The following is a 72,089-nucleotide window of genomic DNA, read 5'->3' on the forward strand; positions in this document are numbered from 1 at the left end:
CTCCAGCTAAAAATAGGGGCTGAGTGAAGAGGCGAGGTGGATCAATCAATGGGTAAAAATCCAAGAAAAGTGGCTTTGTTCCTCGCCACACTTGGGGTTGATGCTGCCTCTCACTGACCAGAAATGTTCCCTCCTTGGCGCGAAGCCTTTCGCCGCTAAACAGCTCCAAGGCCAAGGACACCGGCCAGCACCCAAAGCGTCCAGCACATTGGGATTAGGCAGAGTCCCGAGGCTGGAGGTACAGAAGAGGGAGGATCTCCAAAGGGGTGAGGAATGCGAATGGAAAAAGGCAGAAACTGGGGCAGGACGGCTGGTGAGAGCAGACTGCGTTGGGGGAAAAAACAGTCAGACGAGGAAAGTTGGACTCGATGGTCCAAGGCTGCATAGCGTGAATTTTTCTTTCAATTGGAATCAGTTAAGGATGGTGAATTTGCTTAGGAAATATTAGAGGTTAGGATTCTTATTTCCGATGTGATGCTGAGTAGTTTAAATCTTAATTCCTCGCTTCTTCTGACTGTGAGGCAAAACTAAAGCGAAGCAGAATTAATTCATATCTGCGATGTGACCCGAGATCCTTGACTAAAGACGTCATAACAATGGACTCTTGGGAATGGTTGGGACATGATTTGTGTGAGCGTATGCCAGTACAACTGGACTCTGCTGGTTTGTTTCAGGCAAGAAGATGCATAGATAATGGATTTTTCTCACTTCTTATTTTTCTTTCCGATAGATACGTCACAATAAAGCATATGTTGTGCACAGAGCTCTGGTTTTCTGTGCATGCAAATCAGCTCTTGGAATAAGTAGCAGCAACAGCCCCTCCAGAGGCGTTTACCTGAACCACATTCGATATAAATATGCACATACCCTCACCTATCTCCATTTTAGGAAATATTTCCAAATGTAATAAGTGTGAGTTTCAACTTTTTCAAAAGAAAAATGCCACTGTTAAAGAAAAACTGAAATGACAATGTAACTTTTAATGAGCCTAAACTGGGATGGATCTGACAGTGACAAGAGGAGCTTAGTGAAATCACAGCTGCTCCATTTAATTGCCTCCTAATTTGCTCTCGGGTGCTGGTAATTGGAACAATTTGCCTACAGAAACCTGTGGGGTGTCAGACACTAATTGATTTTTGTCTTGCTTAATCAGCCCCACAGAAAACAGAGCTCATTTCACTGACTGTTTTTAAGCTTAGCATTGTTATTGTGTGATACATGGGGCAGAAAATGGACCCAACTACCTAACCAAGTCATCATTGGAGCAAACTTGGATCATGGGGCTGGGTCAGGTCCTTGCAAGGTAAGATTAAATGCTTCTGTTTGGTGCAATAGTCCTGAAAAAGACCTCAAATGAGATGGGACAACGTTTGTACATGTACTAAATGTACAAAAGTGATATTTGAAGTTTATTTTAACTCAACCAGTCCTAAAAAATGTGGTGTTGGCAAACATTTTCTTTTCTTGTTCTTGGAGGCCAGCTGGATTTTAGTGGAAATATAGGTTATGCCTCACATGTGTAGCAAAAGAGAATAGATCATATAATGGGCAATTTAATTTTCTTTTGAAAAACAATTCAGGTCCTCAATGTTATGATTTAAGGAGGCTCTGTTATTCTATTTCAGGATCATTTATTATGGTCTTATTATCTTGTATGGAAAAAATCATGGAAGAAACATCTCACAAAATGCTGATGTACCTTGTGATAAGGTCACTAGTTGGGAACAGAAACCACTTTCGGTGCCTGATATCCCTGATATTCCTGACTGGTGCCTTTGCTGGACGTCAGGCCCAGGAGGAGAACCAGCCCTTTAAAGAAAGCAGATGCACGTTTGCTGCATCAAGAGCAAACGCCACCACCACGTGGCTCCATACGGGTCTAAATTTCCATTTGCCATTAACCGCATTTTTTAAAAGGAAGTAGATTGTAAGTCTCTGAAGATTTATAGCTTCATTCTAAAATATCTATCATTTTAAAGGCATCCACTGAGCTGCCCTCGATAGACTGGTAAAGTACTTAAAAAAAAAAAAAAAGACATTACAATATATCCAGATATGTTTCAAGAACTTTTGTTGGGCACGGACTAACTTGGAGACATATTTCATAAAAACTGCTGTTTGCATTTCAGCTGTATACTTTTGCTCTTTATGTCCTTTTCCATTGCTCGGCATTGCCAAGGCTTTTGCATAAATAGACATTTTCCCCTTTGGAGCCCACGGGCTGCGTGTGACATCACCGCTTGTCCTCAGAAACACCGTCACCGAGCCGCAGAAGATCTGACCTCAGGTGTTGGGCTTTTTGGTGTAACCATTATTGAAAACACAGCGGTTGAGATTTACTGGCTGGTAAGAGTTTATAATGATCAGAGATTAAGGGTGGGACTTTCAAAACAGTATAAGCCTTGAGTGCAGTCGAGTTTGTACTCCATTACCCAGCAGCTTTTCAAAGCTCCACCCTAAATCTGTATGAAATTATTCTAGCGGCAAGGGAAGTATATTTACCTAATGTCAAATATTAAACATTACTGCCCATTAAAATATAGGGCTTCATTATATTTGGCCTGGTGCAGATGTGCAGGAGAGAAGGAGTAATTATCTTTTCCCGAGCTATGTACCTAGGCAGAGGACTTGTCACTAATTTTTGGTGTCTGCCTGTGGGTAACGAGCATCTACTTTTTGCAGCCCGTAAGGAAGCGAGTTACATCTTCAGACCATAATTTGCTTCTGAGAACCGGGTCCCTCAGAACACAAGTGAGCCGAGTTGACCATGCGAAAAACCAACCCCATGCATCCAAACTTGTGGGCACTTTGGAAAGTCGAGGCCAAAATAACTCGCCCGCTGTCACGCAGCAAACTGCTGGCAGCCCCGGGCCGGGAACACAGAGCTCTTTATTCCAGCCCCTGCGGCACCATCGTCCCTCGGCTCCTACGAGCTGGCCCGTGTCCACGAGGGTGCACCTCTTGCTTTTGTCCCGTTTTGCAAGCTGCTCGGGCCCACGCAGTCAAAGCAAAACCCCCGAACGTCTCTTGGAAAACCCAGCGGTGCCCAGGTGACAAAAACAAAAACCACCACCAAACCGTCCCAATATTTGCACTGGAGACCAGAGTGTGGGAACTTGGCGTCGCTCCATTTGCTGGGGACGTTAGAGGCTAGGTGACAAATCTGGCCTGGGGATGGCAAGTGAGGCACCTCAGCTCTTAATTTTGCTGACAGAGCAAATCTTGTGAAAGCCACAGAGAGAACAACCTGCCAAGGGCAGCTCAGGCCCCACGGGGTCAGAGCACATTGTGTGCAACGAGTCCCCATGCAGCGAGACACGAAAACCCCTGTGTCCCCGCTGCTTGTGAAGCTTGCGCAGTGACACAGAAATGCTTTTCTCTTAAACGCATTGGAAAACTGCAGTGAATTAAGCTGAAAGTGCCGATTGCTTTTGTAACGAGAGGATGTTCTTGTATTTCTCGGCGTGGGTTTTCCTCCCATCTCTTTCTTCCTGACTGTTCTCTGCTTCTATCATGAGGCTTTTTCCGAAGAAAGACAAACTTAGAGAGGGGAACAGAGAGTCCTGAGCTATCTGCAATGCCCGACCCTCAACTGTGCTGCTAAAGAATTTGCAAAATAGCCAAAAATCAGTCAGTTTGGGGGTAAAACATCAACTGAAGCTCCCAAAATAAGGGCTAGAGGAGAGCAAGCTTGTTACGCTGTTGGGTGAAAGCTCTAACAAAGTATTGGAGACATGCAAATTGTGAAAACACATTAGTCTCGCTCCTTCCACCTCAGTCTTCTGCACTTGTTGGAGTAACTTAAACTCCATGTGGCAGTTTAACTGTGCACTTACAGAAGTGACGAATGACAGTGTTTGAAGAAGCTGTTGGCTGTTTCGCCCATCTGCCGCTATTGGAAGCAAGGAAACGTCAGCGTAAAGCAAGAATGCAGTGGTCTGTATGAAGTGCAGAAATCACCAGATCCTTACCTCACAAAGCCTCAGAAACACTCTCCTGCCCATAAATACCGATTGCAATGCGTTCTGCAGTAGAATGGCTCCCTCCGTGCTCATTGAGACAAAACCTCCCGTGAAGTTCGCTGACCAACATGGAAAACAGTTGTGTTTGCCTGAACAGACACTTGCTGAAAGAAGAAATTACAGGACTTAGCGATAGAGAAATAAGGACCTCATTAAGGTTAATGGCCTTTAAGCTTTGCTGTCCTCAGTGAATAACCCCAGTTCATTGCCAAGAAGTGTCCTGCTCAGCACCAGTACAGCATTTGACATTGGATATGCTCGGGGAATGCTAAAACAACACTTAACCCAAGACCTGTAGAGTTTGGTTTCCAAGTATCCCAAAGCCATCTTCACTAAAGAAATCTGTGGGGCTGGGGGTATTGTGGGGTCTCTTTGGTGGTGCCTGTTTCACTACGGTGATAGTTACCCCTGAACTACAACATTTTTTCCAGGAGAACTGCAAATGTTGTAACATTATCGTCTTTATAGACTTGGAAATGGTGTAAGGTTTGGCCTTCTCTGGCCATATATGATAGAAAACAACCAAAGAGAGTGACTTTTTAACATATAATGGCTTTGGGCAGTATTAGTAGACAATATATAGGTGAAAAATGAATTAAAGGCATCAGTTGTGAACCCCTTAGCCTTTTGAGGTTTAAAATGAGATTACTACCATTGCTTTAATGACTATTTCTCCTTCCTCACTCCTGTATTTTTTCAGGGGAGAGGGGGAAAGGAGGATGGAGATGGGGAATGGGCTGTTACAGCAAAAAGGTGGCAATTAGATGATAACAGTCGGCAGCACGGGCAGCGTCTCGTTACTGCTCATTTTGGAGGTGCCAAAGCTGCGTGGGACATCGTCATTATTATGGCTTAGAGTTGGCTAAGGTCACCCCGGTTCATCTGGTTTATACATTGGTAGCCTTCTACTTATTACTTGCCAAACAAACCTTTTTATTTTTGCACACGTTTATGTTGATTTTGTGGTTTCTGAAATTGGATTCTGTCTCCTACGGGCCCGAGTTTCCACGGCAACTGCGGACCTTATCTGCTGCTGCTGTTTGGCAGACGGACAACAAGGCCTTTCAGTTTACTTCTCCAATTTTTTTTTAATATTATTTTCTTTAAAAACCTTTTTCTTCTTCATCGTGTTCTTTTTTTTTTTTTCTTCCCTTTTTTATTATTTTTACTTTTCCCAACCCCTGTCATTTAAAAATCACATAATTAATTGAGCACATCCTGTGCCACACGGGGCTGCCACGACTTTGAAGTCCCAATAGATCATTTTATAGAGCCATGGGTACCATTTTTTTCCAGCGCAGCACCAGGCGCCAGTGCGAGGGCTTGTGGAATTTAGCATATCCTACTCCAGGTATGATAAAGAAACCTTGGCACCTTCTGTTTGTTTTTACTAATTTCCTTTCCAAACTGCCTTTTCAATATAGAGGAAAGACCTCAGGACTTAGAGTTTGTTATTTTCTCTGCAAAGTTAGTCCCTGTTCCCCCTGCCTCCCTCCCTCCCCTTCCTTTAAACCAGACTGAACTGCTTCTTCGCTTGCTGCTGGGTTTTCTTTCTTTCTTTTGCTTTTCTTCAGCAAAGTGTGGTCTGATTTAGCATCGTGTAGCTTGGAGCTGTTACCGATCCTATAGCAGCAGCCGAGGGAAAAAGACCCTGACAGGCTCTATTAACCCTTAAAAACAATAAATGATCTCATCACCTTCTCAAATACAGAAGAAGAAATAATAATACAATAATTTACTTCAGCGAGGGAACATGTCTTCTGGGGATTGATAGTGAAATCTATCCCAAAAGACACTGTTGCTGCTTTTCCACTGGGCTGAAAATAAACTGCACTGCCTCCCAGCATTAAAGCAGGAGAACGTGCATATATAGACATAGCTACAAACCTATTTACACATAGGTATGTATGTGAAGAATTCCTGGCCGAGGAATAGTTATATGCCACTAGATGTTATAGATACAAAAGGCTTTGGAAATCTTTCATTTGTGTCTAAAGGCACCATGGAGTTGTGAAACAATAACGTCATCGTTACCGAGTTATCCTGATGCTGTTCCTGCACTCAGGGCTGTGTAAGAAGAATTAGGATTTTTGTATGCTTTATGTACATTAATGCAAGCAGCCAAAAAGTTATCAGTTACCTGAGCTGTGCAAGCAAGAGGTTTTCTGCTTAACTGCCTGACCCAAAGGACACATCAAGCAAAATATTTGCCCCCAGTTAATTTTAAAACGACAACAATAATTCCAGTTGCATTTGGAAAGTGCCTTTTAACATGATTTTGTTCCCCCCCAGTTAAAAATAGGACTCATTGGAAAGAAAGAATCATGAATATTGAAGCATTTCTGTGTCAAAACCATTGCAATGACCCATGTTGATAGCCTTGATGTTTTTTCTCATTTGTAATGGCAGAACTACGGTGGAATGCGAGATTTGCAAACAGCTTCTGTCGACTGAAAACTACAGTGCTTGGCAAATAAACCATTTCCCTTCTTGTGAACAAGGCTCTGCAGGCCAGACCCCGAACTCCTGCGGCTCTGGAGAAGTTGTGCTGCTCATTTAACAGGGACGGTGCTCCAAGAATTAGCACTGAAAGAAACGTATTGAGGGAAGGTTCAGACTTGGAGAGCACCTCTATTCAACTTATACATTTATAGACAGGAGACTGATTGGTCAGTCAATTATTCTCTGGAATTTTGTGGACTCCAGGCAAGTCAGCTCAAGATATATGAACCTATCCATTTCAGTAATAAAACTCCATAAATCTGTCCTACATTTGGACTTAGAGCGCAACCTGAAAGTTGGCAAATTTCAAATCATTTGGGGTGACGTTACAAGCAATTACTCAACAGCTCCCTACCATGGTCTTAACGATACAGAATATGAAAATTAAATCTCTATATGCACGTGTAAGTAGTGAGCTAATTAAAATAGCCATTAGGTTTTTATGATCATTTCTTTAACTACAGAACTCGTACAGTGAAAACCTACACCCCTTTTTTTCCTGCAAGACGAAAATCAGACAATGAAGTTGCAGAAGTGTATGAGACTGGTTTGGTTTAACTTGGGTCTTCTCAATTTACTTTCTCTGTCGCTGCCCTCTGGATGTTTTCGTGGAAGTAAAAGAAAATGCTCCTTTTTATATTAGAGCTATGCATGTGGGTGAATCATTTGGCAATGTTAACAAGAAGTAGATTCAGTTTTATTTTGATATTTTCAAAATTATTTAAGTGAAAGAGAAAACCAACCAAATTGCAAAATGAGTTTACTACGTTGGTTTTACCTTTCATATGGTTTATCTAATTTTGCAGAATAATGAGGGTAAAGAAAAAAAGACACAGTATGAGTTGCAAAGAGAACTTGTCCAAGGGAAGGCCAGGCTGGGGATGTTCTTGTTGCAGAAACGTAGATGCGATTCACACTTTGAACACTATGAACTTTCAGTCTAAGCCATGTTTTGTTTCAGGGTGATAACACCGTAACGTGCTCCAAGACACGACTCCTCCTCTTGAGCTGCCCGGCTCCTTGCTCCGTTTCACCAGATCTACCAGGTAATTTTAACAGGTAGGTGGAAATTAAGGTCACCAGCCTGATGAAAGCTATACACAAAATAACTTCAGCAAAATGTACCTTAGTCTGAATTCCAGCACATTCTCTGAGTGGTGTCTCAGGTCAGAGCTGTGTTGCACCTTCCGCTAACATTGTCTCTTACAGCAACGCACCATCTCATTTTACTCCAAAGTAGCGTTTTTCAAGGCTGGAAGCATCCAGCCTTAATTTTCCCCATGGTCTGCGGCTGTGTAAAACAGCAATGTGAGTAATTGTTGCTATTTGTTAGCTCTTGCCTCAAACCACTCTGTGTATATATTCACAAATAAGTCCCTAATAATTAAATTCTTCAGGTTTTGATCTTGCTCACAGGAGCAGAGTAATTTTCGTTCCCTTATGGATTAGATTATCCTGAAAGGTTACGATTCAAGCCTCCCCTTTTTCTCCGATATGATTCTTCCAGACCTTGGGACTGATAGGGCCCTGCACAGCACCAGGTCTATGTTTTCTCTGTAAATACAGCCTACAAAATTTCAACAAGTCAGCCCTTGTGTGCCACACCGAGAGATTGATGACAAACCACATTATTTTTCCCCTCCATATAACTGCCCACAATTACAACGGTGCTCTCTCAAAACACTGGTTTGTTTTTGTCCGAGGAGCAAAGAGCGCAAGCACAGGCTGATAACTCGGTGTAGGGCTGGCGGCAACACTGAGAAGCATTATTTGTGCAAAATGCCCTTTTCTTCCCTCTTTTTTCCAATCCACAATAAAATATCGGATCTGATTCTGCCACATGTGCTTATGCAAAGCCAGTAACTCATCAGCAAAGGTCATCTCAATACCGAAGTGAAGAGAGGAGGGGATCAAGACTTCGCAATCCTTGCCCAGTTCTCTGCTCCTGTGATGGGGAGGTCACACCTAAACCAAGGTGTCTGCTGAAATTAGGTTTATTAGTGTTTCCTTTAGATTAGGTTTCTAAGTTGTTTGCGGGTTGCTTGTTGTTGTTGTTTTAACCCAAAGATCCATATTTTCTGTTGTTGTTGGGTTTGAAGACAGCTGATCTGCCGCGACCATGCAACTCTGATCACTTGTAGAATGCCACTAATATACAAAGCCAGAAAGGTGAGAAATGGCAGGACCATACGATTTGCAACAATAAATAAAATACTAAACAAAAGGCTCTGCCTCCTGAAAGAGAGAAGTGAGATGTTGTGGTTGAGACGGACAAACGACATGGACCAGGTTCTTCCAGGATGAAAGTAGTAGATGCCATTTATTGCCACAAGTGCATTTTTATACAGTTTTACCAATTCATGTGTCTCTTCACTATTGGTTACAAGTTACAGCAGTAACATCTCATTGGCTAATTTTGCTATCATCAGTGTTACTCTTCTACTCCCTTCTCTCTCACGGGTACATCCTTAATATCTCCGGATACTCCTTTACTCCCATCTTTCTCATGGGTAGGCCTTCATATCTTCAAGGCTAATTTCTGTTCCCATGTCCTCCGTCAGGGAATCCACGGACCCACCGCAGTCCCCCACAGTGAGATTAGATTGTCACAGTCAACCTGTCATCCCTTTCTGAACCTGATATCCAATTCCCTTATTTTTGTACTGACATTCCTTCCGCATTTGGGTTGTGTCTCTTTAGACACAATAAGGCACTGGGAACACATGGATGGTTGGGTGCTCTGATGATATTTCCAGAAGTATCGCTGTCCTCCAGATAACTGAATTCCCAGACTCAGTTATGAACTTCAGAGCAAAGGCAGCACCTGAAAAGCAAGTCCTCTTGCTTTCAAGTGAAAAATGCTTAGAGCATCAAACATATGTCAAAATCACTAATTTGTCATGAAGCTGCTACGGGCTTATATCATCAATCATCTTGACACACTGTACTTGAAACGGTGCTGAAAAGATACAAGTCATTTACTCCAAAATGTTTTCTTTATCTGCGTGCACCCTTAAAAACTTCCATAAGAGCAGTGAAATGTGGGCGCTCCCTACTCATTGTTTACAAGGTGTGTTTAACTTTTGTAGGTTGTATATGAAACGAGAATGACTGAGTCTTTCTTCATTCAGCGGCATTTTTACTCCAAACACGGATGTGCAGCACGTTTCTGAGTGATAAAGAACTTACTTGTGCTGACTTTACCCCTTTAAACTTTACATATTTTCTGCTAATTCCAGTCTTTTTTTAAAATTTACTTTAGATTTCTAGCTAAATTGTGCACAGATCACCCAGAGTACTGTAGATAAGAAATAAACGACTGAATTATACAACTGTGATACATATTTTACCACTATTTAGCCATCTCTGGAAAAAAAGGATATTCCAATGAGACAAATTGAATCAATCCAATTTTTAGGGATCACATCTACAATTTCTACAGTTTCTCATCCCAGTACAAAATCTTATGTGCATGTACCCCAAGGTTTCCCAATAACTTCTGTGAGACTATTGTGGCTTCTAAAGCATAGGTAGCTTTAGCAAAGACAGACAATGTCCTAAAAGAACAGTCTTAAATTATTCTGAAACTGTAAACTGTCTCTACAATGGTTATTTGAAGCTCAATGGTTCTGAAATCTTAATCCTTTCTTGAAATTTCAGGCCCAAAGTAGTGAAAATCTGGAAAACAAAATCACGTCTTGAGACTTCAGTCACAGATGGACTGAAACACACTTCCAAATTCTATGGGATTTCCTTGAATTTCAAAGCAAATTGGAGAGTAAAACCTTATAATTGACACGTTCATGTTTGTCACCAATACTTAAGAACGTTTTAATTCTAGAGAAATACTAAAAATGCAACATTTAGTTCTAGAAGCGCAATAGGTGTTGTCAGCAGCTCAGCGTCCATGCAAATTCAGTTTCTTGTGCAGGGGGATGAGGAGCATTTCAAAGACGTTTTGGCAGTGAAGCAGGATAAGGACTATTGGGCCGATGCCTCAGGTAGCTCTGAAAATCCCACCAGTTTTCCATGCGGTTCCTGACACCTCTGTGGAAAAGTCTGTGCAGTGTAATCCTGGGAGATCCAGCCCTGCGCTCGGCCCGGGTTGGAAATGGAGTTACCAGAAGTGGAAACCCTCTGTAGAGAGCTCAAAAATCCTTTTGCTTTTGTAGCAAATATGTATACATTTCATTTGTGGGGTTTTAATTGGTTTTGGTTTGTTTCTTTCAATAGTTAGTTCGGGATGTTTGGGTCTGTAGGTGGTTTGGGGATCTTTTGTGAAGGCGACGGCTCTCGAGCTCCTTGCAGGAGTTGGGATACTGAGGGGATAATGAGGGGAAGAGCCGACATTGCATTTCTTTTCCTTAAAAGAGAAAGGCAGAAGGAGAGCAATAAAGCAAAAGGCATTTCCTAAAGGTAGCCATTAAATCATTCAACACGCCGGTCCCTCAAGAGCAGAGAGGTTCCTCTTTCCTTTCCAGAATGGGTTTTACTGACCATTTCTCATCCAGTGCTCAGTGTCTTCACCCGGCCCTCCCCGGGCACCCACCCAGACCCCATCCAGCAGGACAGCACCACAGCTCCTCCTGACACGGGCCTTGGCCCATAGATCACTTCCCAAAAACTTCTCAATGGGTCCCCAGTGATGTCCACCGAGGGCTCTGTTTTGCTCGTGATAATGTGCTAATGCTCCGAGACCTGGCATAAATCTTCTCTACGCATCATAATTTGTCAAAGTCACAACATGGGGCTGGAAACCAAAAAAAAAGAAAAATCCAACAAAAAAAATAGTAGGAAGAGATAGAAAACGTGTCTTTTTTTTTCTTGCCTCCCATGTGACTTTTCCCTCCTCCACTCCCCCATCCCTTTTTCTCTTAATCTCTAAACCATCTGATTGTACAGAAATGGTAAAGAAAGGGTTTAGTTTCTCACTCCTCTGTCTGCTTCTGTGTGTGGACATGTTTGTAAATGGAAACTGCGAATTCATGAAGAGAACCTTTGGTGAGGAAAACGCTTTGGGAGAAGGTTGGTCAGCTGGTGCTCGTTCCCAGTTAAGTCGTCATTTAGGCTGGTAAAATTAGATGGAAAAACATGATCGTATCGAAAGGGCCTAACGGCTGATGGGTTTTGTTTTTAATCATCTCTGAGGCCACAATCCCACAGACCACATCAAAATGTTCTCTACAGCTTGTTTAAAGCACAAAGAAAAAAAGTCAGGAGAGAGAAAATCAAACTTGTTTCAACATATTAATTCTCCTGTCTTTTCCTTTTCTAAGTTCCAACTTCTTTTCAACCTTTTTTCACCCACCGTCTCCTTGCCCCGCTGTCATCCCACTCAGCTGCTGATAAAATGGTTCTATTTAAAACACCTCATGAAAATAAATTGACTTGGATGCTCAGCTGCTGTTTGTGCTCTGAAATGCCAAGACAGACGAAGCGCACATTGCTAATACCGCCGTTAATGCCTGCTTAGCGGAGGCCTTGAGGTCCAAAAAGTGACTTGTGATGGCATTTGAGTCCTTTTCCCTCCCTTATGTCTTTATGGTGCATAATAGGTGCATTGGTAGACAAGAAACAAAATAAGGGTGTTTCTCTGGCAGCGTTTAAAGTCAATTGACTCTACTGGGAAGAGCCAGATCTCTGGACCTGACATTTTGTTCATTATCAACGCAGCCAGGTCTTAGCTAGAAACAGATGATGAAAGCTGGTATAAACTGACAGGAAAACTTAGATAAATGGATGGAGTGAAACCAGTGGAGCGCCACCAGAGATGCTCAGTTCTGCTGCTGCTTTTCATTCCGCTCTTATTAAATACACAGGCAGAAAATGACAAGCCAGACTTCCAAGCCCCTCCAAGGAATTCTCCCCGCTGTGATCACCATGCGGCACCAACGCTGCTAAAATCAAGGTGAGCAGCAAAGCAAAGGTGAGATTGGTGCCACAGCTCCAGACAGACTTTGTGCAATTTGGAGTGGCAGAATCCAGCCTGCAAAGCCTTGCAGAATAAGGCAGAATATATTCTACAAGATAATTTTACTTAAAGCATTAATGGATAGGCTTTGCAGTTAGTACTGGATTCCCCGAACCAGCGAGAGAGCCTGGGAACTCTTACAGGGTTAGAATCAGCAGCGGTTAAACCTTTCCTTTTTTGCTTTCTGGCATCTGATATATAGCTCTTTAGCCATTAAATATTAGGCTGATGGGTCTCTCTGCATTGAAGTGGCACCATTCCTGCTCCAGCTCTCTCGCAGGCACCGAAGCTTTATCCTTAGAAACGGTATCTTAAATCACGGCGTGAAATGCAGCCCGTGGCCGCTGCCCGTGCGCGGGGCTGGCAGCGCTCCCCGGCCCCCGGCACAACCAGCCTCACCCCAGGTAACTCTTCAAAAGCAAACTCTCCTAATCAGAGTGTGACGGGCGACACGCAGCCTTGAATCCGGTGTTAACCTGCAACGGAAAACAAGCCGGGGGGGTGTTTCCATGAGGAATCTTGGAAGGCAGACAATGGGTGGAAGGGAAAGGATGGGGGGAGTGCGGAGGGCAAACAGGACGGGATATGAAAGGGAAGGGTCCGTGGCCAAGGTTGGCTCCGAACAGAACGCTCGTGGGCTGAGTTTTGGGTTTCAGACCTCTGCTGACAATTTGCTACACTTGGTATCAGGAAGATTAGAAGGGAAATGTTTCTGGAGGGCTTTGAAGAGGAGAAGGAGCTACACAAGCCTATAATAACTCTTGGTTTTCTTAGATTTGAGCATAAGAACAGTGACAAACTTCACCTTGTAACCGGGCCTGATCCTGCTGTGCTTCTGGGGTTCTCTACGCTCCATTAAACCCCAGGAGTTGGTTTTGGGACTTGTGGAGCTCAAGTCCAGCATCACTGTTTGGGTACCACTGCTCTCCTTGCAGAAAGGACCCAAAGGGAGAGGGAAAACCAAACAGGATGCAAACACAGGAGGTGTGGGGGGGTTGGTGCTGCAGCACCCCATCCTTCTCCTGATGGGATCTCCACCAGCACTGGGAGCACTGGGATGGGGGAAGGGGCTGGGCTGACACCGGTTATCTTGTCCCCCCATCCCCATCCCTGCGCACATAGGAGCCACTCCACTGGAATGATGGGATTTATTCCACGGTGACACCAGTGGAAACTGGACTTGAATCAGTCCTCATCTGATGACTATTTAAGTAGCTTTTTATTAGCTATACTTTCTATAAACAGATATTAAAAGAAAAAGAAATTCTGCTGGAATTACTCAGAGGAAACTGTATCTTTGGAGGCCAAATAAAAGTTCACATAATAGGTCTTCTTTATATGAGAATAATGTCTTCAAACCAATTATATCAAGGAATATAATTACACGCTTACACAGTAAATTAAATACGGTTTTAAACACGAATGAGATTGAATGTCAATTACAGCTTCCAAAAACGTATTTAGTTAAAAGTAATTTCCGCTTCACAGATTGAACTTTTCAAGCAAATTTTATTAATATGGATAACTATTATTGTTTAATGTACAAATGAGATGGGATAGAGTTTTTGAGGTAGTGCAAAGCCAGCGGTTTGAAAGTGCTGAAGAAGGTCAAACTCCAGGGAGAGCTGCAGTGAACCAACGCATCTGTGCAAAGGAAAATCAGTATTTTCAAAGATTGTTATCAAAAATAGATGCTGACTAATGGCTTGTTTAGCCAAGAACAACATGTTTTCTTCTTACTGGGGTTCCTTATTTCACTGTGTATATTTGGCCTCCCTGTGTCATTTCCCTTGCAAATTCAGAGGTGGCAATACGATGTTTGATGTGGCAATGACTCTGGTGTCAAGAAGGTGAAAGCACAGATAAATTGCTCAAAGATACTGGGCAAAGTTTTCAGGCGGGAGCTGAAAGGGAAGAACGGCTTCTGTTTATTTGGTTTAGGTGCTTCTGTTTAAATGGGAAAATACAGCAAACGGAAAAACTGTTGAAAATGTCATGATTATTAAAAATAATTAAGCCAAATATAGAAAAGTCACCAAAATATTGCATTTTAAATATGGATACATACACCTGAATATAGATTGAGTAATGGCTCTGACATTTCAAGTCAGACTTTCAGTGCCCATATTTTTCATTCTGGCATTCGATCCAGCTTGTAGCGTATGATGTTTTATCATAGCGCTGTAACTATTGACTCCAAATGATTATTTGCTTAAAGTTAAGCATGAGCTTAAGTCCTCGGCCGCATTGGCGCTTACGTGGACATTCCCACCAGTATAATATTCCGAGTCCCTCCTGTGATTACAGTATTCCCCACAATGGGAACCCCAATATTACTAAGGACTTTGGCACTCTTGGCCAATGTCAACAGAATGGGAGGTGCTATTTCATTAATTTCCCTTGACTAGGGACAAAAATAACTTCATATATTTCTTGGTTTTGTGTTTCAACCTCCAGGAGAACAATTTTCTTAAAAAGTAAAGAAGTTGGTTACGTTATACTGCAGTTGGTTACATTAGACTGTAATTTCACAAGGCATCAGTGATTCCAGAGACTGATTTTTTTGACAAGGAAAAAAATGAGCACACATTTGCTAGCATCAATAGTCACCTTTCCTCATGCATAAAGCATACGAACACATTTTTGGCTGTCAGCGTTTGAACAACAGAAAACGGGAAGGAAGAAGCGTAGACATGTTTTAAGTTTCTGACAAACGGTTGTGATGAACGGGGATCCCCGCGCTGGCCCGAGAGTGAGGACAGAAAAATGGGTCCCCACGGTGCAGGGCAAGATCTCCTCTAATAACAGAACGAGTGAGCAAATCAGGGGAACCACAACTTTCCTACTGTGTGAGAGACCACAAATAATGGAAGACAAACAGATACGAGAAGGAGCGATTCATTTTCCATGCCCATTAAGTTTTCCAGGTAGAACTGGGTGTCAATGTATTTATGATTCGGTCTCCTATATCTCTTCGGGTCACCCCTAGAGCAGCCTGGAGCTGGATTTAGGGTTTTGGTCCGTTTTGCAGCGTACATCGCCTGCTAAAATGAACTCTAGTAAATCAATCTGCAGCCATGTAAAGCGGGACTCCATTATAAATCTGCAGCAACACAAATGGTTAAAAACATCAGTATAATAAAGGCCACGTGCACAAATCCTGGAAATATTGCAACAAATGGCTCTCATTCCTTTTTTTTTTTTTTAAATTTATTGTTGCAATTTATTTTTAATACTGTACTATCAGTAATAACACAATCACATATTTGAAACTGGTATTAATAATTTTTGCAGCCACTAAACACCTGAAAACCCGCTTCTCCTCTCTTTATTGGCACCCTTGATTTTCATGAGTGTTATTAGTTAAAACAAGGGAGTGCAAGGAGATGCCGTGTTGCGAAAGACCAGGTGTCCATCTGTTTCAAAATAATTCTCCTAGTTATAGTTCAGCTTTAAATGCTTTCAAATCATGTGGTGTTGAATAGAAGCAAATCCATTATTCAGTGTGACAACACATGAGCAACTGCGCTGACAAAGCGCTAACGCAACCCTCCGAGAATCCTGCGCTTCAACGACAGTGTGGACAATGTCCTATGTGCCTTTTCCATGGTGCCTATATACATATGTGTATATATATATGTGTGTGTGTATTAAAAAGGAAGCCTGTGGCAGGGGGAAGAATTAAAACCAGGTCTCTGAATTCCCAAGTTAACCTTTACCACTGGATTATTTTCTCTCTCTTGTGTGAATGCTGCCTGTGCGCACTGTATACAAATATGAAAGAGATTTACTGGAGAAATAACCCTAGGCACAATAATGCATGTGTGCATGCGTGTACATATATATAAATATATATATTCTCAATATCAGCCCGCGAAAGCATTGCCTCATAAAAAGTCTCCGAACACTCAGTAAATTCTGGGCCAGATTTCAACTCATGTTCCTGAGATAAGGACCAGAGGGAGGAGGAAGCAAAAGAGAGCAGCAATCCTTTTATCCTTCTGGCCGCATATGGTAGGGCTATTTCAGCAGATGTGAATAAAAATAGATATATTTACAGTTGCAGTTGGATACGGAATCGAGAAGTGAACACAGAGCAGCCGTTTTCATCGATGCTAATACCATAATAGTCTGGATTACGCAGCGCGCTGTTGCAATAATAACATTCGTTTGCTGTCAGCACTCCTGTGTAAAAACAAATTAGCTGGATGATTAATGAATATCAAACCCAGCATGTGGATTCTCCTCTGCGATGCTTCAGCCCAGTGTGAAATGTGCTGCCGCGAGCGCTGTCTCTGCTGTTTGCGTTGCACATGTGGGTACCACTGAGAAAGGTACTTTCTAACCGCTATATCTTTTCAGGCATTTCTTTAAAGAATAACAATATATAAGAAAAACCGCTGAGAGTCCAGAAAGAGGTGCTGAGGTGAGAAAGGTCCCTTTACATTTAATCTGAGCTCTACCACCAGATCAGCGTCCCCGAGGAAGCTTTACCGCAAACCCTCCAACAAGCAATGGGAGATGATGATCAGTACTGAGGGTCACTTTGGTACTTCAGGGCACGTAGTAACACTTTATATACTCGGTGGTATTTTGGGCCATAATTTGGCCTCGCTGTGAGTTAAATTATTTTAAGCAGCAAAGTAGTTCTTATAGGACCAAGTTAATCAACACCTCCACAGTAAAGAAGGATGAGACGTATTGAGGTGCAGGTGCTATATCCAGTGATTCAATGTGTGCAGAATAAATTAATAAAGGATTACAATCAGTAAGTGAACTTACGGATGCATGCAGTGGTTGAAGGCATTAATTCCAAGTTATTCCAAATGTATAATATAATCTCGTATTCAATCCTTCGCATTACAACTTACAAAAGAGCCAGCTGTGCAATACACTAAATACAAGCAGGGACAAAATGCTGGTTCTTCTAAGAATCTCAGCTTGACAGTTACGTTCTCTCTCATATATAAGTATTCATACAACTCTCAATACCCCGTTCTCTTTCATGACATCTCCACTGCAATTAATTAACACACAGGCTTCAAACTATTGACCGAAGTGCTCTGTGACACAAGGAGCTGGTGAAACCCTGTGCTGTGCAAAGGAGGTGGCTGTTGTCTGGGTGACAGCAGTTCTGGAGCTCAAGGGGTGACAGTGACATTTGTGCTGGGACATGGAGCAAACACACACATGCACGGACCAAAGTGTATTTTGCTTGTTAATGAAACACCCCAAAAAAGCCCAGGAGCGGTCACAGCAAGCATCTGCTCCTTCTCCTTTGACAATCTCCTCCTCCTCGCCTTGATTGCATTTTCTCCTTTAAACTTCTGCATTTTTACTGCTTCCTAGATCACAGACCTGAACGGAACCAGAGCGAAATCTGACCACAGACAACTGGCATCCATCATCAAAATACTCCTCCAGAGATCGGCTCTTTGCTTTCCTTGCCATACATACACGGGGTGCAGCATTCTGGGCATTTTAAACCTTTTTCTTTTTGTTTTTTCTGTTGTTTTACTTGGGAATATTCACCCATCTCTTTCAGGGGTGTTTTAGACAATGCTGCACAGAACTTCCATGGCGAATAGGTAGATGAATGTGGGGTTTTTTCTCAGTAATTAATCAAGATAATAAACGACCAAGGTCCCCAATGTGCCCGGGTGCCCTACAAGGAGTCGACTCCGTAAGCCCTGGGTGGTTTTGCAATAAAAGGCAAGAGCGTAACTGGTTTTCCTGTGATCAGCGGCACTGAGCGTGTTCCTTACTGAGGGACTCCAGGCTTTTTAGCATTTATGGGGTTAACTGTGTTTTTTATGTTATATATACACACACATGCGCGTCAAGTAGTTATATAATATAAAAAGGCTCTTTTCTGCTATCCCCACAGCGTGCAATAGGACTCCACATATAGCACACCCAAAAAATTAAAAAATAATAAAAAAAAAAGCCCAAACACTGCCAAAATCTACATTTTCATTTGGCAAACTAGTTAAATCTATTCATAATCTGGTGCCTGAATCAAGTTTCAGACCAGACTAGACTGCCTTGGCTCCTGGTTTTTGTTGCTCGACCTGTCTCTGACTGAATTTAGCTATGATGTTACATCTTTAGCTGTAGAAAATTTCTAATAATGGTAGCCTGTTTTATTTTGCCACTGGAGGGTACAAGTTCCAGCATTTCCGTACCGGGGTCCAATTGGAGCCAGTTTCGGACTTTTTTTTGGACAGAAACCTTCCTTGTTGCTTTTCACTGTTTTCTTTTTGCTTTTTTCTTTTTGTTTGATTTTATTTTCATCATGTTCACTCTCACAGCTTTCAGAAGGCGGAATGAAAACACAGCAAATCCGCAGTGAAAGGTGTGGTGTCGAAAATCCATGTTTACCAAGTCACCTGCATCAGTGGCGGGAGCTCCCCCTTTGCCCCCCAGCAGCTGATGGGGATGATGCTGAAGATGATGCTGAAGATGATGCTGAGGATGATGCTGAGGATGATGCTGAAGATGATGCTGAGGATGGAGCCAGGATTTCTGGACCATCTCTTGGGACTCGTCTCCTCCGTATGAGGCCATCGCTCACAATTTGATTCAGGTGGTGTGGAAACAAACATTAATTGGAGCTATATTAATCCCCGCCTTTGGGCACAGGCAGTAAGACCAGCACTAGTAAGAGCCTGTTCTGAGTCCAAAAGGAGATGCCCCATCAGCGGTCGGAAATGGAGTTGAAATTTCACTCCCTGTTCTTATCAATTTTAGCTCCACCAAAGCCATGAGATTGCTGTTACACCCCTGGGGATCTCGGTTGACACGTTGCTATAGCATCTAGAAGTCTTTTATTCCCAAGGGCAAGGAGGAAGGTTGGACCATGCCATGGATGGCTGGGGTGGAGGGACCCCCATGTGGGCAGCAGAGACCCCTGGGGACACCCCGGTGGCTCAGCGATGTCCCTCGCTGTGGCTTTTGACTGACTTCTCCTTGAAATAATCCAGTTCAGATTTTCCGTGAGACCTGCTGCTTGCTGGAACAGGAAATCTTTATAGTTTTATATAACACTAATAGGCCACCAGAAAGTTTGGCTATAGGAATAACTCTACGCAGAGAATTACAGAATGTGGAGAGAAGTCTCATTTTTGGTATATAGAGATGAACCAGAGTGATTTAATGGGCTTTGGTAAATTAATCCAGGATCTCAGTTTGGGCTCGGTTTGACATGACCCTCACTAAAACTAGAAAGGAGCAAAATCTCAGGATTTGTTTGGGAAACATTGTTTTTTAAATTTTAGTTCAAGCGTTTTAAGGATAAGTGAAGCAACAAGAGAGATTCTGAACCGACCTACTTGTAAAGCTTTAGCTGTAAAAGCACCATGTGCTGAGGTCAAAGCAGATGTTGCTTGGGTGTTACACCTTTGTTTTGAATCGGGAAATGAATATAAGGAGTCGATTTGAGTAAAAAGGTTTCACCTCTGGGTTTTGTCTCGATCAGAGGGAAGACGTGTTCATTCACCACACGCTTATGCATAAATCCGCCTTAGAGAAACAGCAAAACCAGGGAATGCTGATGCTTAATAGGAGGATTACATGATTCTGCAGCATTTGTGTTAGAACTTGACTGGCATAAAGTCTCCCGGGGGTACATGGTGAAGGGCATAAGGAGGGTACACAGTTCAGGGCTAATTGGGGCTGTTTGGAGCAAATGCAATAAAACCAGGGAGCCAGAAGGCTGTGCTGAGCTGCGGATGCTCCACCTCGCCAAGTTTGGGTGGGTTTGTGTTAAATTGGATGTCTGGACTTTTTTTTCCCTGCCCAACCCTCCTCATTATATGCCTGCGTAGAAAATTTAGTTACCACACCTTTAATGAACTTAATTTCCTAATTCTGACAGAGTTCCCATTGCCAGTTATTCACTCTCTGCTTTTTACACACTTGTTCAGTGTAAACTGGTGATATTATTATTATTATTATTATTATTATTATTATTATCATTATTATTATTATTATTATTATTATTATTTAAACCAAGTATCTCTCCATGGCCAAACACTGGACTTATTATTTTCCTTTCTCTTTAACTAGTTGAAACATAGTACATAGTAAATTACGATCAATATTATCTTAGAGAAGGGATTCCTCCGAAGTTTCCACTCTGCGGGGACCATAGTAAAAGCAAAACATTTCCTGCCTCGTCCTTTCTGACCCTTCATCTTCAGACCTCACCAGAACGACGCCACTGAAGAAGCAAACACGCTGCAGGACGTTGCTCCTTGGACACCAGTGCCAAACCAGTGCCTCCAGTTAAACGCATCTGCAATGCCTAAGGTTTGCATGAACGGCAGTGCGAGCTGAGACCTTCGTGGTTTAACTCCCATGAATCCAACAGTGCTCCATGGAAATTTTTTTCAGGTATTACAGAGGTTGTTCTTCAAAAATGTGAATTTGATGTAATTAAGTTAAGCCATTCTCAGAAGACTAGTTCTGCTCTACAGCATTGCTGAGAGGGTATATTGAATGATCCGCTCTCTTAAATTCTGTAAACTTAGAGTAATTTCATAGTGTCCTAATACCTGTAGAGCCTTACTGGCAGGTAATTGAATGTGTCTTCTAATCAGAGCATTTAAATGGTACCATGTGGCAAGCAATATAATGCCAAAACAGAAACCTCAGGCAGGGAATAGTCGCAAAATGACCATTCTGCATACTATTGATGTAAAAAAGGTGGGAAGGGGGATTATAAAAGTGTGAGGTATTAACACATAGGCTCCCATAACCTGGTCTGATTCTCCAGTGCTATGACTACACAAAGGAGTTTATAAACCCTTTATAGCCCCCTGCTTCAGGGACCCATTATCAAATTTATCGTGGTGTTTGTATGTGTGAATTAGCCACTAGTCTCCACTAGATCTATTTGTATTGACAGGCTTGACATTTAGAGTTCAACCCAATGTGTTTCCCACAGTCACATTTGAGTATCATTTACTCTCCTTTCCCATTCCTATTCTTCTTTTTGAGGAAGTCATCTGGGAGAACCTGGTGCTAGTGATGATCATCATTGTATTATACGGAAAGTGCAGAAATTACAGAGAATTTAACTGCAGCTACTTGGTAAATTTGCTCCTGAGGCTCCATTCTGGGAAACCAGGTTGTCATTGATCTCTGAGCCTCCGCTTCTAAAGTGCAACTGGAGTGTTCTGCAAGAACTAAAATCACCACTGGTACAGTGCATCGAACTCAATGAATTTTTGACTGATTATTATTTTAATGATCCAGTGAGAGGGCTGTGAACAGTGTCTGCTTGCACACACACCTTGTGCTGTTATTCCCTGCACAGCCCCATAATTTGCTTTAAAGAGAAGAGCAGATTAACAAGAGGGGAAGTGCATTGTATGAGGAGTCCCCAGTGACGTGAAGTGCCCATGAACCGTCTGATTTTTCATCCCTAATCGGATATTTCCATACAAGCATTTTTGTGAGTGAAGTATAAATGTGTATTTAATCTTTCTTGCCTGTGGTAGTTATTCCTGCAGCTCCCCGTGCCGCTGCACTGCCTGCTCAAAGTTAGGCAAGAGTTTAACAGACTGAAGACTAATTTGCACATGCACTATCACACCCGTGTGATACACAGCAGAAATGTGCCATGGAAATAAATAGATATTGCACCTTTAATAGCTACTGCATCCCTCTGAAACTCTCACAATAGATGACAAGTTATCATAACATGCAACCTGTTCCGTTTGTTTTGCATTTTTTCAAAAGGTAGATTGTCAGCCTTTGCTCTCAAACATTTTTCCAGAACCTCTCTGTTTTGATGGTCAAAATCCTCCTTTCAATTCAATTCACTGTCAATTCACACCTGGTAGTTCTTGTTCTCAAACCATTCTTCAATTCCAACAGCTTGCCTCCCACTCTGCAATTTAGTCCTAGCATATTTCCAGCAAACAGTCATAAATAAGGACTATTTGAATTGTGCTTTCAGACTCTAAAAAGTGGCGATGGCAATTTATTCTTCTTTTAGTCAATAGGAAAAGAAACACAGGTTTAATGTGGGAGATTTTCCCTGGGACTGCACAGTGGGTGATGCTCTGGACCCTTCTCTGTGCCTGGGGGAGCAGCCACGTGCCAGAAAACCACATTTATTTCATATCAACAGCAATGCGGGGAAGGGGACGGTGGGTTTAATCCATGACACAGGTCTGTCTGAACCAGGTTGTCTTGCCATTTCCATTCTGGACTTACCCAAAGAGCGCTTTCTAAGTTAAAAATGGGTATTTGGTTTCTGGATGGGAAGTTTGCTTTCTTTCCACCTCGTTTTGGAGTTCTTTAAGATAAGACTAAATATTTACAAAGCTGGGGCTGAGATTGAAGTACGTATAAAAACACCAGTGTTGCTTAGGAAGAAAACAGACAAACAAACAAATTTAAAATAAAATACTAACCCTGCAGTAAACTCTCAGGGTAAGGAAATGGTGACGGGCTTACCCAAAAATCCTGCTGATTAATAAATATATTCTGTTAAAGGGGATTGGGGAGTCTCCACCTAACTAACGTACAGGATTAAATCTTTTCTCCTAATTTCCTCGTTTCCAGAAAAAAAATACTATTCTCTTACACCGTGTTTTATTGACCAGAATTCAGCTGTCTTCATCTCTTATTACTGGTCAGGCTGCTTGGTTGGATCCAAAACACCGCTTTGAGCTTGGTTACCTGAGCAGGAGGAGGAGGCTAAGCCAGGTTTATCTCCTGGGGCATTGAGCAGGCAGTTTAGTCGTTTCATTCTGGTATTGCCAAAAGTCACTACAAATTGGACAAACCAACGCTCAGGAGGGTTAACTCCTATATTCAGCTGAGGTTATAGCCACTGCAGATGGGACACAACTTATTTCAGCGTATCATGCTGGATTCAGACCTGCACAATCTCCATCTTTGCATGGGAAAAGCTTTTCAAAGCCTCCAGTCTTATTATGCAGTGCTGGACGTATCTTTTAGATATGAAACAATTTGGAAATACAGACCACTATCAGCTTTGTCAAATACTAAGTTTAAGAAAACATGGGTAAGGTTAATACCTTTATTAATCCCTGGTGCCTACACGCTATTGTTGGTGGAAGCATGTCTTAATGTTATTACAAATTTGTCCCTTTTATCCCACTCCAAGTTACTTTTCTGTACCTCGCGCACAGTATGAGGGTATCAATAGTTTCTAACATAAACAACTTGCTGACCGTTGGTGGTGTTTTTCCTGCCTTTAAGACAGCAGTTGTTTCCCCTCACCTCGGGGAGCCATCCCAGGAGCCCGAAATCCTTGGAAATGGTGGGCCCGTTTCCAAACACATCCCTTTTTGTTGCAGACAGCTTTAGTCAGCTACAGACTTGCAGAAGCAATTACTGCAAAATTGGCTCGGCCCGCCTAACGTGCCTCTCCAAATATTGTATCGAAACAATGATTTTCAGTGATTTAAACTGTTATTTATTCCCCAAATAAAACCCCTCATCATTCCCACGTATTCTCCCTGAGTGCCGCGCGGTGCGATGTGGGTTGTGATGTTCCTTCCCGGCACCAGCCAGTGTTTACATCTTTGTCTGGCACCACATGAAACCACGTTTGCTTATAAACAGGCTGATATGATCAGTGAACTTAGGAATGATGGATCATGGACCATTTTTATCCTTCCAAGAGGACCTGTGAATGCCCTGGGAAGGTTCCTTCTGAGATCTTTGTTGTTAGTTATTTGCTTTCCTTGGACTACGTACGCATGGTAGAAGTGATGCTGGATGTCTTTCCTATGTTGGTGATACAGGCTTATTTCTTAAGTAAATTAAGTGTAACTTATACCTATTGACTTGCCATCTCAACGTCATGTCATCAAAAAAGGCAGCGATTTGTAAGACAGTGCTGGTGGCTCATATTAAAACCAACCGGGTGGAAATCAACATTAATCTAACATCATTATCAATTCACCACAAAGAAAATCAACTAAAGAACTTCACTTGATTTCCACCAGCATGAAACAAGCAGAATACCTTGTGGAGGATTTAGTCTAAAGTTTCTAAGACACGTGTAAAAATATTACTTCAATTTTGACTGTGTTTCAAAACTTACGGTATGTGGTTGTTCCTGGGACTGGACGTTTCCTTGGATCTTGCTGGACTAACTGGGGATTATGTGACCATTTCAGTTGACAAACTTGCTGACTCAGCTGATGTCCTCCAACCCAATGACCTTAGATTCCTGAAAAACAGAGGATACTTTTAATTTTTCTTAAGTGTGTAAATGTTTTATGTGTCATGCAAGGTACTCATTCCCCTTCTCCAAGTGTTCTTCAGGAAAATGTAAATGCATGCAAATCAATCATAATAATCCATATCCACATCCATTTGGATGAGGCAGTAGAATGTATGCGCCCACGTGGTATTTTAGTTGAAAACAATCCCATAGGATGGGAAGCAAAAAGGAAGGTGGGCGACTCGGTTGGACCTTTAAATATTTTTTTATATGAAGTGAATTTAGCTGAGCACACATTTTGAAGGGCTGTGCTGAGGCCGATGCCGATGGTTTTGCCAAACCCCCAAAATAATTTACAAATGTAATGGTCTGAGGGATTGTTGAGCAGCATTTGCTGAAAGCTAAATTCAGTTCATTGGAAAGAGGTATTTTGGCCTTATGAAAACAACACGTTTAATAGGGACACATAAGCAGAATAGAATAGACTAAAAACCTGAAGATTTCAACAGCAGCTGGGCTGGTATTTATGGAAACACAGTGATGTGTACAAAACAACAAGGACATTCTTGTGGCTGTGATGCCTTCATTTGTTGTTGTTCATACTTGTTCTGGTAAAAAGAGGCAGGAATAACAGAGACTTTTTTTTTTAGGAACAGATGTGTTTTTAAAATATTGGTTTTCTGCTTCCAAGCATGGGTGAAGCTGATTGAAGAACGAGGAGTTACCGAGAGCTGCCAATCTGACATATGGACCGTGTTTCCCATCTTGTCTTATGAGTTAAAAGATAAAATCAATGACTGCATCCACTACCCTTCTCTTGTAGTATTTGGGTAGCTGCTTGTTTTAATCTTTCTCATTAAACGTGCTGTGGAACTATGTAAAGATACCTGCAAATTTTCAGATTCAGCAGGAAGTGGGGTTATTTCATACGGGAGTGCAGCACATTAATCTGGAAGTATATGGCAACATATACTAATACAAATCATACAGTCAGGCTCGACACGAAGGGACTACAGAGCACGGCTACCCCTTGGCAGCCTTGTCTCGACTCCCGTGATCAAAGCTCACATCAATCACCTAAGCCCAGGCAGCCGCCCAAGCTGGGAGACACCACGCTAGACCCAGCTTAGCCTAATGGAGTCATGTCTTTAAACCAGCAAGAAGCTGGCAAACGAACAAACAAAACGTGATTGTATCTTACACGGGGCTGAGGGAAGCTCTGCCCTCCGACCAGAGGTGAGGTGAGACGGGGTGTGGGGTCATCGCCAGGTTCTCTTTGAGGACCAGAACATCTAAGGCGACTCAACCCACCAGTGACGGCTTTTTTTCCCTTAAGAAAAAGGCTTGGTACTGCTGTTGTGGAGATTACCAGGACTCCTGCGAGCATCCACAGGCGAGGAAATGGAAATTGGAAATGGAAATTCCTGGTATGAATGGCACAGGGTTCAGTTCTAAGTGATAACACCTCAACAGCATCTGCCTCCAAAGGAAGACTCCATGTTCTTGTTCTTCTGGCTAAAAAGCTTTGGGTCAAGAGAGTTTCTGTGTTGTCTTTGAGTCTGGAAGCCGAACTGGATTGGCGACTTCCCCGTGTCTTCTGCTGATGTCTGAATAACACTGTACGTATTGGTAAATTTTTTGAGAGATTACTCACAATAAAAATAAACTACTGGTTTGTGTACCAAATCGAAGATGACCACAAGTGGAAACCAAAGCAAGTAAATAAGGCTTTTTCTTGTAACTCTTGATAATTATTGCTCACATTTGAAAGAAAATAAAAAATGGGCAAAGTCTTAAATGAATGTGGGTTTCCATGTTGCCTTAGTACTTGAAAACAAGTTTTTGAACTAAACCAAGTAATACATTTGGAAGCCTGCTTTTCCAGTCATGATTTTTGATCAGACAACTTAAAAGCTGGAACCACTTTGGCTAAATTTTGGTGGTCCTACAACATAGTATGTGAAACACAATCATCTCAGCCGTAATACTATTTCCTCACAAGAAACTGCTTCCCTTCTTATTCCACATGAAAAAATAAACCTCGACACATGCACAGCCTGAAGTTCAATAATCTATCACCTGTAGCTCTCCAGCTTGTTACTCATCTCTATTACGATGATGAATTTAGGAATCACCTGAAATCCCCCTTTTTAGTGAACAGAGCAGCCAGCATTAGCTCCAGGGGCACCACGCCATGAAGGGTTTACCATCAAAACCCAGTGGCACGAATGGTCTGCATTTTACAGGTGGACGGCTGAGGCAGAGAGAGATTTAGTGTGGATTTTTCCTGCTCTTTGGCCACCTGAAAATTAGGCATCTGGCCCAAACTAGTCACCTAAACTCTTCGTAATGAAAGGAGGAGGCAGACATATCCAGAAGACAACTCAGCCCACTCATCTTGGACTGCTGTCTGACAGAGGGACGATTCATCCTCCCGTTGATCATCAGGGGATCCTACACAACTTGGAGGACCGGGGTCGGGCTGGATGGATCCCAGCTCACCCATCTGCCTGCTGCTCTGGGCAGGTAGGAAACCACCCCAGACTGACATTGCAGTGCTGTAGTTTCTTCTTCTGCAAGAATTTGACCCAAACCCCTCCCAGACGTTCAGAAGCCCCCTCTGGAACACCGTGTCCATTTGGCCGTGCTCATGCTCCTGGTCCTCCCCTTGCCCTGGGATAATCCAGGCTTTAAACCGAGCTCAGGAAGTACACACAATCTGAGAGCAATTCACATGGCTTGCGTTTTCTTGGAAAGATGTCAGCACATCACCTTAAACTACCACAAAAAAACACTTGGGAAAGAGAATTTGACATAGGTAGCTGTCAATGACAGTACAAAAAAAATCACCTAATGTGCAGAACTATAGAAATTAATCACTATAACGTATCAAAAGCAGACAGCTGCACATGCAGATCACAAGTGCCTGCCAAGGAGTGGCATCATCTGGGCAGAATTGTCCCACCATTAAACAGAAGGGTGGGGAAGTGTCCTCCTCGCTATCTAAAGGTACTGAAGACATTTAATTCGTATTACTCATGGTATTGCAGATGTCTCTAAGGTGCCAATGGCAGTTATGTTGTACTAAGGGGAAAGGAGCACCCATGATTTCTGTTTCACGAAGGGAAGATGGACATTGAGAGACAAAAAGCTCCATCGTTCAGTCTGTTACACCCATGGGCAATCAGACCTCTGCTCCCAGCTACAAAATCATCTGCAGTGCCCCAGGTACCCCAGCAAACAGCGGTACCAGCTGCCGTGGCAGACACCTTACAGCAGCCAGACACCAGATAACCGAACACTAAGAGATTTCTGTCTGTATTTGGCAAGTCGACGTTTGGACCGAGTCCTGAAGAACAAGAACACCCAGCTAAATTAGTCTGAAACATTTCCAAGTCGTGGGGCTGCATATTCCAGACCATTAGCGACTGAAGTCCTTGGGAGCCCTCACCTCTCCGGCGAGCACACGGATGCTCTGAAAAGGCACCTCGCATCACTCCAGCTTTAGGAAACACAGGCTGAGATGGTTTTCAGTCCCTGCCACCCACACCCCTCCGCTGATACCGTGATAATTCGCAGCTATTCCCGCAGAACACATCCAACGGCACAAAAATTCCCCCTCACATTTAAACAAACAAACCCAACTAAAACCACAGCGAGCTCTAAGGGAGGAATGGATTAGAGCAACGCATGACTCTATTTTCCCCAACACTTCTCCCACTCACAGATACTGAATGAGATCCCAGTCTCTTATTTAACTCTGCTTACTGTCAAGACTTCGGAAAAAGGGCTACTGCAGCTTACATTTTGCAGACTTCATTGCCATGCCAGCTCACACCTTCTAAATCCCAACTCTATTTACGCGAGGGTGGGGCGTGTAAATCCACGGAGGAATTATTCTAACGAAGCAACCTACTGCCACCACTCGATCGGAACGAGCTCTGCAGGACGGAGCACTGAGCTTGCCTGCAAGGGCCATTTCTCTTCATCTTAGACGTGGAAAATATTTAATTGCATGCAAGCCTGCAGTACTGTATGAAGAAAGATGCATTATGCTACTGGGGAAATGCACGGTGAAAATAAATTTGGATCTACGTCCATCCTGGGTGCTCAAGGAAGGAAGAATAAGCACATACAGACTGTAAATGCAATCCCTAAAACACCTCCTGTACACGACACTTAACGTGCACATGCTGACCAGCCATCTCCATTATTTTAAAGAGTTTTTTTCCTATTCCAGTGATTGACAATAATTACGTACAGGGACAAACACAGCACAAATTGGTACAAGCAAAATTGCAAACAGAATTCCACAGAGGCTGTGCTACAAGGTGAAAAGCATTGGAAGGAGTGGGCAATCGGTGGGATTTTTATCTTTTTAGGTGTTTCAATGCTGGAACTGAGCAACCTATGGAAACAGCATCATCTCAGGAAATAAAAGAGTGTGAATTAGAAAGGGGAGGTTATTGCATTTCCAGTAACAGGTGCCCAGAGGTAGGTACAACGTACATACACAGCTGGGCGTTTGAAAAAGCCCTTTTGGCACTTCAAGCCTGTACAGGGTGGTACAAGAGAACCAAGAGCTGCGGGAGCTTTGCCACGGAATTCAGATCAGATTGGTACCCAGCGAACATCCCATCCTTTACCTTTTCAGAGACTACAGTGCTATAGGTCAAAGACAGCAAAATTAACTGGGCTGGAGCCACTTAAAGTCCCAGCCAAGCACTGGGGAGTCATGTTGGAACAAGACAGCGCTGCCTGGTGCACCAGGTCCGTTTGCTGAGCCACCATCCAGCTTCTGAAGGGAAGTTATAGCCAGGTGGGAACTGGTCTCTTCTCCCAGGCAGTTAGCAATAGGACAAGGGGACATGGGCTTAAACTCTGCCAGGGGAAGTTTAGGCTGGATATTAGGAAGAAGTTCTTTACGGAGAGAGTGATCAGGCATTGGAATGGCTGCCCAGGGAGGTGCTGGACTCACCGTCCCTGGAGGTTTTTAAACTGAGATTGGACATGGCTCTTAGTGCCATGATCTAGTAAATGGGCTGAAGTTGGACCAAGGGTTGGACTGGATGATCTCTGAGGTCTTTTCCAACCTAGCCAGTTCTGTGATTCTGTGATTCTGGTGGCCACGGGTACCAACGGGTTCATCAGCCATGCCCTGGGCAGTTTCTCATCCCAGCGCATATGTGGAGCGCTGGCGACCACCCCACATCCAGCCCTGGAGCTGCCTCTGCTCTCAAGCACATTTCTGTTTCTGTAGCTCCCTGCCTGCGTTTGAATCTTCGGCAGCCTTGGTAAGACGATGATCTAAACCGACCTAAATTCCAGGTCAAGCAAAATTTCAGTTAATTTCACTGATGTAATTTTTTTTTTCAATTTTAATTGGCATAAGCCCTCTGGGGCAGGGACTTTTTCCAGGGAGCGCGTGTACAAGCTGAATTCACCGATGGAGTCTCACAGAGTCTTTGAAACCCCTGATCTCCAAACTTCTTTCATATTTAGCCTCTACACATTCACATCAGGGTGTTCCTACCACCTCAGGAAAAAAAGAGGCACACACACACTCAAAATTGGGGGCACAGGGTGTGATGCTTACAGAGTCCTGCCAGAAGCAGCCTTTTCTGCAGATTGAAAGATCAGGAAAACATAAATGCAAACAGAGAGCCCATTAAACACTGGTGGAAAAATGGAAGCCCTGGAAAGTCTCCAATATAACCAAAAAGCAGTCCAGGACTGGAGTGATTCTGTGTTTGTTTTCTGTCCATTTTTCATGGTTTGCTCATTGTCACTTCGAACCCTCCCAATATCATTAATAGAGCTGACCAATGGTATTTCTAAGAAAAATGTTTTCATTTAAAAAAAAAAATTTCCTGAAAATAATTTTTCTGAATGTGATGATATATTGTTGAAATACTCCCTTTTCTATAAACAATTGACTTTAGTTAAGCAATGTTTCTAGAAAATTTTACTGGAAATGTTACCAAATCTTTGTCAATTCATCACATATATAGCATTCTTACCTGACAAAATACGTTGGAAAGAAGTGCAAAATACGGTCATCTGTAATACGATAAAATGTAAGAAATGTTGCTTGTGGTAGCACAATAGTTCATGTTCTCAAGTTTTGAGTGGCTCTAACAACCATCCCCAAAATTCATGCCATTTACAGTGTTGTGACTCAAGTATGTGCTGATGAGGAGGGGAAGGCTGCTCAGCAAAGCTTAATTTCAAATGGGCGCCTTTGAACAACCGTTCTGCCATCCTCGCTGTCCTCAGACTTGGAGACACTGGGTGAATGGACTCTTCTTTCCCATCCCACCAAAACGGAGAATCACATTGGTTTTCCTCACTTTCCCATTTCCAACACAAATTTTGGCATTGAATATGCCAAAATTTCCCTGTTTTAGAATCATAGAATCATTTCAGTTGGAAGAGACCCTCATGTCCATCGAGTCCAACCATAACCCATCCTTCTCTTCCTTTTTCTTTCATGCTATTATTTTATGGATGCCCAACTCCACCTGCAGACTAACGCAATTCATCAAAATATCTCCAAATTAACCTCATGGGAAGGTTAAGATGATAACATGGGACAAACTTCCACTGAGACACGTGGGGATGGATGGACTGGGAAGAACTTGGTGCTTCCAAGACCCCAGAAACCTGGTGAAAGTGATGGGGAAGGAGCTGGTGTCCCCCACCCCGGGGCAGAAGCACCTCGCCCATGGGCAGAGCCAGGTGGGACCACCCCAGGTAACACAGGATTAGGTGTGGCAAGGGAAAAACAACTTAGGAGTAGCCAGAAAATGACACACAGGAGATGAATTGTGACCAGTTTAGAGGGAAAGGAGGTTCCTCAGCTACGTATTAAAGAAATATCTTAATCACAGTAATAGCTTAATTTTGTGTATAATTACAAACTCTGCTCTTCCTTCACTCCCCCACCCTGTCAGTGGTTCATTTTGCACACACAACATGCACACTAAATATTACCCTGCCGTATATGTGGGGTACTTATTGACACAGATGCAGAGCGTTTTAAAATGGGAGGAGGGGGGAAGGGAATGGGGAAGCACTGGAGCCAGGACACAGGGCCCAGCCCCACTCCAATGGTAATTTGTGGTTTTTCCTCCAACATTTAGTAGCCACAAAGAAGTCTTAGAAATTTCTGGTCAGAACCAGGACTCCCCTGTTCCTCTGCAGACGAAACACTGAGCCCTTACACTCCAACGCAATAAATATTTCATCTGGTTTGGGGGGAGAAGGGGTGGAGTCCGGCAGAAATTGTGTTTCGCAAATGCAAATGACAGCTCAGACCCTCGAAAAGCCAAATCCTGCCTTGGCCCCCACCTCCGCACGCGTCCAGGAGCACAGGGGCGTCTGTGCGGGAAACTACAACAAGTGGGAGAACCCATATTAGTAACTGATTGATGGAAACATCACACACAGGGGGGAAACTCAGGATCAAAGTCAGTTTGCAAAGACTCATTAAGAGACAGAAATATAAGTTTAAAACACTTTGCGCTGCATAGATGCTGATCAATAACCAATACAGCGCCAGGTTAGAGGACAGATTCCCAAAAGGAGATTTATTTCGCCTTCTCCTGTTTTACTCTGCAAGTGTTTGGTCAGATTTTGGAGCATTACACTTGAGCTTGATCATCCCTCTTTGCCTTCTGAAGGCACTTGCTCTGATTCCAGTAACATTGTGATCATCGGCTCCTTGGCCAAGGAGATGTTGGTCAAACCTATGAGATGTCTGTTCATTATTTCGTATTCTGTGCCTTTGCGGAGTCCTTGGTATTCAATCCAGTAGGAAGCAATTTAATTTAAACATTAAAATAAATGAAATTTAAGGGCCAAAACAAAAGTTGGCAAAAAAGAGAGCAAAATTACTATCTGAAAGGATTATACAGAAGGGAGATTCAACAAAATATATTGCAAAGAAAGACATCAAACCACTGTGTAAGTGTTGTATGTGTGAGCAGGAGGGTTTTCTGCAAACAGGCACATAAGTGACAAACCAGTCTCACGCATAAGTAATCATTTATATCATGAATAATACCTCATCTTTATTTCTGGGGTTAAAAACTTAGATTACTGTGAGTTCTCCTTGTGTTTCTTCTCAGTCCAAGGAGTCACCAGACCTGAGGCGCTGCAGTTATCCCAGTGTGGTAGGTCACTCAATTTTCGAGAGGCAAATGGCTCTCTAGGAAGGTTTAACTGCTAACAGTAAAATCTTGAAAGACTCTCATAAAAAAAAATAGCTAAGCAGCCAAGATCATAAAGAGTCATCTTATGAACTGCTGCAGCTCTCCAAAGAAAATAGAATATAAAAGGCAGGATGTCCTCCAGTGTGACAACAAGGAAGACAAACCTATGTCTGTACTGTCAGTAACAGGAGAATGAGTTCATTTTATATATTAACACAATAGCTTTCAAAAATTCACGTTGTCCTAGCACTGAACTATCTGTCCGACCATTCCAGACAAATAAGCTGTGACAAAGAAAAGGGTTGAAATCAATACATGGAGTTAAGTGAAAAAACTCCATGAGCCATTGAACTGGAAGAGAGGACAATCCAGATGTGCATTTCCAAAGCTGAACAGAGACAGACATGGGAATTTGCAGGAGGATTGTTTTCCCACAGCCACTACACGGAATAAATCAGGGGCAGATATTACTCAGGGCAGGACTCTAATCTAATGCTAAGTGCTTTTAACACTGATGGGAGATGCCTGCATCACTCTTGTGCCGCTGCCCTCTGAGGGATTTATATTCAGGTTTTAATAGTTGTTACTGGGAGGAAGATTTAATCCCAGCCCTCAACTGATAAAATCCTGGGTCTGCTGAAGTCTGGAGCACACAGGAGCCATTCCCATCATTCAGAACAGTCCGGCTGCATCGCTCCCCACGATCCCATCCCAGCAAAGCCACTCGGCATCTCCAGAAACAGCTTCCAATTAACATGAAAACCACCACATCAGGTCAGACAGATATTCAGGAGCAGAAGCTCATGTAAGCTGCGCTCAGAGGAGTCTCTCAGTAAGTGACATTGTTAATAGTCCCTGAAGATTTAATGTTTCATCCTTTATTTAAACTCCAATTGGCCCCATGTATCACTCGGGGACTGAAAGCCACAGGTTACTGTGTTATCTCATTTTGCTCCACTAATTCTCAGGGCTGCCAGGCTTCTCCTGAAATGCCAAGACTCAGGTACATTAACTGTCTTGACCGTGTTTCAGAGCAGATGGACAGTGTCAGGACCAGGTTGTGTACAAGCTACGTGAATAAAATATCAAGTCTAAAAATCAGTGTCACAGATGCTCAGGTCAGCACATGGGAGCACGAGTAGCTGATCCCTTTCTGCAAGTGCAGCAACATCAACCTCAGGAGAGCTGGAAAAAGGGGCTGAACATCAGTTTATTGGTCATCGCTCCAGATCAGCAGGTCAGAGGTTTGGGGACTGATCAGCCCTTTGTTTATTTTCAGACTGAATCAATTAATGTAAAACAGCAAACAGTGTCTCAGGAACCCGCTGGCAAAACTTGTCTGAGGTTTGCTTGAATCTCATGAGCCATGCTGGGGATTTTCTGGGCCAAGCCATTAAGTTCAGATTTCACTTCATTATGATCACCCTGATTAAAAGAAAAGCCAACATGTTTTCTAAATGGACTTGAGGGAATTGCTCTCTTTAGTAGCCCTGGGGTGAACACACCTGTGGGAAAATGTATATTTTTCTACCCCCAGAACCAAAAAGGGGGAGCCCTTCATGCAGTGTTTAGGACCAGGATTATTATTTGCATAGAAAATGGCCTCACATCAGTCAAAGTTGGTATAAAATCTGAAATGACCATTTACTTTCAGTATGATTGATAACAAAACCAGATTTATTTTATTTTGGTTAGATGTTGATGTAATTTCTAATCCAGTAGCTTATTGATTATTATTAGCAGGAACAAAATGTTTTTCCATTGTACAAACAACAAAAAGTGCAAGTGATTATGAAATTACCACCTAGTGTCACTATCTGAACTCACAAAAAAGTGCAAACAATAACATGGAAAGGGTTCTGGAACTTGATAAACCTCAATGGTTCAGTTCCCTGATGTTTAACAGACTTTGGGACAAATCTCCAGATCGACAAGGTGACAAGAAAACAAATCTTTCCTCGATTCCTTCAGTTGAAGATCTTTAAAGGTACAGAGTAGTAATTACTATATTTTAAATACCTGATTTTAATACTGATGGTGTCTCAAGTGAAAAGGTTGAAATTAGAAATAGACATTATTTCATAGATTTATTAAGAGCTGCAAATATCATACCGTTTAAAATGATAATAAATCAGCCTAGATCCTGAAGCGTATTTATTATGCTTGGAACTAGCAATAATAAAACCAAAGCTTCTGCAATATTCACGGCAGAGTTTAATGGAAATAAAACGAACCTCCGCAGTTTGGTTTTTGCGCTCAGTGCATTGTCATATTTTTGGACCCAAGGCACTTCTAAAATTACATTGCTCAAAGTTGCGAGAAGTGCATCCGAGTGTGAAGGGCCGTGCTGCTGGCTGGGCCGGGGCCAGCCCGGTGGTCTCTTTGCCATGGTTGGCACCGGCCCGGCGCGTCCAACGTGCCCCGGCGCGCAGGTCACGCCGGAGCCTCCGCCGCTTCTTCCCCTTTCCAAAGCCAGAGCGGTTTCAGGAACGGGATCTGTGAATAACTCTCCAATGAAATGAAGCTGTATGTAGGTTCCAAAAATAAAACAGCATTTCCATATGCTGATTTTTGCTAAGTTTATCAAGCTCGCTCTTGTTTTTGCTTCGCAACCTATATATTTTGCAACTTTTTTTTTTTAAAAGGACCTTTTTTCCTTAGTCCTTTTACCTCCAGAAATCCAATAGTCTGGTTCTTCAAAGCTTCACACATATTCGCTTTCTGTTAAAGATAAAGTACATTTAAACATAGCTCCACGAGGGAGTCTCTCACTGGGAGAAGCTCGAGCAGGGCTGGTGCCACCACCTCCAAGACAACAACAAAACCTTAGCTGAGAAAAGTTGGGACATGATTTAAATGTACATTCTGATGTTTACCATTTGGCCACAGCAATCTCCATTATATCACGAACAGATGATTCTGACATCATCTGAGAAGGAAAACGTCTCAACAGGAGCAAGCCTGGAGAAAGAAATTTCCTGTTTTTTCAAGTATCTCAAAGAGTTCAAGTGGTAAATGGCCAGTGGAATGCAAACAAACAAATAACATGAAAACAAAGTGATTTCCTACACAAACACTTTCCATGCTGAAGTATTGCAACTATTACTTGTTTTTCCTACTACACAGCATCCCTGGCTTGACTTAGAAAGATTCACTGGGGTTCCCACTCAGACCAGGCTGGACAAGGCTCCACGTTAATTTTGCCTCAATAACGGTGGAAAACATGCACACAAAATATGGCTTGGATGAAATTAAGCCGCTTCACCTCAAGGTTTGCATTAAGGTTTTCATTAGTCCAAACCTAAATGTTAAGTTGAACGCTGGCTTACAGCCTCATGCAAGTATGAACAATATGGACCTCGAGTGCCACGTCCCATTGAGCTTCACCCTCCCACACTTTCAGGTGGCTTTAACTGTAACTTATTAAACCTATCAAGACATGATCCTTAATCAAGGATTTTTTTAAACTGTGGTGCACGATGCGGTGTTCAGATTAGTTATTACCACTAAGGGTAAAATAAAAGGAGCTTGTGAAAAACCACAGAATAACCTATTGATCTCTGGCATGAAGCTGCTATCAGGCTGCTGGTTGACTGCAGGGTAGCTCAGGATAGGGATGCAATGCTGAAACACAGCACTTGCGACTCCGGGGATATAAGGAAAGAGCAACAAAAGGAAAAATAACCTGGGAAGGGGGTCCTGGCAGTGCCCAACATGATGAGCTGCCACCGGTCACCTCCCCAGGGACCTCCTGTAAGTGGAATGTGCACTCATTGTCCTCCTTTGCCCACTGCCATTACCTGTTTCAATGCAACATGTACCCCGGTTCAATGTGAAATGTGCACACCTCTGGTGTCTGTAGGTCTGTCTGCAGCTGAGCTGCTCTGGCATCGCTCCACTGCCCTCTTCAGATCCATCCCGGTTTAACCCAGCGCAGGATCTGGCCTTTCTTTAGACGGAGCCTTAAACAACAGATGGATTAAAATCACTGAATATCACACAGAGGGCTACACACATTAATATATCCATGTTGCAATTTTGCTCTCAAATCTCAGATACAAACTCTACCCACGGTTGAACATTTACTGCAAGAATAAAAAAGTGATGGCAGAGGCAGCAGTGAGACATCTGTGCTGCCAGTTCTACTGACTTCATCCCAAATTTAATGACATTTTGTAGGTGGGTCTCAACTTTCCATTAGAAGGAAAAGCAGGTTTTTTTAGTCTGTACAGAGAAGTGAGGCAGGAAAGCACAGTCCTTAAAAACATGCAAGTGCTTCACAATTTCAAACATGATTCTCAGGTTTCAGCTGAGTTGTGGAGCCAGCGTCATCCTCAGAGGGAGCCGGCTCCGATTCCTGTTCTTGCTGTATTAGGAAGGCACTTTACACGAACAGGAACGGGAAACCTCCAAATCCAACATCCAGCTCGTGTATTCTACATGTTTTAAAACGATTATGTAAAATAAAAACCCCAAACCACTCGTAGCAGCAATTAGCCTCAAAACAACAAACTGCACTACAGACACGCAGAGCTCGTGGGTTCCCCCTACTCCAGTTGAAATGGGGACCTCCACAAAAGATCCAGCTGGGTGGAAATAATAAACGTGTGGGTCCTCCCTTTTCATTCCTCCTTCTGTCTCATGGTCAAGTGGTTTCCATGGGCCCGGGAGTGGGGACACCTCCCATGCTGGCGGTGTCACCAGGCAGTGTTAGTGCTTTCATCACCCTGTGACGCCTGTGCCAACCCAAATGTCCCCTGAAGAAGGTGACCATTGCAAACCAATCCCTCTGATCCCTTTTCTGCTGCCGTTTAGAAGAAAAAGCTCTTACTGGTTCAGAATGGTGGGAGGACCTTTGCTGGATACCATGGCCACAAGCCAATACAGCTCTGCTTAACTTTGCCTTCCTATGAAGCAAGCGAGCTGCCATCCCCACGTTGAAAGCTTCCCAAATTACCTTCCTCAGCGTCTGTACAGGTCTAGCTTGCTGAGTGCTGCCTTGCTTCTGCCTGGGTAGGAGTGATTTTGGGTTCCCCCCATCCCAGGACACTCAGTGCTGCTCCCCCCTGCCCATGGGTGCTGGTGCCCCAGCCCCATCCAATGGCAGCACCTGGGTGGGATGGAATGATGGGAATAGCTCTTTCCAACCAGTTTCTCCTCACAGATATGCTCTGTGCATGTGTGTCTGGTGAGGAGCTGCCTGGCCATTTATTTTTCCTCTCGGTAGGCACGTTCGGAGCTGTGGGTGGCCCCTCCTGTTTAAAATAAAGAAGCCAGAAGGAAGCTCTGCCCTTTGCCGACCGAAAAACAAAGCATCTGTCCTGTACCATACAGGGTAAGAAAGCAGCAGAGCTCAGTCTGCTAGACAGATCCTCTATTTTATTTCATTTTTTTTCTGGTTTGAAGGAAACAGGAATGCAAGGCAAAAATGAGGAAACAGCCTTGTAGAAGAACAGCCTCAATGGCTCCATTTGAAGTAACTGCTGTGATTCTGGATGGTCAACTTTTGTTTCTACAGATGTCCAGAAGTTTGAAGTATTGATACCAGTTCACAACTACTGAACGGTCTTGACCCACATTTTATTGTATTAAGGTTCCCAGAGCTACCAGCCCAGTTCGGTTGCAGAGACTTATCTACAGGGCCACGTAAGGCACAACACGCTTCATCCTTTAGTCACTTTCTATTAAAGAAGATCCCTTTAGCTCACAGTTTCCCTCCACTTCTCCCTATTTGAGGCACGTCCCTTTAATCATGGCTTCCAGCCTCATTAAAAAGACACGCGAAAGAAGCAGGGCTAGAACAAGATTATTATTACTTTTTAAAAATTCAGAGCCACTTAACATATTGCAAAACCATCTTGGCAAACCTGAAGACACCAAATTCTCTGAAAAATTACTCTACGCAGCCCAGCCCAGTCCATTAGTCATGGGCGTACACACAAGGACATTACAACACAAAGCACGAAGAACTAAGTCACCTCATCGATCCTCCCAGCACAGGACAGGTTGGTTTTCTGCCTTCCCTTTCACCGTCCTATGCCTTTTAATCTCATAATAAATATTCCCCTCCTGCAATGGAAATTTGTCCACCGTAGGGACATTTATGACTTGTCATCGGATGTTGGACCAACGCAAACACATCACGAGCAAGCACACGCATCTCAGCCTTCCCACTCCCAATTGTTCCTGACATAACGACTCCGGGATGTTTCTGGTCCTGCGTGCCACATCCTGACAGCATAAGAAACAGGGTGCAGTGCCACTAGCCCGTGATTTACATAGTGTCCATTATATCACTGCTTAACTCAGCTCTGTGCATCCAGTGAAAACCCCATTTTTCTGTCTGAAACTTGGCTAAGGAATGGAAGGAGATGCTTCATTATTGCATGTCTTTAAGTGGAAGAAGAGCCTATTTTTAAACTGGTATTTTGCAGGTCATTAATCCACAACCTGGATGGGAGCCTTTAGCTATTGACCTCCCCAGTGACCAAGTTATTTACTGCATATGAGGAATGGCTATTTTCCATAGCTGCTTTCAAAAGACGTTGCACATTTCAGAGGCATTATGGAGCATTGTAGCAGCCTTCATGATACCCAGTGGCTTGTAGCCTTAATCCGCCCTGAAAGATATACAGGGCACTTTAACAGTGACTCATGCCAGTGGAATAGAATGGTTATGTAATGTCCTTAACATGTGATGCACATTATTCTTATTATTTCTTGAATACTCCAGTCTAATAACTCCGCATTGTATTAATATTGAGCAATTATCCCAGTCTATGTGAGCTGCATAACACCCACAGAAAATTTGCAGATCTTATCAATACAGTTCCCAAATCAAGTCCATGATTAGCACCAACAATTAGGCAGAACCGAGCTTTTAGGACCACCTCGAAAATTAGATACAAGAGGAGGTATTTATTGCACATGTAATTATATCCCACAAAAAAATGACCACGGTTTCATTAAATCAAGGTTGTTTTCTGGCAGTGCTGATAACTGACATGCACAAACAAAAGAAGGTGAATGCTGCTCTGGATTGAAATTGCTGTGTAGGGACTGGGGAGTGATCTCACCAGACCAGTACCTGGTCCCTCAGAAAAGGCATTTTGGAGCGATGGGGGAAACTGGAACCAGGGAGATAAGGAATAACCAGCCCAAGATTAAATTTCCAGTGAAAGCAACCAGGAGGACATTTGTGCACACAAATGTTAGCCCCAGGCTCCCCGAGATCAATTCTCCCTCATTTTTCACACACCTTCTATTATGCCCTCTACACCTCCATGTCTATAGATGTTACAGAGATCCAGCATGGCTTTACTAGTGTTGGAATAAACCACCGTACTACACAAATGATACTTCACCACCTATCTCAAGACAGACTGAATTAAGGAGGACATGATGATGAACAGAAGGTCCCCCCAAATTATACTCTCAGCCCAAGTTTCCATGGCTTAACCTGTGTTTTGGTTTAACAGGGAAGGACTCCATGGTGGCGTGTTGTTTTAGTGGTTGGAGTATGACATAAAGTAAACCCCATAAGTTCAAAGTGTCTCACTGTTGACGGGAATCCCACCACCCGAGAACTGGCAGGAGCATCCCAGATTACTCATCTGCGTTAACTCTTTGCATAAACATTTTCCTGTTGAGTGTAAGGTCAAGCTGCACATTCCCTGACAAAAAACCCAAATTCGAAAATAAACACAACATATGTCTGAATTATGGGCTTATTTCATGCAAAAAGATACATTTACGCGAGGGCAACTCATCATGACATGTTCATTTTCCAAACTAGCAAGATCTCCTCCTGTGAAGGGATTTTGGGGGAGTAATTACTGTGGAACAGAGGTCTAAATATTAATGAGTGACAGCCCTTCAAGAAGCAGGAGCAGTGTTAAGCCACGCCAGCCACAGGAGACGCGAATTTGGGGGTGGCTTTGTAAGTCTTGCTCTTGCAAACTAGGGAGGCGAAGGAGCTGGCGGACACACCGGGTTCAGCGCTCCTGAGAGCCAAGCTGGGAAAGCAATCTAATGCTCTAATGGCAGAAACACCTACATCTCCCACATAGACCGTAATAAATTACTGGCATCAATTGAATTTCCATGATGTCAAATAAGTGTGAAGGAAAATAGACTGTGACTAAATTGAGGAAAGGAGCGTGGAGCAAAACCACGGGAGCGAGGTCGGTTTTGCTTTCCCCAAAGAAGGAGGCGGCACATTTGAAAGTAAGAATTGAAGCAGAAACACAAGTCACAGTGACGACTGTGCAGAGATTCCATTTAACAGCAGCCCTGCAAGACCACCACTTCTTATAACATAGTTATATGCATCTAGCACTGGAGGTTAAAGCAAGGTAAGGGTACATTTATGGTAAATAATATTCAAGGCAACAAAAATTTGTATTTCAAGTCTGAAGGCACCTCTATCCTATAAACTGCATTTAAAGACAGTCCATCAACAATTTCTATAGAAAATTAGAAGTCTGAGAGATTAGAGAATTACATTTGCAATGCAGCACACATCTGAATCGTTTCCTACCTGTTCTTTTTTGTTTTACTGTCAAGCAGCAACATCATTTCCGTTTTTCCTATTTGACTTTCTCCACAAATTTTCTAACTTTTAACTTAAACTGCAAAAGGATGAGACTTCCAGTAAAGCTCAGAGCCTATACATTGCTGTTTAACACTGTTGAAGTAATTATGTTCATAATCCAAGCCATCACCACTAAAAGGGGAAGGCTTCCCACATAATCTAATCCCGGGTATCTTCTGGGTCCTGCTAATCCCAGACTAAGTTGTCTGGTCACTACAAAGAACTCAAGATTGACACCAAGAAACCACGCAAATCAGATGAATGTATGAATGTTGGTGAAAGGCTTTGCCCCAGGGGCTGTGCAGACACCCCAGGCCAGGGATGTGTCAAACACAACTGATGCTTAAGGGGTGGATATTCTTACAAGTTTGGCAAAACATGATTAAACCTCTTGGCTTTGGCAATGTGCTGAAAATGATTACCATCACAAGTGCTGCTCACACCATCTTCTGGGCACAACAGAATTAAAATAAAGAAATTGAAATGTAACTGGAAAAAATAATCCATCTCACTGTTACAGCTAATAAGTATATGTCCAACCTTCAGCTACAAACGAGATGACAGACAGGCCAGCGAGGCCAACTAAGATTTTTTTGTATTGATTTAAAGCAGAGAAGCCACATTTGGTAGTTCATCAATTCCAGTGGAAAGCAAGGATCACGGAACTAAAAGATATTAATCACCGCGGATTAGAGAACCCAAGGCTTCTATTAATTTCCCTGCTGGTTTCGTTATCTTCTCAGATTTTCCTGTCATCTCTCTAAGACTTTCCTTGTAAATTTAGCATTTAAAGCTGTAAGAAGGCCATTAGAAGATGGCAAGAGTCCTGTACTTTTCTCGTAATGAATTCTCAAGTTACACCAGGTTTTCCTATGCCAAACAAACTGAAGCCACACACAATTATACTTCAGCTGCACTGAATAGACATTCTTCATAGGATCTTCTATTTTTAATCCAGCTACAGCAATAAACTGACTAAGGATTCTGGGCTTTACAACCCCTTGTTATTTAGTATAAAAATAAAACATTAGGAACAACTGCAGCGTAAACACATACATGGTACATTATTCATGCAAATAATAATTTGGGTTTGGTTCTAATTAGGAATGCAAGAGTTAGAGCACTCTGGAAGCGTTTGCTCCGCGTGGATCCAGGCTGTGCAGCTTTGGGGCTGCTCACACCGCAGTCACTTGGGGTTCTGAAACACACGTGAGCAAAGGTGGCAGAGCTTGGCACATGGAGAAGACCACCTTGTAATTTCCTTTCATGCAGAGTAAAAAAAATAGCTTGTCAGCCTAAGAAATCTAACCTGGGAAGCTGAATTTCTTCCCTTTATTTGCAGGGGAGATGGGGCAGTTTTTCCCTTCTGTCCATGCAGCTGCTGCTGCAGCACCAACGGGGCAGCTGTAGAGGCTGATGGGGCTGAGTGGAGTTTACCATCCGTTACCCCCATCCAAAGATGACTTCAGTGATTTACAAGAGTCAGTTGGTTTACAAGAATTAGTTTTACAAGTTTCTAAAGAGAATAGCACTTGCAGTCATGCAAGCATGAGACGAGCCACATGGTTTAGGCTCAGCCAATGTCCTGAGCAGCCTATGGTAGATGCTCTAGTGAACATCAACTCATACCTTAAGCATCCGCCTACCTACCAGCGGATGGGCAGGGCTATTCAGTCCCAAGTAGAGACAGAAATCTTGCACTGCCACACCAAACCCTCTGAATAGACCATTTGTTTCAGTTGAAACCCCTGGGATTTTACATCATAACAAATTGTGTTTTCTCTCTCACCCATCACTTTATTAACTGGGTCAAGCCAGGTTACATTTTCAGGTTTCTTCCTACAACCATGAGAGCAAAAACCAACCTTCCCATCTCAATAGTCACTTGAATATAGCCCGTTGATGTCAAGAGCTGGGCCTTGGGCCATCCAGCAGCATTCCCCTGGGCCTAAAGGTTTTAACTCACATTGACTTCAACTCCATACCGTTCAATTTAATGCAAATACTGTTTTCACAATGTTGCACATACCGGTTGAGCAGCCTTCTAAATCAAGAAAATGTTCTATAAAAACTAGGAATTATTGTTAGTGATGTTATTACAGTTGAACTTCTATTTGCAGGTTGTACTAAGGCAAAACCAACACATTTTGTTATTTTTTTTTTATTTTTACTGTAGTTTTGCAATTCAGCAGCTTATAATAAATAGTGGCTTGAAGAGACCTCTGCAGGACAGAGCTCCTTATTCATGGAGAAGGCAACAGACAACTTCTTAGCTTTGTTTTATTCTCCTATAGCCAGGAACGTAACCCACTAGTGATGTTCAGACTGGTGACGACACCCAGTTTTCTTGAGAACTAAAGAGGAATCCAAAACTAGTCATTAACTTACAGATGAGGGTGGGAAGAGGAGAGGAAAGAACGAGGTGCAGGGAACTCTTTGATTTTATGTGAGAAGTTTACACTCTTAGCAAGAAGCGACTGATTACCGCACTGCAATATGCCAAAATGATTCAGGAAAAGCTTATATTTGGATTCCCTAAGTCCTGCTTTAAAAGTTGTAAACACATCCACGCTGTCATTTGTTTCATTCAGTGCTGAATAATCTCCCCATTTATATACCTTTTTTCCCCTCATCCACAAAGTAAGCACATATTACAGGCTGATTTCCTTTGATATCCCCACCACTTACCCAGCTCTTATTGTAAACCCTCTTAGGCTGCTCCCAAACCGTCTATTAAACAGCTCCCGGGCAGCCCATGGAGTTGGGCAGCAGGAGATCCGGGCAATAAGTCTTAAATTGAAAGCTCTGCTGCATCTCCCCACTGTGAGGGCCTGCTGAGATAGGCTTCTTTTAATATTGCCTTAATAGGCTCTTCAAACTCAGTTAATTAAGTTCAGTATATCTAGACAGATTTTCATTGCCTGCAGAGACCATGTGTCTTGGCAAATGGGAGCCTATTCCTGCAACAGGTATTATCAATAGAGGTTTAGAGCAAGTGATTATAGCACTCGGGAGAAAATGTAATCACCTTCTATGATTTTGCTGGCTCTGCACATTTCTGGGGAAGATCGTGTTCAGCCTGACCCGAGAAAAAGCCCAACCAACCTGGAGCCACGACCACCGATCCTGCTGGGGCTGCTGGAGCTGCAAAAACGCATCTTCAGAGCTTGGGATCCGGGACCTGCAGGGAAACCCCACCCTGCTCCTCACATCCCTTTAAAGGCATGAGCTGCTGCGGGTGTTAATCACTCAATTAGACCCTAATTATCAACACCCGCCGCATCAAAAGGCCTCCCACGGTCAGGGAAAGGTTGCAGCCATTCACTTTGACAGGTGATGCCTTCCCCAAGCACAAAGCCCACAAAGGGCTTGGTGGAGCCTGGGGGATGCCCTGGGGCTCCTTGAGGATCAAAGCCAGGGAAACAGCTGATTGCAAGCTGGCTGCACCGTGTTTCCTCGTCCCAGCAAGGTGGAGCAGGGTTTTATGGATTATTCACCCAGCACCGGGGTTAAAATGAAAGTTCTGGCCTCGGGGAGCAGGGCAAGGGATGCGAAGTCCGCTCCTTCCATCCGCAAGGAGAAGGCAGGCGGAGGTTTCAGTGAGCTGGCTGTAGAAACAGGCAGCAGAATTCACAGCATCCGAAGTGACCTCTGGAGGTCGGATTCCTCCCTAGTTATAATAATGTCTCTAATATTACAAACTGTCTTTGAGGCAAGACTTTTCCAGCAGCTCAGGTTGTACTGAATATAACCCTGTTACAGGTAGGAGCTTGCTGAAGGCTGCCCTAGCTCTTCCCATATAGGAATGTATACAGAGTAGCAGAAAAAAAGAATTCTGGGTCAGAATTCTCTACTTTTACCAAGATACACATATAAATACCATCCCTTTGAACACTGACAGCTGGGAATGAATATATTTTGGAGATTTTCTCCCTCTTTGAAGTTCTTCAATGTAAAGATCACATTTACTAGTTCCTACATTTCCCGACAGGGCTAAAAGCTCTTATTATCCATTGCTTTGTATTAAATATAATATCATAACACTTGGTCTGTAATGATGGTTTAATTTTTAACCAATTTCTGATATTTCGCATATGCAGCTTGAATTGAATTGATTATTTCATGAAAGTTGTGCTTCCATAGAGTAATAAAGCTCTTGGAGGGAAATGTCAATGCATCACAAGAATAAAGGGCGATCAGGTTGGAACAAGAATGTTCCAGCATTTACAAGGGCATAAACAGGCAGTGGAAAAGTGAGCCCAATAATCTGGCGTTATAGGATGCTACAATAATACAATAATTCTCTCAGCCTTTCCAGTCCCGGCCTCATTTCCTGGGTTTTAACATTACTTTGGGTTATATAGGCATGCGGTGAGTCACCCTGTATCAATTTTCCTAATCCTCACAAAATGCTGATAATTTGTTCAGCTGTTCTTTTTTAACAGAGTGACAGAACAAATGCGTAAGTAGATTTTTAGGTTAGATTCTTTACTAACAGTTTCAAACTGGCATCCAGATGAAAGCTGGTGATGATGAGGGATTTTAATTCCAGTGCCCGTAGTAAAGGCATTTGGTGGCATCCTTTTTATCCTCAATGACATGATAAAGGTTGAGACAGAGAGAAAATGATACTCTGGTCACCTTAGGGTTCCCTGAACTCGAATTCCTAGACTCCTGCCTGGCCTCAGCCCTCATCTCTGGAACTGGAATTAGTCAGCATGGACTATGTGCTGTTTCACACTCATTTCCAAGGAGGTGAAGTGTTGCAGATCAGAGGCAGAACAGGAGTCCAGCATTCCCAGGGCGGTGTTCAGGAATCCCCACTTCAACCAACGCTACTGAAAGTACAGGGGAATAAACATCCTTAATAGTTATGAAGGAACAGCCCAGAGAGAGAAGAAATGCACTGTCCAGAGTACATAAGATGTACTGTATATAAGTCATATTTCTAAGTCTAATATACAACACATTCCTACAAAGAAGACTCCTGAGCTGGAAACCCTGAATTAGCCTTGCAAAGCCTGAGAACAGTGCCAGCATATCTTACAGATGCGTCATCCGTTCTTTCACCACCTAGGATTAACTCTAATCGAAAGTGACGTTCACGACAATCCTTGTAGCCAGTTATTTGTTTCCTTAATGTAGGCCAGAAGATTTTACCTGCTGATTCCTTATTTTAATTTTGCAAAATATTACAAAAAAGTACCTTATGTTCTTCCACGAGTCATGGGAATTACGTGTTTACATGAAAGAGTAATGAGTGGGCAGGGATTGGAGGAGTCCAGGGGTGAAGAAGTTCAATAGATCACTTTTTCCTCTGAAGAGGTATGTTAAAACATTAATTGGAGCATGAAGAAAACGAATTTACAAAGGTGGCAAAACTGTTTCAAAGGTGAAGAAGATCCAGTCAAAACTGCTGGTTGTCATTCAGGGCTAATGAACCCTCAGCTTTTGTCACCTATTCACTTGGGTGCCAGTAAAACACCAGACTCCTCCATCCTGGATAAGATGACTCCAAATATACAATATGCTTCTGTAGACATATGTACTGCATAATTACCAAAGCACAAGTCAGAGGAGGATGTATGGGATAACAAACAGGCCAGGAAAGACCTGGAGCAAGAGAGGAACTCTCTTGTAGACAGGACTTTAGGGCTAGGGAACAGTTTGTGACACAGATCCAGCGAAGACGGCTTGGATTCAAACACAAACTCTTGACTCACAGACCAAGCAAGGGAAAAACTAGTACGTGATTAGGGAATGACTAACTCTGGTCTCCGCTGAGCTCTGTGGTTTGGACACTTCGCCAAAGATTTTGTTGTAAGCTGACATTTTTCGCTCTGATTAATCCTTTCCAGTCCCTGGTCTCAGCTGACTCGGCTGAGCCCATTGGAAGCCATTGTTCAGCTCTCTGAACTTTATCTCTTTTCAGTGCTTAAATAGAAGACCCCTTCTCCCCCCACCTCATCCTTCTTGCTAAAAGCCTGTTTGTAAGAGCCATAATGAAACTCCAGGTGGCCTGGTGATTTCGAAGTAATCCCCTCAGGGATTTGAAGCACTTGGTTATGCCTCGTGCATTGTAACAACCCATGGATGTGATTTTCTTCTCTCTCTTTCCGCTGTGCTGGGTGATTTAATAAGTGCAGGGCATCAGACGCTAAAGGAGCACCACAGAAAAAGAAAAACCAAAACAATCCCTTGAAACACAACAAACTCTGCAGTGTGTGCATATGGATGGTATATCCAGTGGTTCCCCACTGAACATTATATTATCTCCTGAGCCAGCATCCACTGAAGAGAAGAGCAGAAAGCTCCAGAGCAAAGACCTAATCCTGGCTCCAATACCCAGGCACCCTCTCAGGGGCTACATCTGGTCCCAATTGTTCTTTTCCTCTGTCATGGGCTGAAACATCGCCCTGGCTGCACTGCCAAGTCCAAGTACCTTCCAGCTTGGGAAACAGAGTCAGGTCTGAAACTTTTCACCTGGGCCCCCTCTCTGAAGAAAAGAGCAGAAGAGGAACAGAGCAAAATGAGTTTTCAAGGCTGAAAAAGAAAAAAAGGGGGTTCAGTGTATTTGATGAGTTTCCAGAGATCTGTTTGCCACATGTGTAGAAGGCCCAGTAAAGCACAATAGATGGGAAAAGCTTGGAAAGGTAACTGCAAGATTATTGAGGTGCCACCAGGCTGGCACTGGCACCTGGACACTGCCAGGATTCACTTCCCAAGCTGTGCTCTGGCACCAGAACCTGCTCAGTTTTTGAGGAAAGGCGAGAAAGGTGATGGAGCCCTTTGCTGAAGACTCCTGAGATCAGTCGCTGCTGTGGCTGAGGGCTTACCCCAGTTTATTGAGCCATTTCGGATATTTCCACGGAGTAGTGAGAATTGGTAACGTTGCTAATAGAAGAAATATATGAGAAGGAAAAATGAGGTGCAATTAAAGGGAGGCTTAACTATTAACTCTTAATTAGTAATAGTGAAATAGGATTTCATTGCCCTACACCCTGCAACTCGCCATCATGAGCTGTCTCCCCTCAACCATCTGGTGCCGGCCACTGTCAGACCTGGGCGACCAGTCCGAAGGGATTGCACGTGGGATTCCTCACCGCCATCCTCATCCTCCTTGCGGTGCGTTCCTGGGGTGCAGAGCATTGTGCTCGATTGGTTCCACCAGAAAGGAATTTTCATGGGAAAGCCAGAATGAATATATTACCAGCAAATTGTTAGTGGCAGGGCAAGATCAGGAGCAAGGAAGAGAGAAAGACCTGGAGAAAGGGAAGGAAAGAGAGAAAGGAAGAAAGCGTCTTTGGTGCGCATTGAATTGCCTGCCTAATTTTTGTCTGAGACTCCCAACCTGGGGCAGCAGCTGCTCTGATGATGTATTACAAACGACTTATTGCTGTAATGCATCATGAAGCTCCATTGCCCTGATGACATGTTACCGTAATACATCATCAGAGCATTGCCCAGCAGGAACAGGAGTCCTGGAAACCAAACAACTCCATAAATTTCAGTACAGTCCCACCCCATCCCCTCCCCACCCCGAGTTGTTGTGAATTTCTTTTCTGCTCTATTAAAGATTTAATCTTTGAAAAGTATGGGCCAGAGCAGGCATTTTTTAACCAGGTTCCGATGGTTTCATAAGTCCCCTCGGTCAGTAAAGTTTCTAATATAAGAGATTAACTATTGCTATTGTTGCTTGGCAAGAATAAATTATCTTTAAATACCTTTTTAGGCTCTGCTGGTGGAGAGTGAGGAGCTCAAGTTTGCATGTGAGTCTGTGGAGCTGGGGAGAAGCAGCGTTCACCCTTGTTAATATAAAGCCCACAGCTCCGAGCAGAGAGATCTGCTCACCTGGCGTGATCTGCTCCTCAGAGCTCCATCACACGCTCCAGAGATCAGTAGAGCTGGTGCTAGGACCACATTTACAGATGATTTTGTGGTAGGCAAGAACCATGGATGCTCAGCCTGTCTGGAAGTTAAGCCCTAAAAGCCCACAGGCTGTACTGCAAAACGTTTTGGGATGGATTCAGTGAAGAGTTTAGCAGCTCACAGAGGACCTCTGTGGACTAAACCCAGAGTTGCAACGCAACAAGTACTGAGTTTGGGTCTAACATGTGACAATCCCAGAGGCTCCTCCAGCTGCCAGCTGCCTCGGGGGTCCCTGGGGGTCCCTCCTGGGGACGGAGGACAGCAGGACAATATGAACACCTCAAGTCAAGGGCACGGAGAACACGTTGTCCAAGACGGTGATGGAGAAGGGAGGCTGCACTCCATGCACCACCGTTGAGACCCAAGCGAGCTTCTCCAAGGGTGACGGAGACGTGACCACTGTCACTGCAGAGCAACCACAGCCTTGGAAACATCCTTGATGGACAGCAGAGTAATTACATATCACTGGGTATCCAAGATAATACTACATGAGCTCACACAAGGGCAGGGACAAGCTGGAAATCAGCGCTTTAATTTTCCCAGCACAGCAAACAGATCCCGTTAAGGCACACGAAGGATTATAAGACAGACATTCTGCAAGGCATTGGTGTTAAAATCAGATATTGTTTCTCCTTGTACTTATTATGGTAGAGACAAAAAGTGGACTTTTCCATATAGACAGAGGGACACATTGATCCAGAAACAAGAATTGGGAAAAACAAAAAAAAAAAAAGGAAAAGGAAAGAAATGGGGAAAATGTTAAAAAAGCAGAACATTTTACCTGTATTGAGGTTGTATGGCAAACATGCCCTTTGCACAAACTGTCTGGAAAGTTCTCCGTGGCCCATAGGTGACAGTGGGAGGAACCCGTGTCCTTTCATTGAGAGGCGCCTGGAAACTCCAGGAGGGAATTGCCAGCAGTTTCTTAGAAATGCGTTTCGTGGTACAGTATCAGCGAGCTGAATTTGCCTTGGAAATGGCACCGCCACTTGGGCTGGGAGGTGCCGCCTGCTATTTTGTAGTTATTTTTGATCCAAGATTAAGTGTCTTTTTATTTCGTTGAAATGGATTTTAATTGAAGGCGCTGCTCTGCTCGAGGTGCACCAAACTAACGTCGTTTGGTGTTTTTCTTTCCCAAATCCTAGGGGAACGTGCCCCTAGACCAACATTAGACTGTTTTGTTTGGGGTTTTTTTTTCCCCTTGGTCAAAAGATCCAGTGTGTGCTAATTCTGTCGGACTCTCTCTCACTCAATCACTCATATTCAGTGCCCCCTAAAGAAACATCGCAGAAGCCAGCAGGCTAAGAAATGACCCAAATGAACTGCCTGCGCTTTGCCCTCACATATCACGTTCTGAATTGTTGCCACCTTGCTGGTAAAATTAGCCACGTGTTTCACAGCGTTACCTTTGCTTGTCAAGTATCACAAGAGGTGCTGAGCTGCCCTATGTCAAGTCAAAGGACTCTCCAAAATCGGCACCGACCGGCGCTTGACGGCTAAAGAGAGGGAAGGGTATCTCGCAGAATTTTGTTGACTAATCTTTTAAATCAAATTTTCAGAGCTCTGTGCTGTGGTGCGCATGCTTTCCCCATGTAAAACTGCATCTGAATATGCACTTAATTTAAAGGTAAAAAGCAGTTCTAAGTTAGGAAGGAACCAAGTGATTTTATGGCTACGCAAACTCAGGTCTCTACTCAATTGTCCTGAAGCTTTCATGCTGAAATGGGTTCAAGAAATAGTTTGTTTTATTGACAAATGCAGTTTTACAGTGATCTTCCCTTTGTAGAACGATTTTTTAAAAGAAAGCATCAGATTTTTCATGGTTAAAATAAACTGTTTCAAAATTTGCCCACATTTTAAAACATCAATAGTAAAAAGAAAGGTTGAATCGGAGAATGACAGTCCTGTTTCTATTTTCTGTCTCACTAAGGAATCCAAAGGCTGGTGGGACCGGGGGAGGATTCTGCTGGCGCTGGTTCCCCAGGTTATGGGGGTGAGCACCAAACCCAATTTGCCTCCTTCTGCACCCGGATCATCATCCTGGGAACCTGATGGCACCAGGAATGCTGCTGGGGAACAGGCCTCTTCAGGTCAGACCCAAATTTTGCTTCTAAGTCATGACATTTTCCTTAGGCTGCCTACATTACAAAGCACCATCACCCGTAAGTATAATTCATGCATATGAGCCAAGGGTTTTTTACTATAAAAATAATCACAATAAGGAAATAAAAATCTATCAAAACTCTAAATTTCAGGAAGAGCACAGGTGATGCAAAGTGTGGTAACATCTGTCTCCTGCCTGTCCCTCTAACCATCTGAAATCCGTTCTCTTTCCTACCAAAACGCACCTGTCTCTGATGTGCCTTGTACCCACCTCATCTTCTGCTTTCCTGTAAACTATCCAAGGGCGTAAGGCTGCCTGAGACTTGGTTTGAAGCTTCTTTATTTTGTGAGTTGCGTGAGCTACCAGGCTCAGATTGTACGTGAGAAAATGTGAGGCCCTGGAGCTGCATTTGCAGCAACGTCTCGTGCAAAGCAGCCCTGGATTTCAAACGGAGCAGCCCAAGCTGCAGCATCGCGTCCAGGCACCGGCCCTGCCCTCTGCTCTGAGGGGGCAGCAGCGTCTTTGTGCTCGGTTCTGGGAGTACGTGGAACAGCTTTTAGTATTTTGCCAAACCTAGTTTCTTTTTTTTTTAGAGTTTGATCGGTATCACAGTATTTTGTAGCCAAAACTACAATGAAAACAAAACAAAGCGAGGTGATGAAGACACCGGTGAATAAGGAGAGTGAAAGCTCACAGGATGCACAAGGTGAAGACCTGAGGCACAGCAAGTGCAGCAACTTGCCCATCCTCGTACAGGTGATGCAGCAGCAGAGCCAAAAATCCAATGTCCAACCTCTGTCCTTGAGAGTCTCATCAACAGCTCCCGCAGCTGGAGCCTGGTACGTCACCAGAGCAAGAAAAACCCCAACCCTTTCAGTTCCCCAGCCTTCTGCAGTCCAATTTATGTCCAATTTGCAGACTTTCAACATAGCAGCCTCACAGTTCATAAAATCAAACTCAGCCAGGGCTAAGTCTCTGGGTAATGGATTTAGGATCACTCGAGGTGTTACCGGCAGTTCATGATGGGTAACTTTCTTGTTAACTAAAGTCCCTTTTGCTAAATGAGTTCCAGGTTTAACTCCCCCCACCACCCCCAGCTTTCACTCTCCTCTCTTTTTTTATTTTTTATTTTTAATTTTTTTTTCCTTTTTGGCAGCACTGTTCTGGATGGGAGGGGAAGGAGGTGGCACAGGACTCTCTATTAACCTGAGCGTGGAGGGCTTTTCATTGCGAGGGCTTCGGGGAGCAGGGACAGATGGGGGGGAAAAAAGGTGGGATAAGTTAGTCTTTGTGTAAGGGGAAGGTGCTGAAAGGAGGGCTGTGTGCTGGGGCCGGGGGATCAGCCCTCTGGCTCCGCTTGTCTACACAGGGACTATGGAGACAGCCGCCTGCGTAGACCGGTGCTTTTTGGTTTCCGCAGGTAACTGCGAGCACCGCGGGGAACACGGCCAAGGAGAGAAAACCACAGCTCACACATGGGGAGGAAAACTCAGCCCCCCCTGGGCACCGCTGGGGTCCGCGGGGCTGGCAGCGCTGCCAGCGACCTCAGAGCAGGGAAGGGGATGGCGCCCACAGCCCTCGGCCACCGAACACAGCATCATATACATAACCTGTGTGCTTCTCTTGCTCTCATTTTGGATTTTCCAGCTGAGGAGCCACGCTGTTTATCTGGCAGAGATTAACTGCTGATCATGTTGCAGGAAGGGGATGCATCATTTCCAAGTGGTACCAAGCTTGGGGGACAACCCTCCCTGCATCCATTGCAAACAGTTGAGAACACTTTTGTTGCTTTAAATTGTCCTCCCCATCTGACTGGTTTGCAGGATTTGAGGAAATATTATCAACACGACAGTGGCAAATGCACTTTTTTCTCCCTTTTCTCCTGCTTGCTCCCCATCTCATCTCTGGCAAAAGCAAAGGGCGAAGCTGCGCTGTGTGCGCTCCCGGGCTCCCTGCTTCCCATCCAAAGGGTCGCATCCCAAATCTGTTGAGTCTCACTGAACATCACACACCAGGGCTGGATGCATTCATGTGGCCGAATGTGTGCTGGTGGGCTGGAACTTCTTTGGGAAAGAAAGAGTCAACCACATGGTAGATCAGCTCTGTTCCCAGCGCACCCTGGATCTGCTGACCCAGAGAGACGCGGCACATCCATCCACCAGCATCCTTGCTTTATTGTTTTTTCTTATATTTTTTTTCCCAATTCCATAGACACAACCATGGACATGGGAGTTTCGGAGGCAGAATCGCCCATTTCCAGCGCCCACCGGAGCCATGTTAGGGACCGGATGCCGCGGGAGGAGCAGAGGGACCGGTGCCGCACGGATGCACCCGTGGACACTGAGACGGGTTTTTCATGCCATAAACCATCACATGGCATTCAGGTCAGGCTCTCGTGTGATGGAAATCAGTGCTAGTCCTGTGAGTTGCTACTAAGGGTATTTCCATTTGATTTTAGTCAAGCATGTCTGACAAAAAAGCTTTTACATAGAGAGGCAGGAAGGGAGCACATTAAAGCAGCTCTTCGTGACAGAGTGGCCTTCCTACCCATTTATTATCATCTATCTTCAGATGATTTCTTACCCTCCTTTTTCTCCCCGTCTTTGATTTCTATTTTCTTTTGCCTCCACACAATCCACTTCTCCCCCTTGGACAGCTTTTCTGACAAAAATAAAAAATGTGGCAGTTGTGTTTTGTTTTGTTTTGAACCCAAGCAACCACTTTGTCATTTCTCTTCAGACGACGACTGCTTTCAAACATTTACCTTTCCAGTGTTTTCTTTTGTTGAAAAAATAATCACCCCGGGAGCTCTGTGCCTCCGCTCCCATCCTGTACAGCGGCGCAGGGGCCGGGGCTTTGCTGCAGAATAGACCCAAACTAATGAGGATAATGGAAAGGAAGTGTTTTTCAGTGGGAAAACACCATTTTACTGAGGTCCAACCTATGTGCGGGAGTTTTGCTTGCAGTGAGGTTCCTTGTTCAAAACACATCTGAAGTGAAGCTCTATTTCCAAAGCGTCAAAACGCCCCGTTCCATCACCTTAATATCAAAAAAGGGTCCTATTTTCTGGTCGAAGGCAGCGTTTTGTTTTGAATATGAACCAATGTCAAACACTATTTTTGAGTGAAGGGCCCCCAAGGGATCATCACAAGCCTGGACCCGCTGGTGTAAGGCGCTGTAGAGAAAATGAGTTTGCAGTTGAAGTTTAGCACACCCTACAACCCTGCTAATGGGTGTATTTTACACCCTGGCTGCGACAAAATTAGCCCAGTAGTGATTTATTATTGATATCAAATAAAAATCCACTTGATAATCTAGATTCTTTACCTCCGAGAGAATATTTTCTTTCCTTTTTGTAGATGCCAGCCAACATTTTATAATCGCAGTCTATGAGAAGCCCGAAACTATAAATGGAACATTATAGTAATTCAAGTGGGGAACTCTCTTCCACTCCATTTCATCACTATTTGTTTTGAGTAACTTATATTGTCATCTGAGCCTTTTTTCCCCTTGGAAGGGTGCAGCTCCGCTCATTGTGGCGGTGCCAGCTGCCGGCATTAGCTCACCCAGCACACTCCCCGGGGCCCAGCCGGGATTGTCTTTCCAACTAAACAGATCATTTCATTTAAGGAAGAGTGAGGGAGAGCAGCAGCGAATGTCAGCGTCCCGGTCCAGCTCCCGGCCGCTCTGGTTTCGCCGGCTGTTGTGACAAAAGTGGCGGTGGTTATACACACTGGATCATTGCTTACTAAAAGCCTACATTTAAAAAAAAATGAAGTGATTATTATATATTTTTTTAAATCAACTCATTAATATTAATTACAATCTGCCTTATTTCTGGGGAACTGTGGTAGACAGGCTTCTACTAACTATATTGCAAAGGTGACTAATTCAACTAATTCTAATGAACTTAATGTGTGGAGAGCAGCGACAAGGTCATCCAGATCCTTCCATGTCAGGGACAGATACTGCAGGTGGTGAGAGCTGAAGTCCTTGAATGTTAAATACATTTGTATGTACATACGCATGTGAGAATACACCTGGATGTGTTAGGAAGCCATTGTTTGCAAGAACAAAAGTGACACTGATAGTTGATTATTGGTTCTGGTTTTACCACCCCGTACTCGATTGCAGTGAAATTCCAAGTATATAAAGCTGATCCTCAAATTCAGATAGGATTTCGATTTTAGCTCTTTCTCTCTCACTTTTAAAAACTGCAAATAACTGATCTGAGCCAGGATAGAGACTTTTTGAATGCCAAAGCAATATTAAAATAAAAACACAGTCTCATGTTATGCAAGTATCAGTATCCATTGATTAAGGTCCGATCTCTCAAAAAATAACACGTTATAGTTATTCACTTTAAATGTTAACTACTGTTAACTGGTAGGCATGTTGGCTGCTTTTAAATAACTTAATTGCTTTTCAAAACATTTGCGGTGAGAAGGAAACTCCAAACGTATGGGACAAAGCTCCATTCATGTCAAGGCAGCGCTGTCACAGGGCTCGGTACAGCACGGGGCATTTACCGAAGAGTTAAAAGTCACAGCGTTTTAATCCTGCATCCTCCTTTGCTTCTTCAGCCTCATCTCAGCCCCTTTGCTTCTCAAACTGACAACACAGCCTAATTCTTGAAAACTGAGTTGTGCTTTTGCAGATTGTTCAGAAACTTTCGGTTGTGTGTTCTTGTCCACATGATGAACATTTTAAACGATGAGGTGATTCCTACAACTAACACCAGAAAATGGCATATAATTGCTAGAAAAATCACTGTCCTAATTTCAAACAGAGCAGTTCCAAGTTCTGAAGCTCTAGTAAACGACCAGGAACTGCATTCCTTTCCACAGCATATCTGAATATAACATCTAGAGATGGAAATGCATGGGGGTTTTGATTCTCTATAAATGCATGTCAGAGAATATAGATCTTCCAACTAGAAGTTTTGAATTGACAATGTGCCTGCTGCGAGTAATTTAAGCTGTAAGTGAATCTAGAAGTGGCATGGGCACCAAACTAAAAATAAATAAATACATTCTCAATAGCAGAATCAAGCAAAACTTCCTTTCTTTCAACTTCTATAAGCAGAATTAGGAAGTGTTCCTAGTAAATTAGAAGGGTGTGCAGGTAAAACCCGCTGACACATGCTGGGACCATCCCGCGCATCACAAAGGGGCCATCCCGAGCATCACACTGGGGTCATCCCAAGCATCGCACTGGGGCCATCCCGAGCATCACAAAGGGGCCATCCCGAGCATCACACTGGGGCCATCCCAAGCATCACACTGGGGCCATCCCAACCATCACACTGGGGTCATCCCAACCATCACACTGGGGACATCCCAACCATCACACTGGGGTCATCCCAACCATCACACTGGGGACATCCTGAGCATCACACCAGGGCCATCCCAACCATCACACCGGGGCCATCCCAACCATCACACCGGGGACATCCTAAGCATCACACCAGGGCCATCCCAACCATCACACCGGGGCCATCCCGAGCATTGTATTGGTGGCTGGTCCAGCGCTGCCTCCCATGCTGAGCTCTCCATGGCTGCACTCCCAGTTGAATTATTTTTCCCCTTCAGCTCAGCCACAACCGCAACCTTCACTTTCCTCTGTTTCACGCTTTATGATATTCCTGTGGCCCCACTCGCCAGGTACACCATCACACTTTCCGTTCTCTTCAAAGGAAGAAGGAAGGAGAAGTGATGCTGCTTGTAAACCTTCTTTCCATCTCTCTCGTTTTGTGCCGCTTTATTTTAGCACACCAGGCAAACTTCACCGCATAACCAGCTTTTAATTTAGACCCAGCTGACGAATACAGCCTAATAATAGCTTCACAACAAACAACTTCAGAAAGGACAGCCTGTCTTGATATTAAGCAATTTAAAATATCTTCTTTCCCTCTAATTATAAAAAAGAAAAGCAACCGAAAACGAAATGAAGGTGCAGCACAACTATTAGCAACTAGCCGAAATTTCCACACGTAGCCTCCCAAGATTTGGCTCCAGTACAAGCAAAACACAAAGTGCCCGAGCTTTTGTTTTGTAAGGCAAATAAGCTAACCAAAATTCTACCAAACCAAAACCACCCCCAGCTCTTCTGAGTCAAAATGCCAAAGAGGACTGGATGTACACTGGGAAGGTCACTTGCAGCGTCCGAAAAAACACCTAAAAGAAGTATGTATTCTAAGCTGAAGAATGGCCGATGGGTAACGAATGGGCTGGGGCACTTCAGGATCTTTAATTTCTGTCTTCACTGACATTAAGGGAACCTGGGTGTCAAATGGGGACAATGGGGACAATTGCTATTGTGCCTTGTCCCAGTGAAATATCAGAAATTATGCACGCTGTGTCTAGAACTGGAATTTCTAGTTCTCTTGCAAACCCGACCTTAATGAGAGCGAGAATGAACCCAACTGACAAACAGCTGCTCAGCAAAAAAATATGTTCGCCTGAAATGAAACTTTATTGGTTTGGAACTTTTTAGTGTTCAAAAGTATTTGCAACAAAATCACAGGAAGTTTCTAGTTAACCTTCTCCCATTGCACATATTGCTGGGGTTTCTTCTTATACTGTCAACATGAAATGCTTTCAGTTTTCAGGGAAATCATTTTCTTTTTGGCCTTTTTTCCCCTCCTGACCAAAATCTTGTGGCAAAAACCAAAGTGGAGCTGCAAGATGTTTAAGGATGTGCTTGGGCTTCCTCATCTCCATCTTTTACAGGGGGAATAAAGAGTTGTTTTCTTACTCCCAAATTGTTGGTTTGTGCTTATAGGGAGAGACCATTTGAGATCTCTGCAAGATCTTGGGAAATCAGGGGATTTTTGGGGCATGTCCCAGATTTAAAATATATATATCTATGTCTGTATTCCAGCCCCGAGGAGCTCCCTGATGTAATTTTCCATAGGAAGCCCCTGCATCCAGGCCCAGGGCAGGTGGGACGGGGCTCAGCGCGGCGCTGCTCTCAGAAACACGTTCATTCTCAGCAGCTCCAACAGGCGGGAAAGAATCTTGACAAAGCAAATGGCTCCCCATAAACATGTCTAAGGAAATTAAGATGCTACAACTGATCTGCTTTAATAAAATTACGCAGACGGCTCAGTTTCCAAAGTTAGTCACTGTATTTTCTGCATCACGCCGTGCAATTAATCCTTCCTAAAATAAACGGACTGATTAAAATTCCATTATCCTGACAGTTCACAATAAACCCTGGGACCAATGATCCCCTTTCTTTTTAACCATTTAAGCCATTATAATTAATTCTGGATTTATGTCATTTGCTGGTAAATGTTACGATCACCTTACTAACTACTTAAACAATTTCAAACAGTTGCACTCCTCCTCCAACATGGAAGCAATGGACAATAATTGAACTATTTAACCTGATTCACATTTCATGGAGTTTCCTTTCTACACAAAGCTCAGCATTGAGCTGCTGGGGTCTCGTTTGTTTGCCTTGTTTTTCGCAGCATCTCATTAAATGCTCATGAAATAAAAAAGAAAAGAAAAACTAACACCGCTTTGGAAACGACAGGGAAGTGTCTGAGTTTGCCTGCATGATTATTCTGGTCTCATATTCAATTTGTGAGTGAAAAGAGACCTCCCGAAGAACATTTTTTTAATATTATTATTTCAAACATATTAAAAAAAATGCCAATATTTTTCTTACCAAATTTTCTGCAATTTGCTTTTGCCCAAAGTCAACCTTCCTCAGCAGGCCCTGTGTTTTGGGATGACAAGCACCACACTCATAAAAACACATGAAATTATAGCCGTTTTTCTCAGTGGAATCCCTTTCTGCTCAAATGGCACTGGTTTTTACAGCAAACACCCCATGGAAATGAAACCAATCCTACAACCCAGTTATTCCAGATGCCAGAGATGCAGTTCCTCTCTATACCAGAGCAACCATGCAAAATATGGAGCCACCAGCTGGCTTGAGGAGGTGCATTTACTAAGCCAACTGCTCCTTTGCCCATATTTTTCTTCTCTATGCTAAAATATACAAAAAAAAATCCAAATTAAAAAAAAATGAGGTGATACAATGCTAATAAAATTACCACTTAAATCGATTTGTCTCGGTTTTGGAAAAGGGTATCAAAATTTTAGCTTTGCAAAAAAAACTGTGATTACAAACATAGATATATTCTCCAAATTTTTTAGAAGGTGGAAAATCCATTTTCTAACCAGCCCTACTTAGGGCTGGGTAGATGGGTTACTTATCCAAACTAACACTGACCTTCAAAAATGTTTGGGCTGATGTCAGTGTTTGGGCTGAGGTTTGGTTTGGCCAGTTCTTGTTTTTCCATAGCAATTCACCCATCCCTAGAAGAGATGCAGCTCTGAAATGGAATAAAAAGAAGAATGCTAAGCACGCATGGGCCAAACTGAGCTAAAGCCAAACTTTAACTCACCTTTATCTCGTTGCACACAGGGCTTTTTGACACAGCAGCTGATCACATTATGGAAGCCAACATAGCAACACCTGATGAAAAGGAGGAAAGAAAACATTTATTAAACAGTTGTATTTTGCTTACATTGACAAACGAGTCTTTCTAGACATCCCAAAGTTCATTTAAACCCCCTTTTCCAGCAGCTATTGAACCAGGCAGCTGCAGACACCTCCCAGGATCCCCCGGTGTCATTCGCATGAACCTTCTCCATTCTCCTGGGGTCTCTGAGTCGTGTGCGGGTGCTGAGATGGATGGACACACGGTCCCTGGCCTGGCCTGTGCAGGATGGGCTCTCGCCCGCACTGTCAGCGCCCTGCCAACAAGAAAAGCTCTTTGTGCACTCACGCTGCGGCCATCTCATTCTGGTTCGAATTAACCTTGGTGGCGATTTCCGCTGCCTTGGCTTTGTAGAAAGACCCTCTATGTTCTGCGGCCGCTCCGCAGTTGCCGGGCGCCATGGGAGGCTGCAGGCAGATGCAAATCGTGTTGTCTCAGTTTGCTCCCGTGGTTTTCGCTTTCCTAAGAGGCCAAGCCGCTAAAAGATGGGGGTTTGGCCATTAGCAGGCAAGGCAGGGAGAAAGAAAATGGGGTTTTAGCGAAAAGTGCAAGCTTTGCACAGCGTGCTTCATGCTGGAGACTGTAACATCGATGGCAAAAATTCTATCTGCCTTCCATCGGTCCCCAGAATGTGGTGAAATGGTTGAGCATGTTTATCAGTATAGCCACAGGAATCAGAAAAGCTGAGGCTAAAATACAGCAGCTAGTGTTAAAAAATATGCAGGACAGGATGCGATAGCCCGTTAGCATCCAGTGAAGGAGCTGCTACAAGTATTAGGTCACAACCTGGATGTGATATAAATTTTAATCCAATATAGAGTGTTCAGAAAAACAGTTCCCCAGTGGCTGCTATGACCCCAGTGGTCCCACGTCCTCCAGCTCCCAGGGACCAAGCGACTGGTGATGAACGGCGTCTTGCTTTGGCCGTGTTTTCCTCCACTCATAACAAGATCACAGACAGTCTATACAGGGCTGTGCAAAGGATGATTGGTTCTTGCTTGAGATTAATTGCATGTTTACTCCAACGATTGACTCCATAATTACATGAAGGTTTTTCTGATCCTTTGCTAGATTTTGCGACTTTACGGCAGATGCATCACAAGATGTGGGACCAAGTCAAGGTCAAAGCCGCTCTCCCGGTGCTGTGTCCTGGTCCTGGCCCCAGAAATGCTCTCACCCCTCTGGATCAGGCGCGTTGGCCTGAACCACCTCGTGGTGGCTGAGCTGCCAGTACTCAAAGCACAAAAAGTCCTGTACATATATAGCATTGGTAGGAAACCAGTGTCAAAAAGGGAAGGCTATTGTACTCAAATTGTGTCCAGAGCTCCAGGATAGACAGGTGTTTTTGCAAAAGCAGACGGGAGAGCTGACTTGTTGACGCTGTACTTTAAACAGCAACATTCAAAGTCAACAGAAGGGCGGTGAAAATGGCCCTTCGGATTTATTTATTTATTTGCATGAAATGAAACTTGCCCTTTCTTCCCAATAACCCAACAAACAAACACAAAACGGAGGTCAAGTTGCCAACGCGCTCCAGTTTGGCCTTGCAGATTCCATCCTGTGCTCTCATCAAGGTTATGTGACTAAACGTCGGAGGCAAATTTTGCACGGTGTGTATTTTTCGGGTGTGCACCTGGGAGCTCAGCAGATCCGTAAGTGTTAAGCCTGAGCAGTTTTCCTCATTGCTCCAGGAGCACCGTGGAACAAGCGATGCTGGAGCCTTGAAACAGAAAACACCCCAACCAGCTCTGCACTGGTGCTCTCTGCACTGCTGCATGCACATGCATTCACACACACATTCTGCAGAAATTAACAAACAATAGCCCAATTTTATATCAATAAAATCATGTTTTAAAGCAAAAATTTCCTTCGTAGCATCCTATTCTAATGGCTAATAATCTAGACTATACAGCGATCTGGGCATGTGCTCGCTTTATGTAAAGGAAACACAGGTTTCAAAATATAAATGCTATATATGATTGTTTTACAAACATAGTTTTTGCTGTACTGGGCTATTTTCTTAATGACTGTCTAGAGGAAAAGAAAAATCATTGAAATGATGGATTGGCCGTGTCTTATAATATTCATTCCAAAGCCCATTCATCTCTTCTGGGCTCCGTGATGAATTGCACCGGGCAGCCCAGACTGTAGAACCATTACCAAAATGCAAGAGTTCAGCAGGAAAAGCTTTGATGGGAGGAGATACTGGGAGTGAAAGGAAATGTAAAAAGTTATCTCTAGTTTTTTCGGTGCTCTCATGAATACAATGGCGCTGGGTTTATATTTGCAACGTAATCCACACAAGTATATCTATCTGCCCTGAGCAGCAGGGATGATTTTGTTTTCTTTGCATGGGTAGGAATTTATAGTGTGAAATTCCCAATTTTTTCCTTAAATTTGTCTTGCTGCATCCTTGAGCCCTTCAAAACCCCATCAGCCATCTCCTTAAAATTATAAAGGCTGTCACTGTTGTGCCTGCAATCATTATTTGCCCCCCAGGATCCACTTCTTTCATGTGACCTTTTGGTTTTGGTGTTTGAAGAAGTTGGGACGTTGGGATGGGTTCTGCGATGCTGCTTTTCTTCTCTGTGGTTCCACATCACCCCTGAGTCTCTGGCAGGGGGGTAAATGAGCCTTAGAAATAAAACCAACTGCCTCTCTATTTCCCCATAACCTGGCAGGCATATTCCATCAATAATTTTATCATCCTTACAACGTATGTAATTCTCCGCAGTCCCTTCCAAGGGCAAAACCTATTTCAAGTTTATGCCTGAGAAACTTTCAGGCACCTTCCAGGATATTTGGGAATATTCTGAATTGAGGCTTCTTTTTTTACCTTCTCTGGTGCAAAGACGATTGGATTTATATTTAGTCTGTTCCTGTGCCTATTTTATAAACACAGGAGTTCTGAGACAAAATAATAATAGTGTGAAGATGGACCAACCGCAGTGATGGCAAAGACATGGATCCGCTTTCGAGTTTATATTTACACAGAAAATGTTTTGCTGAAGCGATGGTCTCTGTGTAAGATTCACTTTTAATTACCCAGTACACTCATATTTGAGTCAAAAAAAGATAACAGAGATAGAGAGAAGGATACGAGTTTCAGTGGTCATGAAATCATTGCCTGGAAAATCTAAATGATGGATTTTATTAATTTAGCCACAGCTTTTCACTGCCTGTGTAGCAAGTTTGGAGCTTAAGCTTTTCTCTTTCCACAGAATATTTCATGCCCTGCAAGCCGTTTGGTCTGTTTGTAACTGTTCAAGGTCTACCTGCAGCAGCAAATGTGATTTACAACTTTTAAAAGGGTTGTCAAAATTATTAGATATGAGTGTCGTGAATATAGGAAATAAAAAAGATTTGCTTTTCCACGTCCAGTAAATAATATTTTCGATTTCGTCCCTGACTTTCCAGTTGGAAGCGTTACCACTGGATTAGCAAAAAGTCGCTGTAGGAAAAGCCTCGATGTTAAATTCCATTTTCAGCTATCTCGACATGCCATGTTTGGCACGGATTGCTCGCTGAACAAGCCAGTCTATATATTTCTGAGAAATTAAAACCATATGGCAACACCTTAAAAAAAGCGCCCTTCTCTGGAAGCATCCTCGGAGTTTTCAAAATGTATATGAATTAAATATAGTGGTATTTATTTAGAAAGGATCCGTTCGGATTAGACATAGACCCCTCGTTTCTGCTCCAAGAATTAAACCGCCAATATGCGACCGCTCTGAGTCGCAACGGGAGACAACTTAATGGTTGCTTTTCTATTAATAGCCTCTTCGTCTCTAAGCTGAATAACGTATTTAATTTTGGCTAAACTCAGCTTTTGTGAAGCCTATTAAATTAAGGCATCGATTAGAGGATGAGAGCTTTCCTCGGCCAAGCCAGATAATGGTACAATAATATTGTCCCTGGAAGGAGCCCCCACTCTTCACTGTCGTTTGAAAGACATCAGAGGACTTTACATGAAGTAGAAAAGTTCTGCTTGATTGATATGAGCTCCTGCTCTGCAAACCAGAACTGGAAGAGGTTTTGAGCTTCCCATGGTGTGGGATGCTTAATATTAGTGTTTAGATAGCGTGCAAGGCGCTGAGGAGGAGCCGGTGACAGCGCTGCCCGAGCTGGAACCCCGTGCTGGAAAAAGGTGCCTCTCTCCTGGAATTCCCTGGTGACATTACCAGCTCTGACAACAGAGAAATCTCCTCCAACTTCTACCCAGCCCAAGATGTGGTCAAGATCTATAACTCAAGCGGAAAGCATTTGATTAGATGAATGTAGGTATATAAAACCATTCAATTCAGTATAGATATTTTGACTTAGGAAACATATTTTCAATTTTGTATTTTATGTCAGTGAGGAAGCACGTAAAAACTTTGCAGCAGCATAATACTCTAAAATCCAAAGCCCTCAATTTTCCCCCGCCTCTGTTCCTATATGCTTCTTGTATATTTGCGCATTTGGATATGATGACAATTAGTTCTGTGCTACGGGACTGGATTGATTTCGTTTTCTGGGTCTCGTCCAGCTAAAACGTTACAGGTTCAAATACAGAAGCCTCTGGTTAATGAACTCCAGAAAGTGTAAAATACTGAGGCCCTGCAGTTACACGATCACCCTTCCGAACAGAAGCACTGAGATCTAACAAGGCGAGCTACTGTTCTACCCTTTAGAAGGAGCTCATAAAAAGTAGGTTTAATTTGTCTGGGAAAAATAGACTTTAAAAAGAGTGGTATAAGTTCCCTGGTGGAAAAACATGCTTCTATTATGAAGCCTTCCCACCAAATGTCTTGGAAATTAGGCAAAGTTAACATGTCCAGTTGGAGCTGAGCCAGGGTCTGAACAGTGGATGTTCTCTTGTAAAAACCCTGAAAGCTGCAAGTAACCCATAAACAGTTTGCAGAGTGAGTCAAAATGGACCATTTTATGTTCCCTAATGGCAATACAGCTTATTTGTGCGCGGATTCAAAGTAACAATGTGATGTCATCAACTGATTTAAGGTCAGAAGCGTAGCAAGAGTCAATATACAGTGGTGGGTGGAAACATCCTATTCTTACTGAAGTATTCTGGAGGACCCACCAGCACTGGGGTTTGTCTTGGCCCTTTGGAGCTGGTACAGGAAACCTCAGCAGCAATATTCCTGGAATTGCAAGGTGGGAAGTTTACTGTTATCATCACTCCAAGGAGGGCTTTCAGGAACGTCAGGAAAGATTGGATTCAGAAAGCAGAGAGATTCCGTATAGACAAGCGCATCTTTGGCTGGCGTGGCCAAATGAACGATCCGTGCCCAGTGTTATCTCCAGAATTAACACCGAGGTTTTTGCAGATCAGATCCAAGGCACAAGTGGCTTTGAATCAGGAATTCCAATTCACAGAATTGCTGCACACCTGAAAAAGTGCCCAACAAAAGGACCAAAGCAACGGGGACCTGGGATGTCCCTCAGCCTTCGACTCACAGCCACAGGCCCTTCCCCTGCATTCTGAAATGTGAGATTTGAGCCCTCCTTTCACAATATGATTTTAACTTGTGAAGTGGTTTTGAGCCTGTGGCTGCACAAACAGAAGGTTGAAGTGTTACCCAGCACTGATACACAGTTTTTCCAAAGCTTTAGAACCAGATGAGCTAGGAACAGTCCTTCCATTTTTCGTTCCAAGGCAGAATACAGCAGTGCAAGGTTCAAATAAGGTGCTTGCAGACAGGTAAAGGTTTTGCCCAGGTAATATAATCCCATAGATTACTGTAAGCAGCAAAAGCCTTTTCATCAGCAGTTACCTGCAACCAGGCTGAACAATCCCCAAAGCCCGAGTGTCACTGAATGGGACTTTGTTTTCTCCTGAAATTGTCTTAATGAAAGAAAGGTCCCTTTTTAGGCTCTTGAGTAAAGTTTGATTATTCTTGAGTAATTTCTGTTATTTATATCATGTCCTTTTGTTCACTATTGTCATACTTATTATTAGGATAAGAAAACATACACATTTTGGTGGGGGATGTCTTGCTTTGCACTCAGTTCACAGCATCACCATTTAATTAGGAACTTAATAAAAAACTAGTCTGACTCAATTGCTAACAGAAATAACCAATTCGGAAATAATCTCTAATTAAGGATGAGTTTTGGACCCTAATCTGGTATTTAAACTACATGGCCTGGTCTCAGCAGGAATGTTAAAAGCCTCATCAGAAATGGTCTGGCTGACAAGAGGGGTTAAATGTAGAATATAATTAATAAATATAAAAGACCGGTTGGTGGACGTGAGGAGGATGATGATGATTTTCAGACCTACACAGACACAGCAAAGTGGCAGGAGACTGCCCAGCTCGGCTGGAGGGAAACAGCAGAATAAAGCAGATTTCTGTTCCCTAACTTCCAACTCGCAGGTCTTTCTTATTCCGTGGATTCTATGTTTTCTCTAAGAACATTTTTGAAATAAGTTGAGAGCTGACTGTCTGAAAAATATGGAAAATCTTCAGCCATTTCTTGAGAAATTGTTGGGAAACACTAACACTCATCATTTACTGTTAAAAATTAAACCTTCAGGGCTTCATTCATTTTGAAGGAAACTTCTAAATCAGTTCTACTTATTGATATTTGCAAGGACTCATTTGTCTTTCCTTTTGGCAGCAGGTTAGCTGCAGATTCAGTGGAACAAGCCACTATTTAATCACCTTTCTGTATTTCATGGCAGCTGCCAATTAGAAGGTGGGAGAGAAGCATGGATAGCCTAGAACCATATGGTGTGCTCTGAAAGTAGATAATTTAGGAATGACATTTATTTGTATAAAAAATAGTGCCTTCTCTTACCTACCTGTTAGGCATGGCCCTTTCACGAATCTTGCCCACAGTTGCAAGAAAAGCAAATTGGAATAAAATGAGATGCCAAGAACAGCACTTGCTGGTTGGGAACATTACTGTTTTATTATAGGAAAATACCTGTATCACACTCATAAAGAAACTATTAAAAATGTAGGTAGGCTGCCCTTTCTACCTCCTTCCACATACCCACACCTACGCACAAAACCTCCCTTTCTTCTGAGCCCCAAATTTCAGCCAATTTCCTTAGCAGGGTTGTGTCTCACCAAGCATCGGGCAAGTCACAGACAAAGAAGGGTATGAGCGGGGGGAATCTTTCTGTTTTCATTATGGTTCTATAAAATTCCAGTCCAAGAGGTGTAGGTTGGGATGTGACCCAGTTTACACACACAAAGTCTGCATGGGCTGGAGTTCCTACAGGCCCACATACACACAGCAGCATGGGTAGACTTGCAACAAGTTGTTCTGCAACAAGCAGATGCGATGCTGAAAGATTTCATCGGATATGCACTCAACTGTTGCTCAGAAAGAGAAAATCAAGCAGAGAATTAACGAGCTGCCTTCCTCTTCAGCCTGTTTTGCTGCACGGAGCTGGACTGGAGCAGAGGCCACTAAATAAAGCAAGTAATTTAAATGTTGTTTTCTTGCAAGCTGACTGAAACCAAATATACTTGATAACAGGGCTAAGTCCTTGTGGGAGCTGAGCTGAGCCTTTCACACATTTCCTCAGGTAGGAAACCGCTGCGCAACATTTCAAAGCAACATCCCTCCCGCTTTTCTTAAAAGAGCCCTTTAGTGACTCCCTGGGTTGTGGTTTCCGAGTCCCACGGGCTGGCCACGCTGCTGGTTGGTGCAGGACACGCTGTATGGAAGCGTCTCAGGGACGCGTTTTCCCTTGTTCATAGATCCATATCCCCACCCTGTGGCACCACCTGGTCTGTAAAGCCACCAGCAGACAGAGCTCCCCGCTCACAGCCCTGAGCCTGGGACACCCTCCATCCTGGGACACCCTCAGTCCTGGGACACCCTCAGTCCTGGGACACCCTCAAACCTGGGATACCCTCAATCCTGGGACACCTTCAAACCTGGGACACCCTCGATCCTGGGACACCCTCAAACCTGAGACACCCTCGATGCTGGGACACCTTCCTGCCTCCATGCTTTGGAAAAAGGACCAGGATGAGTCTGCTACCTGGTGGAAACAGGACACGACTCAGAACTTCTTAGAGTAGCCCTGAGGACAGTGAAGGGCAGACCCTGGGTCCTCTCCATGCACAATAAAAAGCTGAAATTAAATTCATTGTATCAAGAGAGATCCTTCGGATTTCCATCAGAAGGGACGGAGGAATTTAATACCTGGAATTCAGCCAAAAGCTGAAAGATCTTACAACTTGAATGTCTGCACTAGGTTATTTCATTTCACTGCAACGTTTTCATTTCCAATTAGAATATACACGCACTGAATTGGCTGTGCATATAACTTCCACAGCAGTTCTTGGGAACTATTATGTCTTCAGCCGACCACGGGTTCCCCACATCCAGAGTCCCAATTTTTGCTATGCCATTGTAAATCTAGAGAAACTCCAGTAATTTCACCGAACTTGAGCTACTGGGAAGCCAAAGTAAATACAATGAGTTGTCAAAGGAGTTATATCACATTGGCACTAGTGTAACTGAAAGCATAATTTGCTCTGGTTTTTAATAATATGGTGTCTTAGATCATTAGGAATGAGGTCCTGCAAACACATACGTAACTTTCTTCATGTGAGTAGCCCCTGTGCTGTCTATTTATGTGAAGAGTACTAATATGCCAAATGCTCGGACCTCAGTAGAAACCACTTTGACTTGCACCAGCTAAAGCTCCGCTTTACTGTGCTTTACGTCTGCTGGATCGGGTCCTTCTGATAATGCCCACAGGAGCTGATAAAAATAAGAGCTGAGAAGCCTTGCAAGAGGTTTCTGATGAAATCTGTAGAGTAGAAAATCTTGACACTTAGGGGCGGCAGGACTTGTGAAAGATTGAATTATCAGACTGGCTTTGAGTGACAGTCTCAGAATCAGATGAGAGATGAAAGTTTTGGCTGCTCTGAACTATTTGGCATTAAAATCATATTAAATGATCTTAAAGGTCTTATGCAACCCAAATGATCTATGAAATTTTGGAAGGAAGTTACGAATCAGAGTAAATCCTTCATGTTCATCTAATCTTCGTGCTGGCAGAATCTCATCCCTCGCTCCTCCTCGTGAACCAACACTACAGATAAAACCTGCCAGAGCCACCGGCAATGCACGAGAAAATGGAGCAGGTGAAAGGTGGGACCCTGCACCCACTGAATTCCACAGCAACTCTCTCACTGACTTTCTAAGTTATTATGGTTTTGCCCCAAATTAGGTTCCAGTGACAATTTTTTGCATGGTGCTGTGGTACGATGGAGGTAAAGCATCGCATCCCTCTCCTTTGATGTAAACTAGGTCTGGGTATAGAAACGAGGAACGGAGTTTGTTGGGGTGGTTGTTTTCAAATAAAAGGTGTCCCAATAGACCTTTAAAAAAATACATTCCAGGAAAAACCTGGGGAAATTAAGTTTGGGTCTGGATACACAGACATTTCTCCCCCCCAGTCCAGATTCACTTAGACATAAAACATCTTGATACTTCATTTTGAAGGGTCCTTTCTTCAGCCTTTTAGAAGCAGATTTTACCTTGCATATAGTTGTAAATAATAATAATAAAAAAGAACAAAATCAATTCATCACAGACTATTATGATGTGAAGTTAACACACACCATGGGTTATAGATTGACTTCTGAAGGCGCAAGGGCCAATGAAGTGCATTTCTGATGTGCCCCTGTCTACTTGCACGGTTTCCTGCAGGTCAGAAGGCCCACGGTGAGGGGCAACCCCAGGGTGGATAATTCGCACCACGGTGCCTCCGTTGCAGAGCTTCCCTGCCACAGGGTGCAAATGTTTTCCTTGGCCAGAGGAACTGTATGAAATACATTATTCTGCAGCCAGTGTGACAGAGCTGGGCATGGGGTGCAGGGAACTGGAACTGGACAAGTTCCCTGTGGCCTCTTGCCTAGAATTTGTTCTGAACGCACGAAGCCGAGCGGGATTCGCAGAAGAGAGATGTGGACAGATGTTAATTCCCAGTTCGAGTTGATCTCTTCACATCACAAAAGGACAACGAGTTGCTTCAGCAAATCTCACTTAGAAGTCAGTGCCACTCCTAACAGAGCTGGAAAACGCAAATATACCCATCTGAGCGGGCTGTGAGGTGCTTGCTCTCAAATCTCGTGTCTTATCACGTTATTTCATGGCTGTGCAGAAAGACTCGGGTTAAATTCATGCCAGTGTAACTTTATCAAGGTCTCTTGGAAATTATGTGACAGTGCGAACCTTGCAGCAACAGCAATTATCTGATAAAGAGGGAAAATTAGACACACGATGTTCCTTTTGCCACCAAATACATGCTTCCATTTTGACCAGAAAAACAACAAAACCCCCTTAGCTTTCGCTTTTAGATATTAAAGGTCAGCTTAAAAACAAATATTTTGGCATCTACTACCCATTGAATTTAAGGGCAACCACTGTGGAAAATAAAACAAAAAAAACTGAAACCAAAGCAGCAAGATGAACTTATGAGCTTTTTGCTTTCAAAACTACGATTGTGTATGATCAGGTAAGTAAATACTATGTTTTCTTCTGTTCTAGTTGACTCAAGTACCTGTCCTGCTCCCATAAGGAGAGCATCCGGTTTTGCTCCCTCAAACCTGTGTGTCCCCAAAATCTTTAACAGATTTAATGTTTATATGCACACACTTAATAAAAAGAAGGAAGGATCTTTATACTTCTCTCTGTCCTGCAAATATATCAGTGTGATTTTACTGAATCCATTTTAGCGGCTTCCAAATTGGCCCAAACAACAAAACCTTAAAAGCTGGCTGAATTTCTGGTGAATCTGTCAGTTAGGAAAGACACTCTGATTTTTATATTCGGAAAGCAGTCTGGCATCTCTCTCTTTCTCTCAGTTACTCTGCACATTTACTGCAAAGGAAAACGCTATCAGATGGGAAAAATCACTTCCAGAAGTGGTTTCCTCGCTAGGTCACACAGTAGCTGCTGGAAGGACAAATCCGAATCAGAGGCAACGCAAGGCAGAGGTTTCACAGACTGAAAGTTTGACTGTAGTGCTTGTCAATATTTTTGTCCTGTCTAAAAAATACACATTTTAAAACAACCAAATCCCACATTTTAAAGCAACCGAATCCCACATTTCACATAGCAAAGTGGGAAATGGACTGTTTTCAATCTTTACATTTGCAGATCTGAGAACTAATAGAGCAAAAGTTTATCAAATGTGATAAGGTAAAACCTGCATTATTTAAAGTGAGAGGAAGGGAATTCTTCTGCAGCGCTGGGGCATATTTGAGCGTTTTTTTCAGAATGTCTGACTGTTATTTCATCTTGAACATCCATTCAAAATAATTGGGAAGTCAAAGCACAGCAAATATCTCCTGCCGCTTGTTGGACAGACCTGGTACGTTATTGTATAGTTAAGTGGATAATGGTGTGAAATAAGCCTGTAAAAACCAACACACTTCAGAGTTAATATTTTTTCAGGGTATAGTTAAGTCACTGTGACACATCTGTCATAACTCTTACGGGGAGCTTCATCATGTGTCTGATCTCAGATGCTCAGAGCTGTAATGTATCTCTAGAACTGCAGCAGACCTATGGAAACTGAATATCCATAGGTCAATGGCAATATACTTTATAGTGTCAATACAGTATATGGTTACAACGGTAGTGTGTAGTAACAGCAAGGTCTCATCTTGTTCTCAAGAATCTTCTTTCCCACCTGTGCCCCGGCTTGGAAAGCTTTGCAATTTGTTTTCCTGGGGGAGCCCAGCACTTTGGTGGGGTTCTGGACTCACACAATGTGCTACCACAGCCCCGCGCCCTCAGCCTGGTAACCCTCCTGATTCCTGCATGTACCGACCACTCTGGAAACTCCCGGCCAAGGACAGGACAGGACTGACCAGTCCTGTGAAGCTGATGGATGCTTTCACGGACTGGGCTGGACAGTGAGGTAAGAATTTCCAGTTTGAAAGACAGTCCTACCATTACATTTTAGCTAAAAATGCACAAAGTGAAGGTGAAAAAATAGCACCAGTGTCTCGTTTTCCACAGCTAAAAAGAAGAGGAAAAATAAT

At 43.3% G+C, this 72,089-nt stretch overlaps 1 long non-coding RNA gene across 1 annotated transcript; it reads right to left on the minus strand.

Moving 5' to 3' along the window:
- Positions 1-8,973: 8,973 nt before the first annotated feature.
- LOC139829360 (uncharacterized) lies at positions 8,974-28,552 on the minus strand. Its single transcript, XR_011741814.1, has 3 exons — positions 28,511-28,552; positions 24,584-24,712; positions 8,974-10,887 (listed from the first exon to the last, which is right to left on the minus strand). It is a non-coding gene; the product is annotated as an uncharacterized lncRNA (long non-coding RNA).
- Positions 28,553-72,089: the final 43,537 nt, after the last annotated feature.

The sequence above is a fragment of the Patagioenas fasciata genome, chromosome 18 (genome assembly GCF_037038585.1).
Source record: "Patagioenas fasciata isolate bPatFas1 chromosome 18, bPatFas1.hap1, whole genome shotgun sequence".
Taxonomy (NCBI): Eukaryota; Metazoa; Chordata; class Aves; order Columbiformes; family Columbidae; genus Patagioenas; species Patagioenas fasciata.